This window comes from Schistocerca gregaria, unplaced genomic scaffold, assembly GCF_023897955.1.
Source record: "Schistocerca gregaria isolate iqSchGreg1 unplaced genomic scaffold, iqSchGreg1.2 ptg000178l, whole genome shotgun sequence".
Classification (NCBI taxonomy): domain Eukaryota; kingdom Metazoa; phylum Arthropoda; class Insecta; order Orthoptera; family Acrididae; genus Schistocerca; species Schistocerca gregaria.
Window position 1 is genome coordinate 16,497,964 of NW_026061728.1, and position 72,089 is coordinate 16,570,052.

Sequence of the window (72,089 nt, forward strand, 5' to 3'; positions counted from 1 at the left end):
GTTGTACTTCTGTAAATCTGAATTCATATGTCAATTACTTGTGTGTGTACTTCTATCAGACATACTTTTGAATATGAACAACAATGGTACTGTAAGTATTATTAACTGCATGAATAAGGGCTTGCAGTGTGTTTGTGGAGAGCTGTATTTAATAATTTTAATGACATTTTCCTGTCATTTCAAAGTATCTGGAAGTGAGGTTTTTTGACACCTCAGAACATTCTTCTATAAGATGCAGCAGACTGGAAATAAGCAAAATACACTAACGGTGTACATTGTTTGCAACAAATTCCATAAATTATGCTCGGTGCAAAACATGCAGAATTGAGTTTTTTGGATATGTAAATGCAATGGCTTTTCCAGCTGAAGACATGGTCAGTGTGCATGCCCAATAATTCTGTAAACTTTACTTTCTCTATTTCATGGTCACTCAATAAAAACTGGAGGATATACTTCTCATTTCCTTTACTGTACTGTAGCTAATTTATTTTATTTAAATTAAATGTTAACTTATTAGGAAGAAACCACTGCAGCACGGAATTCACAACTTTTTCAGCAGTAATAGATAAGGATTTTCCATCATCACCAAATTATGGTTGTATGGTCTGCAAATAACATCATTTTTGACAAACTGTTTGGGCTTTTAATGTCAATTATATAGATCAGAAATTATAGGTGGGGCCATGAACAGTACCCTACAGGACACCTGTTGCCACCCTCTTAGCATCTGATAGCCACTTTATCTTTATTTTTTGCCTGTTTTGAGACCCTGTGAGTTCCAAAACCTGTGTTCTATGTTGTAGATAGGATTAAGTTAGTTCCTTGCCAATATCTTTGATGCTATAGCTTCCAGTTTCTAATGGAGTATTTAGTGGTTCACTGTATCAAAGGCATTGATAAGATCTTGGTTGATTCCTACAACACTTTTGTTATGGTCTAAATTCCTTCTGCCTCCTTCATGAGACTTGTATGGCTCCTGTGTTATAACCTGTATGAAAGCTGTGTTGATTACAATTCAGAAGATTGGAGGTGTCGAGATAGCTTATGATCCTGATTTTCATCAACTTCCTAAAGATTTATGAAAGAGATTGAAGGAGGGACATACGTCTGCAGTTTTCTACCTAGCATGAATACCCATTTTTGAACAGAGCTCTAACCTTAGAAATTTTCATCCTCTGTGTGAACACACCTTCACTGAATGAGAAATTGGCAGTATGTACCAGTGGCTACAAAATTTGTGGGGCAACTTTTTTATTTGTGACACTTGCACTTTATCCATTTCTGCAGACATTTTTGGCCTCAGACTATTAATTACTTCCACATTTCATATTCATTAGTGGAACTTATTCTCCTACTGATGCCTACTTTGGTGCTGTTATTTTCTTTTGTTTGTTAAAGTTCATAATAGTTTCTCAAGTACACTTAGAAAGTAGTTAATAATGTAATTGAGCAATGCTTCTTTTTTTAGTTGATTGTTATCTCCAGATATAAGTATAGTCTCCTGTTCCTTACTGCTTTTCCCAGTTCTCTTTAACAATTTACCATGTTCTGCTTGATTCATTGTCTGACTCCCTTACCAATCTATAATTATGTAATATGTATGCTACATTAATTATCCTTTTTATACACTTACATTTGCAGTTTCATACTTTTTTTCCTTTTTAGTGTCAGAAAAATTTTTCACTTCAGTGTAGAAATTTCTCAGTGTGTGTTTGTAAGTGTATGTGAGTTGACTTTCATGAATCTTTATAGACAGCACATTTCCAGATCTATCATGGAAAGAGAGAACATGTCATTTGTATTTGTTTGTGACAATACGTATGCCGAGGATTGGTCAGTCAGTGTGGTAGTAAACTGGTGGCAGTTTTCAGGGGAGAAAATTCTTTTGTACCTATGATGTACTATTGTTGTATTTACGGGAAGTGTGAAAACTGTAATGAGTGCATTGTGGTCAGATGTGTCAGATGTTCCTTACTTCTATATCTGAGGTTTCTAGATTTGAAGATGTATTGTCTATGAAACTTTTTGAAGAGTTTGTTAGCATAGCTGGGATATTTACACACATGCCGGAAAAGTTTTGCATCATCCCAGTTCCAAGAACTCCTGAAGATAGATGTTGACTGTGGATATTGTATTACAGACACAGTCCCTTTGACTGTTAAGAGATGTCACTAAACCCACCCAAAGATGCATACAACCATGCATGAGCAGCACCTCTTAGACGGAGGGGCTCCAACAGCCAATAAGTTCGAGTCATTCCACCTGGAAGGAGGTAGACAGCTCATGTTGTCTGAAGTTCAGCCATGCCTAGATGGCCAATACTGTGGTTTGATCACATCCACTTAGTTACTTTGTGCTAGGAAGGGCTCTCAACAGGGGAAGTGTCCAGGCATCTCGAAGTGAACCAAAGTGATAGTGTTCAAATATAGAGGACATACAGAGATACAGGAACTACTGATGACAATCCCCGCTCAAGCCACCCAAGGGCTACTACTGCAGTGGATGACTGCTAGCTATGGCTTGTGGCTCATAGGAACCCTGACAGCAATGCCAGAATAATGCTTTTTGTGCAGCCACAGGATGTTGTGTTATGACTCAAACTGTGCACAACAGGCTGCATGATGGGCAACTCCACTCCTGACATCCATGGTGAGGTTAATTTTTGCAACCATGACAACATGCAGTGTCTTACAGATGGGTCCGACAACATGCTGAACAGGCCACTCAGGATTGGCATCACATTCTCTTCACTAATGAGTATCATATATGCCGTCAACCACACAATCGTTGGAGATGTGTTTAGAGGCAACACGGTGAAGCTGAACACCTAAGACACACTGTCCAGCAGGTGTAGTTTCACTATGTGGGGCTGATGTATGTTGCTGCTGGTCATGGAAGGCATCATAATGGCTGTATGATACATGAATGCCATTCTCCAACCAATAGTGCAATGATATCCTCAGCATATTCGTGAGGCATTAATTGTTGTGGACGAGAATTCATACCCCCATGAATGACTTCCTTCAGGATAATTATATTGTTTAACTAGAGTGGCCAGCATGCTCTCCAGACAGAACCCATCAAACTTGTCTGGGATGGATTGAAAATGGCTGTTTATGGATAACATGACCCGCCAACCACTCTTGGGGATCTATGCCAAATCGCCGTTGAGGACTGCGACAATCAGGACCAACAGTGCCTTGATGAACTTGTGGATGGTATGCCATGACAAATACAGTCATGCATCAATGCAAGTGGATGTGCTATTGGGTATTAGAGGTACCAGTGTATACAGAAATATGGACCCCCACCTGTGAAGGTATAACTGTATAGTGGTACAACATGCAGTGTGTGGTTTTTATGAGCAATAAAAAGGGCATAAATGTTGTTTTCTATTCCAATTTTCTGTACAGGTTCTCTACTCTCCAACTCTAGGGAATGAGGTTATGCAAAACATTTTTGATGTGTGTATTAGAATAAAAGTTGAAACTACATAGAAAATTAAGGAACGGAATTTTAATTGCACTGTGTACCAACATATTGACATTATAAAGTCCCAAGATACAATTATTGACTTTTTCTCACCACATAAGATGCTCAGTCTAATTTATAAAAATGTCTGGATCACAGATCTTGTTTCTAGAACACTTTCACAGCTGCCACACTTTCTATACCAAGAAGTCCCTTCCATACAGCCTAGTCATCCATGGCTGTTGCATCAGTAGTGATGAGCAGTTCCTCTGAAAATATGCTGAGGATCTCACTGAGGCCTTCACAGACTGTTAATACCTTCCCAGCTTTGTAGAACAACACACACACGCGAGACAGATCTCCAGTCACCCACCACCTCGCAAAGATACAGCATTCCACTCATGACATGGTAGTACAATCAGGACTGGAGCAACCATATCATATTCTCCTTCTCCCCTGCAGGTCCGGGGTTTAGAGTAGGCCCGAGGTATTCCTGCCTGTCGTACAAGGTGACTAAAAGGAGTTTCACATGTTTCAGCCCTTATGTGATGGCCTCCTGTAGGGTTTGACTTCCATTCTTCAAACTTTTCTGAAAGAATGAGCCAATTGGAGAAGGGAGCCTTAAAAGGTCCATTGTGTCCTTCGTGAATTAAGATCTTTAGACCCGTGACCACACAGGTATCGTGCTGCTGATGCCTGCACTGTTAACTCCCTGATATGCCAAGGGGTAGATGTCCATCCTCCTGGGGCACCGGGACTCCCAGCAAAGGCCATCCTATCAGATGGCGCCTGTTGGGAGGGCCCCTGGTCAGAGTGGGCGGCATCAGGGTGGATGACAAACGATGAAGCGCAGTCCATCATCTCTTGCTGGTGGTGAAACACCAGCAGTTTCTAAGCTATCACAAGCACAATTCAACACACAAAAGTACAAGTAAGAGCTTAAATGTGGTCCAGGGTATCACATTTCACAGAGACATTGTTTTGCAGTCCGAAATTGAGCTGCTTGCCAATTTAGAGTGACGAGGTGTAAATTTCATCCAGCATGTCCACCGGGGTCGGAAGGATAATGAGGTTGCCAGCGGTGCCTTCATATTGGCCTTTGAGGGTGATACATTGTTCAAGAAGGTCAAGGTGATGGTCTACTGGTGTGATGTAAAGACCTGTATCCATCCCCCAACTCGGTGCTTTAAGTGCTGGAAGTTCAGCAATATGTTTTCCCGCACTACTTCCAGTGTCACAAGCCAAGATTGTGGTTGCCCACCACATCACAATACTCCATGTGCACTGCCTTCCACGTGTGTCAACTGCAGAGAGCACCATTCACCTTGCTCACCTGACAGCAGGATTCTCCAGAAAGAAAGGAGAATCATGGAGTACAAGACCCTGGACTGAATGACCTACACTGAGGCTAAGAGAAAATTTGAACACATGCATCCTGTGTGTATGACATAGTCTTGCACCACCCCTACAACAGTTCTGACACCATGAGCTGTGCCAAACCAGGTCACCTCTCAGAGCTAGTAGACTCCCCTGCCCCCCTGATGTTGGAGAGCATTTCCATCCCTGTTGATCCTGCACCACCTACTTGAGGAGCAACACGACCCCCGCCCCCCCCCCCCCCCCCCCGCCCACACCGCCGCCATCATTGCGCAACAATCAAGGCTGGAGCTGGAGAAGCGTAAGTGTTCTTCAGCTTCTCTCCCTAGGAAGTGGTCCCTTGGGTCACTCCATTCCTAGGTATCTTCTAGTGGGAAACATGCTGGCCAGGGTAGTTGACTTACACCTTCTAGAGCACGTTGGGTGGCAGGGGATACATGCGGACGTGCATTGTCCTGTTGGAACAGCAAGTTCCCTTGCTGGTCTAGGAATGGTAGATCGATGGGTTTGATGACGGTTTGGATGTACCGTGCACTATTCAGTGTTCCCTCGATGATCACCAGAGGTGTACAGCCAGTGTAAGAGATTGCTCCCCACACCATGATGCTGGGTGTTGGCCCTGTGTGCCTCGGTCGTATGCAGTCCTGATTGTGGCGCTCACCTGCACGGCACCAAACACGCATACGACCATCATTGGCACCATGGCAGAAGCTACTCTCATCGCTGAAGATGACACATCTCCATTCGTCCCTCCATTCACGCCTGTCGCGACACCTCTGGAGGCTGGCAGCACGATGTTGGGGCGTGAGCGGAAGACGGCCTAACGGTGTGCGGGACCGTAGCCCAGCTTCATGGAGACGGTTGCGAATGGTCCTCGCCGATACCCCAGGAGCAACAGTGTCCCTAATTTGATGGAAGTGGCGGTGCGGTCCCCTACGGCACTGCGTAGGATCCTACGGTCTTGGCGTGCATCCGTGCATCGCTGCGGTCCGGTCCCAGGTTGACGGGCATGTGCACCTTCTGCCGACCACTGGCGACAACATCAATGTACTGTGGAGACCTCACGCCCCACGTGTTGAGCAATTCGGCGGTATGTCCACCCGGCCTCCCGCATACCCACTATACGCCCTCGCTCAACGTCCGTAAACTGCACATACGGTTCACGTCCATGCTGTCGCGGCATGCTACCAGTGTTAAAGACTGCAATGGAGCTCCGTATGCCACGGCAAACTGGTTGACACTGACGGCGGCGATGCACAAATGCTGCGCAGCTAGCGCCATTCGACGGCTAACACCACGGTTCCTGGTGTGTCCACTGTGCCGTGCGTGTGATCATTGCTTGTACAGCCCTCTCGCAGTGTCCGGAACAAGTATGGTGCGTCTGACACACCGGTGTCAATGTGTTCTTTTTTCCATTTCCAGGAGTTTAGATCTCACCAGACCCTCTCACATGATGGATATAAACTATTCAGGCAATAAATCAGTGGAAGCAGGTGACTGTGAGCCATACAGTGCTTCACTGAATTTTCCGTGCCTTCCCAGTCTCACGATGTCATCGTCCAGTGGAACTGTGGTGGTTTTATCCACTGCCTGGCTGAGCTACAGCAACTGTTGAGGTTTAAACCTGGTATCTGCATTGCCCTCCAGGAAACCTGGTTCCCTGCCCTCCGTCACTATAAGGCATATTACAGCAACCACAGTGACTATAATCGATTGACAGGTGGAGTTTGCGTTTATGTTCTAAACTCAGTCTGTAGTGGACATGTGCCCCTTCAAAACTCTCTTGAAGCTGTGGCTGTCAGAATAAACATGATGCACGAAATAACTGTCTGCAATGTGTATCTTCATCTAGATGGTGCAGTACCCCTGAATGTATTAGCTGCACTAATTATTAAACTGCCTAAACCTTTCCTTCCTCGGGAGATTTTAATGCCCATAACCCCTTGTGGGGTGGTACCATAGTTACTGGGCGAGGCAGAGTTGTCGAAATTTACTGTTGCAATTTGACCTCTGACTCTTAAATACTGGGGCCACCACATGCTTCAGTGTGGCTCACTGGAGTTACTCAGCCATTGACGTATCAATCTGCAGCCCAGGACATCTCCCATCTATCCACTGAAGGGCACACGACTACCTGTGTGGTAGTGAGCACTTCCCCATCTTCCTGGCAGTGCCCCAGCATCAGGCACACAGATGCCTGCCCAGATGGGCTTTGAACAAGGCTAACTGGGTAACTTTCACCTTAGCTGTCACCGTTGAATCTCCCCCATATTGTAACATCGATGTGATGGTTGAGCAGATGACTAGCACAATTGTTTCTGTCACAGAAAACGGAATCCCTCGCTCTTTAGGGTGCCCAAGGAGTAAGGCAGTCACTTGGTGGTCGCCGCAAATCATTCAGGCAATTGAGGAGTGTCTGCATGCTTTACAGCCCGTAAGTGGCACCCTTCCCTGGAGCACATCATAGTCTTTAAATGGCTCCGTGACAGTGTTCGCTACCTTATCGAACAACAGAAGGAGTGGTGTTGGGAGAGATAAGTCTCCACCATTGGAGGCCACATGTCTTCCAAAGTCTGGAAAAAGATGAAATGTCTCTTTGGGTACCAAGTCTCAATGGCTGTCCCTGGTGTTACCATAAATGGCGAGTTATGTACCGACACAAATGTGATTGCCAGGCACTTTGCCGGGCACTGCATTGGATAATCACCCCCCAAGGTTTCGCACACTGGAATGGTGGCTGAAAGGTAATGTACTCTAATGCACTACATGCTGTGGTGAATCCTATAATGCCCCATTTACAAAGTGGAAGCTCTTCAGTGCTCTTGCACATTGCACCGACACAGTTCCTGGGCCTGACCGCACCCACAGCCAGGTGATTAAACATATCTCATCTGACTGCAAGTGACATATAATCATCATCTTCAACCGGCTATGGTGAGATTGTCTAAAAACTCACTTGATGTTGACAGCTATCACCCCATCTGCCTCACCAATGTTCCTAAAAAGCAATGCCACAAGAGTGAGAATAAAACGGATGAAATGTGTAACACAAAACAGAAAGAAAGGAAAAGCCACAAGAATGAAGGGCACACTATGAACACTAAAAGGAACAAAAGAGGACAAGAAAACAACAGAAGAGAGTAAAACATGAAAGCAGATTACAGTGGCTGGCAACCACGAGGATAGAAAGGCAAAGCCAGTGACTCTGCAACACATTAAAATCTCAACCGTACAGCACTAGGCTGGAGGACACAGAGGGTCAAAGGATACACTAAACCCTACATATAAGTATAAAACCCACTCTCACGGATAAAATGTAAAACTAAAACTGCTGTGGAGTCACTGTGTCCAACACCGAAGGCAGGTTGGAGGGAAAGTTGACAGTCGGTCACAGAGCGGCTAAATGTGAGTAGTCCAGGAAGAGGTGGACAACTGTCATTTGGAAGCCACAGCGAGACTTAGGTGGCTTCTCGCAACAGAGTAGTTAACCATGCATTAGCCTCATATAGTCAATGCAGAGCCGGCAGAGGATGACTGATTCCCTGGGAGAGGCCTGCCTGGAAGACTTCCACACATTCATAGCCTCCTTAATGACATGCAGTTTGTTGCGTGTGCTGTTATGCCATTCCATCTCCCAAAGCCAGAAAACCCCATGGTGTAAGACAGAATGTAGCTCAGCTTCAGAGAATGCCTATCTCCAGAAGCAGTTTCCACGTTGCCTGTTTGGGAGCCATTCCGTGGTTTTTCAGTGGACCCCAGGACACGTCATTATCCCTGGCCATGAACTTGCTGATAGGCACATGTGAGAAAACACAAATCACCAAAATGTAAGTAGTTACTCTTTTTAAAAAAAATTGTGAATTTAACTGTTAAATAATATAAAACTAACACAACTGTATCGTTATAAATCCCACTGATGATACCTTAGAACAGGAGAATGTGAAAAGTGTATGGGATAAATAAAGTAACTAGCAGCAGGATAAGGCAGCTTTATTTACAAAACAAATTTTTATATGCTTGCTGCAGAGGATGGCCACACAAACAGACTTGTTATTCATGCCATGCCAGGCATTTCCACATGGCCCATACCAGAAATTCAGAAGATTCATCTGAACATCCATAAAACCATACAACGCACAAAATTCAACAACATATGCAAATGTAACAATCTGGTACCTAAATAATCAATGTAAAAATTAAAAACAGTTCAACCACCACGCAAAAAGCAATGCATTCTGCTCAGAAAATATGGTTAAAATACGAGATAAAATCCCTAAGACTCTAAAAAACAAGAGTTAAATTATGAGTTGTATAAGACATATTTACAACTCGCAGACACCATAAATCGTATGAAAGTTTTCTCCCATCTGGTCAACAGGGTCGAAAAGCTTTCAAAACTGGTGCACAAAGAATAGAAACAGTTAATAGAAGAAAGATCAACCTACTCAAAAAACTCCAGTTACAACATATTAGCTTTACTCACACACACAAATTCTACCCAAGATTAGTGAACCTTACGGACACACAGTTAAACAGTAAAGAAAGACAGCTGTTGGAGAAAGGATGAAAATACAATGTAAATTTAGAAAAAGATGAAGGTTCCTTAGGAAACCTAATTATAGAAGCAGTGTTTTGACAAGGGATGATAGGAATGAAAATAGCAGTGTCAGCATTGGATTAACTAGAGAACCAGTAAAAAAAGAAATCCAGAATATAATAACCAGCATCCAAATGCAACAACACAAAAACAACAAAAACTCAGATCTGCAACACTAGGATAAACTAGGAAAAAACTACAAAAACAAAATGTTATCTTTTTAAAATAATAATTCCAATCCCAAAGAAAGCAGGTGTTGACAGATGAGAAAATTACCAAACAATCAGTTTAATATGTGACAGCTGCAAAATACTAACACGAAAGTTTTACAGACGAATGGAAAAACTAGTAGAAGCCGACCTCGGGGAAGATCAGTTTGGATTCCGTAGAAATACTGGAACACATGAGGCAATACTGACCTTACGACTTATCTTAGAAGAAAGATTAAGGAAAGGCAAACCTATGTTTCTAGCATTTGTAGACTTAGAGAAACTTTTGACAATGTTGATTGGAATACTCTCTTTCAAATTCTAAAGGTGGCAGGGGTAAAATACAGGGAGCGAAAGGCTATTTGCAATTTGTACAGAAACCAGATGGCAGTCATAAGAGTCGAGGGGCATAAAAGGGAAGCAGTGGTTGGGAAGGGAGTGAGACAGGGTTGTAGCCTCTCACTGATGTTATTCAATCTGTATATTGAGCAAGAAGTAAAGGAAACAAAAGAAAAATTCAGAGTAGGTATTAAAATCCATGGCAAAGTAATAAAAACTTTGAGGTACGCCGATGACATTGTAATTCTGTCAGAGTCAGCAAAGGACTTGGAAGAGCAGTTGAATGGAATGGACAGTGTCCTGAAACGAGGATATAAGATGAACATCAACAAAAGCAAAATGAGGATAAAGGAATGTAGTCAAATAAAGTTGGGTGATGCTGAGGGAATTAGATTAGGAAATGAGACACTTAGAGTAGTAAATGAGTTTTGCTATTTGGGGAGCAAAATAACTGATGATGGTTGAAGTAGAGAGGATATAAAATGTAGACTGGCAATGGCACGGAGAGCGTTTATAAAGAAGAGAAATTTGTTAACATCGAGTATAGATTTAAGTGTCAGGAACTCTTTCCTGAAAGTATTTGTATAAAGTGTAGCCATGTATGGAAGTGAAACATGGATGATAACTAGTTTGGACAAGAAGGGAATAGAAGCTTTCGAAATGTGGTGCTAGAGAAGAATGCTGAAGATTAGATGGGTAGATCACATAACTAATGAGAAGGTATTGAATAGGATTGGGGAGAAGAGAAGTTGTGGCACAACTTGACTAGAAGAAGGGATCCGTTGGTAGGACATGTTCTGAGGCATCAAGGGATCACCAATGTAGTATTGGAGGGCAGTGTGGAGGGTAAAAATCATAGAGGGAGACCAAGAGAAGAATACACTCAGCAGATTCAGAAGGATGTAGGTTGCAGTAGGTACTGGGAGATGGAGAAGCTTGCACAGGATAGAGTAGCATGGAGAGCTGCATCAAACCAGTCTCAGGACTGAAGACCACAACAACATCAACAACAACAACATTTTAAAAGGAGACAAGGGGACCACAATATTACTGATACACCAAGAACAATACATTGACAAAACACAAGAAATCATTTTACAAAATAGCATTACAAATTTAAAATCAGACATGACATTCAGATTAAAGACAAAAGAAAAAAAAAAAAAAAAACACTCTGAAAAATATTGACATCATACTGGATAACATGGAGAAAAGAAAGTTGTCATAGATCAGTCCCACTGCGCTGGTTCTCCAAAGCCAACCAAAAATCCACAAACCGAATCTTCTGTGAGGCCAATACTGGATGTTAGAAAATCCCCCCACATTAAAGCTTGCAGGATACATGTTAAAATTTCTGTCTGAAAATTTCAAATTACAAGAAGACAGAACTATTAAAAACACTTCACAGCAAATACAACGAACAAAAGATATAACCCTCCTTTCATTTGTTATAGAAAACATGTATTGCAACATACCAGTACCAGAAATAGTTCAAATGGCTCTGAGCACTATGGGACTTAACATCTGAAGTCATCAGTCCCCTAGATCTTAGAGCTACTTTAACCTAACTAACCTAAGGACAACACACACACAGTCATGCCTGAGGCAGGATTCGAAACTGCAAACTTAGTGGCTGCGTGGTTCCTGACTGATGCGCCTAGAATTGCTTGGTCACACCGGCCAGGAGTACCAGAAGTAATAGAAATTATACATAAGTACCTGAAAACTTATAGTCACCTTCCTGATGAACAGATTAAGGAAATATGCACAGTAATAAAGCTCATAACACAACGAAATTACTTCAAATTCAGTAATGAATTTTATTTAGAAGAAGATGGATTACCAATTGGGTCCCCAGTTTCAGAAGCCTTAGCAGATATTTTTGTAAACCACATTTAACAGATCATTTTCACAAAAATATTTGCAAAAGAATACAACATATTATACTGGTTCAGATACATGGATGACATCCTTTGCTTAACAGATGTACCACAAAGAAAAATTGAAAAACTACATACTGACATCAGCAAGATCCATAAAAATATAAAATTCACAATTGAAAGAGAACAGAACAACCAAATTAACTTCCTGGATATAACAATAAAAAAACAGAACCATAAGCATATGTTTGAAATTTACCGTAAACCCACAGCAACAGACAATATGATTCCTCAATCCTCTAACCACCCGCTCACACAAAAGCAAACAGCACTTCAACACATGCTCCACAGACTCAACACAGTACCACTTGCCAAAGAAGGCTACCAAAAAGAATTGGACATAATGATGCAGGAGGCACAAAGTAATGGTTACAACAGTAACACAGTAACCAAGCTTAACAACAAAATTAAAAGTAAAATAAAAGCAGAAAGCTCCAAACCACAGACAACAACACAACAGAACCAAACACAAACATGCAGTCTCATAACAACTGCACAGGATAATCAGAAAAAGTTGAAAGAAAACAGTAGATGATACACAATGACATACAAACGCAAACTCACCTATCAAATCACCAACATTTTCAAAAGATAAGGAATAAACATAGCAGACACAATAGACAGTTCTATTCAAAAATACACCCCAAAACTGACAAATAACAGAGACATATGCCAGAAAGCAGGTATATACCAGCTACAGTGTAACACTTGTGAAGGCAGTTACATAGAGCAAACAGGGGAACATTTGATGTCAGATACAAAAAACACATGAGAGTTTGGAAATATGGGACAAACCACATCACATTTGCAGAATGCCTAAGAGAAAATGACCACAAACCAACCACTAGAGACAATGACATAAAGTAATTAGAATCGACAGTAAAACAACACCTCCTAATAATGCAAGAAAATTACCACATACAGAAAACCAAAGCAGAAGGGAAAATCCTGTTGAATGACCAAGTACATATGCCAAGCCATTCATTATTTAAAATAATAGAATACCATCTGCAAAAAGGATTAATAGAATAATACAGTCCAATATAATAATAATAGAATCCAAAAAATCCATGAACCCCTCCACAGAATGTTGAAAGGAAAAGTCAAATCAGCTGTCGCTGTCACCAAAATTTTCAACCACTCACTAATAGCTTGTACTCCCGCCTCCACTGCCCCCCCCCCCCCCCCCACCCAAATTAAAACTCATCAGCTCTATCCCCCTCCCTCCCTCTCTCTCAATCATACGCACACGCAGTATAAACATTAGAAATAGAAGTTAGTCTCAAACATATACTTCGTTACATTTGCAACAAATAGGTAAACTTCTCAAAGAAGATGAAACAAATAATGTAGTTGCAATATTTACGTTGAGAAAAACAGTGTACGACGAAATAGTTGTATCGAGTGACAAAAGAACAATAGTCGACCACAAAAAGGTGAGAAATATGGTGAATGGTGTATGGAAGGTGAGAACACAAAGATGTGATTATATGGCAGTGATAAAAGTGGTAGTGTGACCTTCAGACCAGATGTGAGGATAAGAAAATTAGCAAATCATAAGTAATTACTTTTTTTTACAAAGTGAACTGTTTAATAATCTAAAAGTAACAAAATTGTATCATTATATATCCCACTGATGATGCCTTAGAACAGGAGAAGGCGAAACACATATGGGATAAATAAAGTAACTAGCAGAAGGAAAAGGAAGCTTTATTTACAAACCAAAAATATATATCACAGTACCCTGGAATGGGGAATGTATTAAGCACTATCTTTTACATCCCTTCCACAATAATATTCCACTGACCACTGAACCTAGATATTATCACTACTACACAACCCCTGCTCGCTGCCCTTTACCTCGTGGCTCATGCCCCTGTAATAGACATAGATGCAAGACTTGTCCCATACATCCTCCCTCCACCACCTACTCCAGTCCACTCACAATTGTCACTTGTCCAATCAAAGACAATGCTACCTGTGAAACCAGTCATGTGATCTAAAAGCTAAGCTGCAACCACTGAGCTGTATTTTATGTCGACACGGCAACTGACGAAATGTATGTTCACATGAATGACAACCAAAATCCTGTGATGAAGAAACAGTTGGGCCAATCAATTGCTGAGCATGTTGCGCAGCATGATATTTGTCATTTCAGTGACTGCTTCACAGACTGTGCCTTCTGGATTCTTCCCACCAACACCAACTTTTCTGAATTGCACTAGTGGGAACTCTCCCTACAGTATAGCCTACATTTAAGTAACCCTCAACCTTCATTAGTCACTGTCTACCACCAAACTATACCATTCCTTGTTCCCATTCCAGAACTCAATTCCAGTAATGCACCCACAGTTTTTATAGCTACCTCCTTTTCTGATGGCCCTCCCGCCCCCCCTGCCGACATCTGTCTAATCTCCTGACTCCAACTAGCTGCCGTACTCTCTCCCCACTTTGTCCCTGTAACCGTCCACAAGCAGCACATAACTGTCCCCCTACCCTACTATCTCTCCCTGCCCCATTCTCCTCCTTCCCTACCACCTGTTTGCTTCTCCCACCATGTGCTTCTGCTTGCAGTCTGGTCTTGGGTGCCAGAGCTTGTGTGCTTTTGTGTTTGTTTTCCTTGCTCTGATGAAGATTTGTTATGATTATTAATATGCAGCCAATATGCAAGGTATCAACATTCTATTAAGGAATGGGATTATCATTGTCTACCGTCAAAGAAAAGCTCTACAGTTGGGTGCATTTCCTTGTAGAAGCTTCTGGCTTTGAAACATTTATAACACTGTGGGCTCAATCTTATTTCTGTTATCTCTCTCTGAAAATAATGCTAATAATCAAGAACATATATTTAAGATTATTTCTATTTTCTTTCATCTGTGATCAGATTCTACAAATTTCCAAAAATTTACTTCTTTTCAGTTTTAATATCTATTGAGTAATAGTGACTGTTTACTAGCACTGAAGTTAACTAAAACAAAACAATAGTTGTTAGCAACACTATCCCACAAGGATTTTTGTGCATGATCTTTCACACAGCACTGAAGATGAGTTCCCACTGTCGTATTTGTAGTCCTCTACTGTTTCATGTTTCAGGTTCAGAACCCACTAAATTATTCAGATGTTCATCATCATGATGATGGTTCAAGTAAGGTTAAACCATGTAATGGATAGAATGGGAACTTCATTGCAGAAGACAATAGAAAATATACCATAGATGTTATGTTACATCAATAGTTGTGATACAAGCCGTTCAGAAGCTGTACAGTTTCAGAGGATCAGCACCTGAAATTGCTGTTGATAGTTCCGTCCTTAAAATGGATAGCCAGAAGTTTCTTTTATAAGGTCAAAATTATGAGTTCACCAATCTTTAATCATGTCTTTAAGATGCTATTGGGGATGACCAGATCTCTTACAGTTTCTAATGATGTATGCAGACAGGTACTTAGTATGGACATCCGTGGAGCACAATACTTATTATGTCTTCAGAAAGTAAATGTGCACACAATACAGATGAAGTGATCAAAAGTTGTTTCACATACAGTTAAGTAAAACATGGCAAAGAATGGTTGTTGTAAACACAAATATCATTAAATAAAACTGAAACACACACATAATGATATTTATTGCTCATAATTGTAAAATAAGTTCTCTCAGCCTGACTTAAATGAATGGAGAGGCAACACAAATAATTCCCAAGAGTGGTCTAGAATGCAGCCTAGCTAAACTGAAGCCATACCTGAAGAAGATTAACATCAGAATCAAGAGAGTGGAGTGAATGTAGGCCGTAAACAGATTTATTCTATGGTATTAATGAACTGTGTTAATTTATTATTGTTTACAAAACCTGTGAGCCAGAAGGCTAAGTTTTATTGGCTGTGGATAATGTCATTATATTTTGTTTGTAGCAGTATGTTACTTCGCATGAGCAGCGTCTATTCAAAAGTTCAATTCTAATTTATGCCTATGCATTGGAAATCAAGGGCTTATTATTATTATGGGACCCAACTTGCTTATTAAAATGTAGTTACTGAAAAATCTGTAATTTTTAATTCAGGACTCTTGCTCATTAGTACTGGTGTCAATAGAAATTAGAAAAATCAGATGATCAAAAGTGTATCAACAGATCCTGGAAATTCACAGCAATATGTCCATAACTGGCACTACAAATCTGGATAAAGTTAAACTAACAATTATCAATATCTTTTAATGCATATAACAAAGAAAGTTGCTGTGACTTACCAAATGAGGAAGTGCTGGTAGATAGACACAATAAAAAATACACAAACACACACACAAATTCCAAACTTTCACAACCCAAAGTTGAAGCAACCTTGGGTTGCGAAAGCTTGAAATTTGTGTGTGTATTTGTGTATTATTTATTGCGTCTGTCTACCAGTGTTTTATCATTTGGTGAGTCACAGCATCTTTGTTTTTTATGTATATTTTTACCATGTGGAATGTTTCCCTCTATTATATTGGATATCTGTTAAGATAGTTAAGTTTACTGAAAAGAGGAAAAATAGCCCTTTAATTTGAAAGTGATCTTTCCTTCAAAATATACCTATTAACTCGTAAGACTTTGCATAAAGTATGAACTTAATCATCAGAATTTTGTAAATAAAGTTACCAAAAGTCTTATGTGGATCTTAATATACGATACTGGTGTGGTGCCACTGCTCCACACTTCTCTCCAGTGCTAAACTAGTGATCCGTTAACATCTTAGAATGCATCCTGTCCACCAATCCTTTCTTTTAGTCAGCTTGTGTAGGAAATTTCTTTTCTCTCCAAGTCCATTCACCCATCTTATGTTCAGCATACATCTGTAGCACCACATTTCAGAAGCTTCTATTCTCATCCTGTCTAAGCTGTTTGATATCCATGTTTCACTTCGTATATACCAACAATCAATACAAATGTTTCCAGAAAAATCTTTGTAACACCTAAATCTACAAACATGTTGTGAATATTGCAGTTCCATGTTGTGAATATTTCAGTTGTCTTTATTTCTGTGTCTAAGAAAATTAGAGAGAAATTTCCCCTCTCTTTTTTTTTCGGGCATGTTCATAGCTGTGTTTTCACACAAACCTGTTTCAGCATTTTCTGTACTATCTGAAGATAGCAAAAAAAAGTGCTGAAAAATGTCTCACTGAAAACAAAGCTACAAAGGTGTCTTGCATAAAGTGCAATTACTCTACAACCTAAGTTTATATTCAATGCTCCAAAATTTCTCTTCTTCAGAAACACTTTCCTCTCCATTGTCTGCCTAGATTTTATATCATCTCTACCTTGAACATCATTAGCGATTTTGCTGCCCAAATAGCAAAAATCATCATCTTTAAGTGTCTCATTCATTAATCTAATTCCCTCACATCACCTGATTTAATTTGACTACATTCCATTATCTTCTTTTGCTTTTGTTTATGTTCATATCATATCTTCCTTTCAAGAACTGTCCATTCCGTGCAACTGCTCTTGCAGGTCCTTTGCTGTCTCTGACAGAATTACAATGTTGTCAGCAAACCTCAATGTTTTTATTTCTTCTCCATGTATTTTAATTCCTATTCTGAACTTTTCTTTTGTTTCTTTTACTGGTTGCCCAATATACAGTTTGAATAACGTCACGTATAGGCTACAACCCTGTGTCACTTGCTCCCCAACCACTTCTTCCCTTTCATGCCCCTCAACTGTTATAGCTGCCATCTGGTTCTGTAAAAATTTTAAATAGTGTTTCACTCCCTGTATTTGATCCCTGCTTCATAATTTGAAGGAGAGTATTCCAGTCAACATTGTCAAAAGCTTTCTCTAAGTCTACAAATGGTAGAAACATAGGTTTGCCTTTCCTTAATGCATCTTCTAAGATAAGTTGTAGGGTCAGTATTGTCACATGTGGTCCTACATTACTCCAGAATCCAAAGTTATCTTCTATGAAGTCAGTATCTGCTGCTTTTTGGTCCTTTTATAAAGAATTTGTGTTTGTATTCTGCAACGACAAATTCCTAAACTGACAGTTTGGGAATATTCACACTTCTCAGCACCTTATTTCTTTGGAAGCGAAATTAATACATTCTTAGTGAAATTTGTGGATATTTCACCAGTTTCGTACATCTAGCACAGCAAATGGAATAATTTTGTCATTGTTGTCTCTCCCAATGCTATCGGTAGTTTTGACAGAATGTTGTCTACCCCTGGGTACTTGTTTCCTTGTTTCAGTGTGAGTCTTCAGTGCTCAGTCAAATGCTTCTCACAGTATATCTCCCTTGTTATCTTCATCTGTCTCTTCTACTATTTGTATGATGTTGCCCTCAGTTATATCTACCTTGTATAGATCCCCTATACACCGATGAGCCAAAACATTATGACCACTGCCCAATGTGATGTCGGACGCCACCTGATAGCGTTACAGGCATATGACACTCTAAAAACAGTAAGTAAGTGGAAAGCAGATGCATATGGGTATCACCCTAATGAAGATACAGGTCCTCACAGCTTTACTTCTGCCAGTATCTCTTCTCCTATCTTCCAAACTTTACAGAAGCTCTCCTGTGAACCTTGCAGAACTAGCACTCCTGAAAGAAAGGATACTGCAGAGATATGGCTTAGCCACAGCCTGGGGGATGTTTCCAGAACAGTTTTAATCTGCCAGAAAGTTTCATATCAGTGCACACTCCACTGCAGAGTGAAAATCTCATTCCGGAAACATCCCCCAGGCTGTGGCTAAGCCATGTCTCCGCAATATCCTTTCTTTCAGGAGTGCTAATTCTGCAAGGTTCGCAGGAGAGCATCTGTAATGTTTGGAAGGTAGGAGCCGAGATACTGGCAGAATTAAAGCTGTGAGGACCGGGCATAAGTCATGCTTTCGTAGCTCAGATGGTAGAGCACTTGCCCACAAAAGGCAAAGTTTCTGAGTTCGAGTCTCGGTAGGGCACACAGTTTTAATCTGCCAGGAAGTTTCATATCAATGCGCACTCCGCTGCAGAGTGAAAATCTCATTCAGGAAACCAACAAAATGATTGTATTGTGAGGGGGCTTTGTGCAGCTTCTGTCCCATAAAGCACTTAGGATTATGGATGAAATGGGATGACTGTTGCTTTGTAGTAACCATACCAACACAGTGTAATAGAGTGAGAGGAGCTTGCTGGAGCTCCTTTCAGAAATAATTCACATAGGGTTTTGGATGAAGTGTGATGATTGTGGCTTTGTAGTAACTATACCAACAGGATGATAGTATTGTGAGGGGAGTTTTCTCAAGCTCCTTTCAGAAATAATTCACATATGACTATGAATGAAATGCAATGATTGTGGCTTTTTAGTAACTGTATCAAAACTCGTGGTATTGGTCGGAAAGCTTTTTACAGTTTCTTTTGGAAATAATTCACATAGGACTACGAATGAGATGAGATGATTGTGGCTCATTAGTAATTATACTGGAAAAGTGATAGTATTGTGAGGGGAGCTTTCTGCGGCTTCTTTCAGGAATAAATCACATAGGCTTATGGATGAAATGCTAGGATTGTGGCTTTGTAATAGCTATACCAACAGATTGATACTTGAGTGAGAGGAGCTTGCTGCACCTTCTTTCAGAAATAATACACATATGGTTATGGATTAAATGCAACGGTTGTATGTCTTCAGTAACTATAACAACAAAGTGATAGTATTGTGAGGGAATCTTCCTGCAGCTTCTTTAAGAAATAAATCTCATAGTGTTATGGGTGAGATGCCATGTATGTGGTTTTGTTGTAGCTATAGCAACAAAATGATTCTACAGTGAGAGTACCTTTGTGCAGCGTCTTTCAGAAATAATTCACATAGGGTTATGCATAAAGTGCGATGGATATGACTTTGTAGTTACTATACCGACAAGGTGATAGTATTGTGAGCTTTCTGCAGCTTCTTTCAGAAATAATTCACATACCATTATGAGTGAAGTGCAATGATTGTCACTTTTTAATAACTATACCAACACTTTGTTTCTAGAGTGAATGGAACTTTTTGCAGATTCTTTCAGAAATATTTCACAGCATGCTATGAATCAAATGCAATAATTGTGGCTTTGTAGTAACTACACCATCAAGGTTTATAGTATTTTGAGGGGAGCGTTCTGTGGTTTCTTTCAGAAATAATTCACCTGACGTTACAAATTAAATGCAATGATTGTTGCTTTGTAGTAGCTATATGAACAGATTGATTGTTAAGGAAGAGGATCTTACTGCAGATTCTTTCAGAAATAATTCACAAAGTGTTATGGATGAGATGTGATGATTCTGGCTTTATGGTAACTACACCAAGAAAGTGATTGTAGTGTGAGAGGAGCTTTCTGCAGTTTCATCCAGAAATAATTCACATAGTGTTATGGCTGAAATGAGACGACTGTGGCTTTGTAGTAACTAACCGTGAAATTGATTGTAGTGTGAGAGGAGCTTTCTGGAGCTTCTTCCAGAAATAATTATCATAGTGTTAAAGATGAAATGCCATGATTGTGGCTTTTTTGTAACTATACCAACAAAGGGATAGTAATTTGAGAGGAGCTTTTGTCAGCTTCTTTCAGAAATAATCTTCATAGGGTTATCGATAGAATGCAATGCTTGTTGCTTGTTGCGGACCTTTCCTACAAGAGAGTGCAAGAATTCAAATAGCTAGGGGCACTTTCCACTGTGAACTCATCATGTGATGTAGAGATCAATGCCAGAATACAAGCAGGAAACCGATCTTTCCACAGCCTAGCACAACTGCTTTGGTAGAAATATCTCTCCAGACAGTTCAAGATTCAACTGTACAAAACCTTTATCCAGCCTCTTGTTCTATATGGCTGTGAGACATGGAGTATCCGGAAACAGGGCTTCCATAAGCTCCTTGTTTCTGAGAGAAAAGTGCTTCGGAAGATTTTTGGTACAGTTCTGGATGCAGATACCAGGGAATGGAGGATCAGATACAACGAAGAGCTTGAGGAACTATACCAGCGGCCCAACATAGCAGGTACCCTGAAAGCCAAACAAATGCAGTGGGCCGACATTGTAGCTTGGATGGAGGATCACACCTACAGGAAAGAGACTGCCAGGGAGACCCAAGAACAATTGGAGGGGTGGGCCCCATGAAGATTTAATCCAAGTGTCAATAGATGTGGACGAATGGCAGATAGCAGCATTGGACAGAATACAGTGGAGGAGGAAACTTGTAGATGTGTGTGGTCTACTGGGCCTGATCACGTAGTAGTAGTAGTAGTAGTAGTAGTAGTATTGCTTTGTGTAAAATTTCAAACAAAGTAACAGTACTGAGAGAGGTGCTTTTGCAGCTTCCTTCAGAAATAGATCACAACTGAACCAACAATGTGATAGTAATGTGAGAGAATCTTTCTGCAGCTTCTTTCAGAAATAATTTCCACAGGGTTATGGATGAAATGCGATGAATGTGGCCTTGTAGAAACTGTACCAACAAAGTGACAGTACTGTGAGCAGAGCTACAAGCAATTTGTTTCAGCAATAATTAACGTATGGTAGTGGATGAAATCAGAAGATTCTGGCCTTGTGGTAACTGTACCATGAAAGTGATAGCAGTGTGGTAGGAGCTCCCTGCAGTTCCTTTCAGAAATAATACTCATATGGCAATGCATGAAATGCGATGATTCTGGCTTTGTAGTAATCATACCAACAAAGTGATGCAAATGTGGGAGGAGCTTTCTGCAGCTTCTTTCAGAAATAATTCTCACAGTGTAATGGGTGGAATGCGATGATTCTAGCTTTGTAGTAAAGATACCAACAAAAGTGTGTCTGCTGTGGGAGGAGCTTTCTGCAGCTTCTTTCAGAATTAATTCACATAGGGTAAAGGATTAAACTGCAATGATAATTTCTGTGTAGTACTCAAGTGACACAAATGTGGGATTAGCTTTCTGCAGCATCATTCAGAAATAATTCGCATAGGGTTATTCATGAAATTCAATGACTCTGGCTTTGTAGTAATCGTACCAACAAAGTGATGCGAATGTGGGATTAGCTTTCTGCAGCTTCTTTCAGAAGTAATTCGCATGGTGTAATTGATGAAATGTAATGATTCTGGCTTTGTAGTGTTACGCAAGTGTGGGAGGGGCTCTTTGTAGTAGAAATAATTCTCATAGGGTAATGGATGAAATGAAATGATTCTGGCATTGTTGTAATCATAGCAACAAAGTGACACAACTGCGGCAGGCCCTTTCTGCAGCTCCTTTCAGAAATAATTCACATAGGGTAATCAAAGAAATGCAATGATTCTCACTTTGTAGTAATCATACCAAGAAAACAACGCAAATGTGAGAGGCGTTTTCTGCAGCTTCTTCCGGAAAAAATTCAAATAGGGTAACAGATGAAATGTTGTAATTGAGGATTTGTATTAATCATACCAACAGAGTGACGCCGTTCTGGGTGGAACATTTTGCAGCTTTTTTCAGAAGTAATTCACATAGTGTAATAGATCAAAATTGATGATTCTGACTTTGTAGTAATGACACCAACAAAGTAACGCAAATATGGGTGGAGCTTTCTGTAGCTTCTTTCAGAGAAAATGCACGTAGTGTAATGGATGAAATGTTTTGATTCTGGTTTTGGAGTAATCATACCAACAATGTGACGCTGCAGTGGGAGGTTCTTTTGGCACTGCCTGTGAGAAATAATTCACATAGTCTTATGGATGAAATGAGATGATTATGGCTTCGTAGTAATCATACCAACAAAGACACGGTGCTGTGGGAGGAGATTTCTGCAACTTCTTTCAGAAATAATTCACATAGCATGATGGATGAAATGGGATGTTTCTCACTTTGCAGTAATCATACGAACAATGTGATGCTGCTGCCTGAGGAGGTTTCTGCAGCTTCTTTTAGAAATAGATCAGATACGGTTATGGATGAAATGTGACGATTCTGGCTTTGTTGTAATGATACCAACAAACAGATGCTGCTGCAAGAGGAGCTTTCTGCAGCTTCTTTCATAAAATAACCACATACAGTAATGGATGAAATTGGATGATTTTGGCTTCGTAATAATCATACGGAGAAAAAGACGCAGCTGTGGGAGACCCTTTCTGTAACTTCTTTGAGAAATAATTCACATAGGGTAATGGATGAAATGCGATGATTCTGGCATTGTAGTAATCATAGCAACAAATAGACACTGCTGCCGGAGGAGGGACAGCAGCTTCTTTCAGAAATAATTCGCATAGGGTACTGGAAGAAATGCGTGATTCTGGCTTTGTAGTAATCATATGAACAAAAAGATGCTGCTGTGCTAGGAGCTTTTCTGCAGCTCCTTTCAGAAATAATTCACATAGTGTAATGGATGAAATTCGATGATTCTGGCTTTGTAGTAATCTGATGAAAAAAGAGAAACTGCTGTGGAAGGATATTTCTGCACCTCTTTTCGGAAATAATACACATATGGTAATGAATGAAATGGAATGATTCTGGCTTTGTAGTAATCATATGAACAAAAAGAAGCTGCTATGTGAGGAGCTTTTTGCAGCTCCTTTCAAAAATAACTCACATATGCTAATGGATTAAATGCAATGAATCTGGCTTTGTAGGAATCATACAAGCAAGGAGACGCTACTGTGGAAGGAACTTTCTGCTGCTTCATTCACAAATAATTCACTTAGTGTAATGGATGAAATGCGATGTTTCTAGCTTTGTAGTAACCATACCAAGAAACAGGTGGTGCTGCGAGTGAAGCCTTCTGCATCTTCTTTCAGCAATAATTCACATAGGATAATGTATGAAATGTGTTGATTCTGGCTTTGTGGTAATCATACCAACAAAGAGACGCTGCTGTGGGAGGAGCTTTCTGCAACTTCTTTCAGAAATAATTCACATAGCGTGATGAATGAAATGGGATGATTCTAGCTTTGTATTAAATATACGACCATAAAGACACTGATGTAGCAGGAGCTTTATGGAACTCCTTTCAGAAATAATTCACATAGGGTAATGGATGAAACGCAATAATTCTTGCTTTGTAGTAATCATACCAATATAGATATGCTGCTGCAGGAGCGGCTTTCTGCAGCTTCTTTCAGAAATAATTCACATATGGTAATGGATCAAATGCGATGATTCTGGCTTTGTAGTAATCATACCAACAAAGAGACGCAAATGATGGAGGAGCTTTCTGCAGCTTCTACATCTACATCTACATCCATACTCCGCAAGAGACCTGACTGTGTGTTTTTGGAGGGTACCCTGAGTACCTCTATTGGTTCTCCCTTCTATTCCAGTCTCGTATTGTTCATTGAAAGATGTATTGTCGGTATGCTTCTGTGTTTGCTCTAATCTCTGATTTTGTAGCCATGGTCTCTCTGCGAGGTACATGTAGGAAGTAGCAATATAATGCTTGACTCTTCGGTGAAGGTATGTTCTCGAAACTTTAACAAAAGCCCGTACCGAGTACTCTCCTGCAGAGTCTTCCACTAGAGTTACTCTATCATCTCCGTAACCCTTTCGAGATTACTAAATCATCCTGTAACGAAGTGCGCTGCTCTCCGTTGGATCTTCCCTATCTCTTCTATCAACCCTATCTGGTACGGATCCCACGCTGCTGAGCAGTATTCAAGCAGTGGGCGAACAAGTGTACTGTAACCTACTTCCTTTGTTTTCGGATTGCATTTCCTTAGGATTCTTCCAACGTATCTCAGTCTGGCATATGCTTTACTGACGATCGACTTTATATGATCATACCATTTTAAATCACTCCTACTGCGTACTCCCAGATAATTTATGGAATTAACTGCTTCCAGTTGCTGACCTGCTATTTTGTAGATAAATGATAAGGGATCTATCTTTCAGTGAATTCACAGCACATTACACTTGTCTACATTGAGACTGAATTGCCATTTCCTGCACCATGCGTTAATTCGCTGCAGATCCTCCTGCAGTTCAGTGCAATTTTCCGTTGTTACAACCTCTCAATACACCACAGCATCATCTGCAAAAAGCCTCAGTTAACTTCTGATGTCATCCACCAGGTCATTTATGTATATTGTGTATAGCAACAGTCCTATGGATGTCTCTATAGGCCCCCTGGCTCATCAGCTGTTGTCGCTGAGCACCTGAAGGATAATTTGGAAAATATTTTGAGCAGATTTCTCCACCATGTTATAGTTCATGGTGGAGATTTTAATTTGCCAGATATAGACTGGGAGACTCAAATGTTCACAACGGGTGGCAAGGACAAAGAATCCAGTGATTTTTTTTTTAAGCGCTTTATCTGAAAAATACCTTGAGCAGTTAAACAGAGAACCAACTCGTGGCGATAACATATTAGACCTTCTGGTGACAAAATTATCTGAACTATTTGAAACAGTGAATCCAGAACAGGGAATCAGCAATCATAAAGCAGTTACTGCATCGATGATTTCAGTCATAAATAGAAAAATTAAAAAGGGGAGGAAGATTTTTCTGTTTAGCAAAAGTGACAAAAAGCAGATTACAGAGTACCTGACAGCTCAACACAAAAGTTTTGTCTCAAGTACAGATAGTGTTGAGGATCAGTGGACAAGGTCAAAACCATCGTACAATATGCGTTAGATGAGTATGTGCCAAGCAAGATCATAAGAGATGGAAAAGAGCCACCATGGTACATCAACCGAGTTAGAAAACTGCTGCGGAAGCAAAGGGAACTTCACAACAAACATAAACATATCCAAAGCCTTGCAGACAAACAAAAATTATGCGAAGTGAAATGTAGTGTGAGGAGGGCTATGTGAGAGGCACTTAATGAATTCAAAAGTAATGTTCTATGTACTGACTTGGCAGAAAATTTAAGAAATTTTGGTCTTATGTCAAAGCGATAGGTGGATCAAAACAAAATGTCCAGACACCACAGATGACAAAAGGGTAGATACCGAAATAGACGACAGAGTGATAGAGAAAAAATTAAAATCACTCAAAAGAGGAAAGCCCACTGGACCTGAAGGGATACCAGTTCGATTTTACACAGAGCACACTGTGGAACATAGCCCTCTTCTTGTAGCAGTGTACCGTAGGTCTCTAGAAGAGCATAGCATTCCAAAGGATTGGAAAACGGCATGGTCTTCCCCATTTTCAAGAAGGGACTTCGAACAGATGTGCAGAACTATAGACCTATATCTCTAATGTTGATTAGTTGTAGAACTTTGGAACATGAATTATGTTATAGTATAATGAGTTTTCTGGAGACTACCAACCTACTCTGTAGGAATCAGCATTTGTTTTGAAAAAGATGGCCATGTGAAACCCAGCTCTTGCTAATCATCCACAAGACTCAGTGGACCATAGACATGGGTTCACACTTAGATGCCGTGTAACTTCTTTCAGAAGTACTTCACTTAAAGTAATGGATAAAATGCAATGATTCTGGCTTTGTAGTAACCTTACTAACAAAGAGAAGCAAATGAGAGATTAGCTTTCTGTAGCTCCTCTCAGAAATACTTCACATAGTGTGATGGATGAAATGCGATGAATCTGGCTTTGTAGTAACCATACCAACAAGGAAACAGGAATGAGGGACGAGCTTTCTGTAGCTTCTTTTATATACCTCACATCAGGTAATGGATGAAATGTGATGATTCTGTCTGTGTAGTAATCATACCAACAAACAGATGTAAATGAGGCAGGAGCCTTCTGTAGCTTCTCTTATATACACCACATCAGGTAATAAATGAAATCTGATGATGCTGTCTGTGTAGTAATCATACAAACAAAGAATTGCAAATAAGAGAAGGGCTTTCTGTAGCTTCTCTCAGAATAACTTCACATAGGGTAATGGATGAATTGCGATGATCCTGGCTTTGTAGTAACGTTACCAACAAATGTACGCGTATGAGGGGAGAGCTTCCTGCAGCTTCTCTCTGAAATACTTTGCATGGGGTTATAGATGAAATGCGAATATTCTGGCCTCTGTAGTAATTATACCAACAAACAGTCACAAATGAGGGAAAAGTTTTCTTTAGCTTCTTTCAGAAATACTTCACATTGTTTAATGGACACCCCATGAACAATGGACCTTGCCAATCGTGGGGAGGCTTGCGTGTCTCTGTGATACAGATAGCCATACAGTAGGTGCAACCACAACGAAGGGGTATTTGTTGAGAGGCCAGACAAATGTGTGGTTTCTGAAGAGGGGCAGCAGCCTTTTCAGTAGCTGCAAGGGCAACAGTCTGGATGATTGACTGATCTGGCCTTGTAACAATAACCAAAACGGCCTTGCTGTGCTGGTACTGTGAACGGCTGAAAGCAAGGGAAAACTTCCTGAGGGCATGCAGATTTACTGTATGATTAAATGATGATGGGGTCCTCTTGGGTAAAATATTCCAGAGGTAAAATAGTCAACCAATTGGATCTCCGGGCGGGGACTACTCAAGAGGATGTCGTTATCAGGAGAAAGAAAACTGGTGTTCTACGGATCGGAGCATGGAATGTCAGATCCCTTAATCTAGCAGGTAGGTTAGAAAATTGGTGAAGTTCGGTGGCAGGAGGAACAAGACTTTTGGTCAGGTGACTACAGGGCTATAAACACAAAATCAAATAGAAGTAATGCAGGAGTAGGTTTAATAATGAGTAGGAAAATATAAATGCGGTTAAGCTACTACAAACTGCAGAGTGATAGCATTATTGTGGCCAAGATAGATACGAATCCCACACCTACTACAGTAGTACAAGTTTATAGGCCAACTAGCTCTGCAGATGATGACTAAATTGAAGAAATGTATGATGAGATAAAAGAAGTTATTCAGATAGTGAAGAGAGGTGAAAATTTAATAGTCATGGGTGACTGGAATTCGAGTGTAGGTAAAGGGAGAGAAGGAAACATAGTAAGTGGATATGGATTGGGGCTTGGTAGAATTTTGCACAGAGTCCAACTTAATCATAGCTAACACTTGGTTTAAGAATCATGAAAGAAGGTTGTATACATGGAAGAACCCTGGAGATACTAAAAGGTATCAGATAGATTATATAATGGTAAGACAGACATTTTGGAACCAGGTTTTAAATTGTAAGACATTTCCAGGGGCACAGGTGGACTCTGACCACAATCTAATGGTTATGACCTGTAGATTAAAACTGAAGAAACTGCAAAAAGTTGCGAATTTATGGAGATGGGACCTGGATAAACTGAAAGAACCAGAGGTTGTAAAGAGTTTCAGGGAGAGCATAAGGGAACAATTGACAGGAATGGGGCAAAGAAATACAGTAGAAGAAGAATGGCTAGCTTTGAGAGATTAAGTAGTGAAGGCAGCAGAGGATCAAGTAGGTAAAAATACGAGGGCTGCTAGAAATCCTTGGGTGACAGAAGAAATATTAAATTTAATTGATGAAAGGAGAAAATATAAAAATGCAATAACTGAAGCAGGCAAAAAGGAAATCAAACATCTCAACAAACAGATCGACAGGAAGTACAAAATGGCTAAGCAGGGATGGCTAGAGGACAAATGTAAGGATGTAGAAGCTTATCTCACTAGGGGTAAGATAGATACTGCCTACAGGAAAATTAAAGAGACCTTTGGAGATAAGAGAACGACTTGTATGAACATCAAGAGCTCAGATGGAAACCCAGTTGTAAGCAAAGAAGGGAAAGCAGAAAGGTAGAATGAGTATATAGAGGGTCTATACAAGGGTGATGCACTTGAGGACAATATTATGGAAATGGAAGAGGATGTAGATGAAGATGAAATGGGAGATACGATACTGTGTGAAGAGTTTGACAGAGCATTGAAAGACCTGGGTCAAAACGAGGCCCCCAGAGTAGACAACATTCCATTGGAACTACTGACAGCCTTGGGAGAGCCAGTCCTGACAAAACTCTTACCATCTGGTGAGCAAGATATATGAAACAGGCGAAATACCCTCAGACTTCAAGAAGAATATAATAATTCCAATCCCAAAGAAACCAGGTGTTGACAGATGTGAAAATTACTGAACAATCACTTTAATAAGCAACAGCTGCAAAATACTAACACGATTTCTTTACAGACAAATGGAAAAAATAGTAGAAGCTGACTTCAGGGATGATCAGTTTGGATTCTGTAGAAATACTGGAACACATGAGGCAATACTGACCTTACGACTTATCTTAGAAGAAAGATTAAGGAAAGGCAAACCTATGTTTCTCGCATTTGTAGACTTAGAGAAAGCTTTTGACAATGTTGATTGGAACACTCTCTTTCAAGTTCTAAAGGTGGCAGGGGTAAAATACAGGGAGCGAAAGGTTATTTGCGATTTGTACAGAAACCAGATGGCAGCCATAAGAGTCCAGGGGCATGATATAGTAGCAGTGGTTGGGAAGGGAGTGAGACAGGGTTGTAGCCTCTCACTGATGTTATTCAATCTGTATATTAAGCAGGCAGTAAAGGAAACAAAATAAAAATTCAGAGTAGGTATTAAAATCCATGAGGAAGAAATAAAAACTTTGAGATTTGCCGATGACATTGTAATTCTGTCAGAGACAGCAAAGGACTTGGAAGAGCAGTTGAATGGAATGGAGAGTGTCTTGAAAGGAGTATATAAGATGAACATCAACAAAAGCAAAATGAGGATAAGGAAATGTACTCGAATTAAGTTGGGTGATGCTGAGGGAATTAGATTAGGAAATAAGACACTTAAAGTAGTAAAGGAGTTTTGCTATTTGGAAGCAAAATAACTGATGATGGTCAAAGTAGAGAGGATATAATATGTAGACTGGCAATGGTAAGGAAGGCATTTCTGAAGAAGATAAATTTGTTAGCATTGAGTATAGATTTAAGTGACAGGAAGTCATTTCTGAAAGTATTTGTATGGAGTGTAGCCATGTATGGAAGTGAAACATGGACGATAACTTGTTTGAACAAGAAGAGGATGCAAGTTTTCTAAATGTGGTGCTAAAGAAGAATGCTGAAGATTAGATATGTAGATCATATAACTAATGAGGAGATATTGAATAGGTCTGGGGAGAAGAAAAGTTTGTGGCACAACTTGACCAGAAGAAGGAATCGGTTGGTAGGACATGTTCTGAGGCATCAAGAGATCGTCAATTTAGTATTGGAGGCCAGTGTGGAGGGTAAAAATCGTAGAGAGAGGCCAAGAGATAAATACACCAAGCAGACTCAGAAGGATGTAGGTTGCAGTAGGTACTGGGAGATGAAGAAGCTTGCACATGATAGAGTTGCAGGGAGAGGTGCATCAAACCAGTCTCAGGACGGAAGACCACAACAACAACAGTGTAATGGACGAAATGCGATGAATCTGACTTTGTAATAACCTTACCAACAAAGATATGCCTATGAGGGAGGAGCTTACTGCAGCATCTCTCAGAAATACTTCACATAGGGAAATTGATGAAACACGATGATTCTGGCTTTGTAGTAACCATACCAACAAAGAGATGCAAATGAGTGAAAAGCTTTCTTCAGCTTCTCTCAGAAATACTGCCTATAGGGTAAAGGGTGAAGTGCAATGATTCTGGCTTCATAGTAACTATACCAAGAAAGACATGCAAAGGAGGGAGGAACTTTCTGTAGCTTCTCTCAGAAATGTTTCACATTGGGTATGGATGAAATACGATGATTCTGGCTTTGTAGGAACCCTAACATGCCTATGAGGGAGGAGCTTCCTGCAGCTTCTCTCTGAAAAACTTCACATAGGGTAATGAATGAAATGCGATTATTCTGGCTTTGCAGTAACCATACCAAAAAAGAGACGCAATTAAGGGAGGAGCTTTCAGTGGCTTCTATAATAAATACCTCACATCAGTTAATGGATGAAATATAATGATCGTTTCTGTGTACTAATCATACCAAAACAGAGATGCAAGTTTTGGAGGATCTTCCAGCAGCTTTCTCTCAGAAATACTTCACTTAAGGTAACGGATGAAATGCGATGATCCTGGCTTTCTAGTAACCATACCAACAAAGAAACGCAAATGAGGGAGGAGCTTTCTGTAGTTTCCCTCAGAAATACTTCACATCAGGTAATGGATGAAATGTAATGATTGTGTCTGTGTACTAATCATACCAACAAACATATGCAAGTGAGGGAGGAGCTTTCTGCAGCTTCTCTCTGAAATACTTCACATAGGGTAAAAATGAAATGGGATGATTCTGGTTTTGTAGTAACCATACCAACAAAAGACACAAATGAGGGAGGAGCTTTCTGTAGCTACCAACAGAAATAATTCACATTAGGTAATGGATGAAATGTATTGAATGTGTCTGTGCACTAATCTTACCAAGAATCAGATGCAAGTGATGGAACAGCGATCTGCAGCTTCCCTCAGAAATACTTCACATAGTGTAGTGGAAGAAATTCAATGATTCTGGCTTTGAAGTAACCATACCAACAAAGTGACGCAAATGGGGGAGTAGCTTTCAGTGGCTTCTCTCTTAAATACTTCACATTAGGCAATGGATGAAATGTAATGATTGTGTCTGTTTACTAATCATACCACAAAGCAGATGCTGGTGACTGAGGAGCTTTCCGCAGGTTCTCTCTGAAATACTTCGGGTAGGGTAATTTTAATGATTCTGGCTTTGTAGTAACCATAGCAACAAACAATGCAAATGAGAGAAGAGCTTACTGTAGCTTCCCTCAGAACTACTTCACATCAGGTAATGGAGGAAATGTAATGATTGTGTCTGTGTACTAATCATACCAACAAACAGATGCAAGTGAGGGAGGAGCTTTATTCAGCTTCTCTTTGAAATTCATAACCTATTGTACTGGATGAAAGGCAATGATTCTGGCTTTGTAGTAACCATACCAACAAAGGAACGCAAATGAAGGAGGAGCTTTCTGCAGCTTCTCTCTGAAATACGTCACATACGGTAACAGATGAAATGCGATGATTCTGGCTTGGTAGAACCATACCAACAAACAATTGCAAATTAGGAAGGATCTTTCTGTAGCATCCCTCAGAAATACTTCACATCTGGTAATGGATGAAATGTAATGTTTGTGTCTGTGCACTAATCATACCAACAAACAGATGCAAGTAAAGGAGGAGTTTCCCGTACCTTTTCTCTGAAATACATTTCAGAGGGTAATGGATGAAATGTAATGATTATTACTTTGTAGTAACCATACCAACAAGCAAATGCAAATGAGGAAGGAGCTTTCTGTAGCTTCCCACAGAAATACTTTACATCAGGAAATGGATGAAATGTAATGATTGTGTCTGTGTACTAATCATACAAAAAATCAGATGCAGTTGAGGGAGTTGCTTTCTGCAGCTTCACTCTGAAATACATCACATAGGGCAATGGATGAAATACATTGATTCTGAATTTGTAGAACCCATACCAACAAACAATGCAAATGAGGGAGGAGCTTTCTGTAGCTCTCCTCAGAAATACTTCACATAGGGTAATAGATGAAATGCGATGATTCTGGCTTTGTAGTAACCATACCAACAAACAAACGCAAATCAGGGAGGAGCTTTCTGTAGCTACCCTCAGAAATATTTCACATCAGGTGTTGGATGAAATGTATTGATTGTGTCTGTGTACTAATCATACCAACAAACAGATGCAAGTGAGGGAGGAGATTTCTACAGTTTCTCTCTGAAATACATCACATTGGGTAATGGATGAAATGCAATGATTCTGGTTTTGTAGTAACCATACCAACAAACAAACACAAATGTGGGAGGAGCTTTCTGTAGTTTTTCTGAGAACTATTTCACATAGGGTAATAGATGAAATGTGATGATTCTGACTTTGTAGTAACCATACCAACAATCAAACGCAAGTGAGGGAGAAGCTTTCTGTAGCTTCCCTCAGAAATACTTCATATCAGGTATTGGATGAAATGCAATCATTGTGTCTGTGTACTAATCATAAGAACAAAGAGATGCATGTGAGGGAGGAGCTTTCTGCAGCTTCTCTCAGAAATACTTCATATAAGGTTTGTTTACTAATCATATCATCAATCAGAAGAATGTGAGGGAGGAGCTCTCTGCATTTTCTCTCTGAAATACAACACATAGGGTTATAGATGAAATGCGATGATTCTGGCTTTCAAGTAACCGTACCAACAAACAAACGCAAGTGAGGAAAGAGCTTTTTGTAGCTTTTCTCAGAAATATTTCACATAGGGTGATAGATGAAATGCGATGATTCAGGTTTTGTAGTAACCATACCAACAAACAAACGCAAATGAGGGAGGAGCTTTCTGTAACTTACCTCAGAAATATTTCACATCAGATAATGGTTGAAATGTAATGACTGTAGTAACCATACATAGGGTAATGGATGAAATGCTATGATTTAGGCTTTGGGGTAACCATACCAACAAACAAAATCCATAAAGGAAACGTAATGATTGTGTCTCTGTACTAATCATACCGAACAAAGGGATTCAATTGAGGGATTAGCTTTCTGCAGCTTCCCTCAGAAATAATTCACATCAGGTAATGGATGAAATGTAATGATTGTGTCTGTGTACCAATCATACCAACAAACAGGTGCAAGTGAGGGTGGAGCTTTCTGCAGCTTCTCTCTGAAATACATCACATATTGTAATTGGTGAAATGCAATGAATCTGGCTTTGTAGTAACCATACCAACAAACAGATGCAGGTGAGGGAAGAGCTTTCTGAAGCTTCTCTCTGAAATACGTTTTATAGTGTAATAGATGAAATGCAATGATACAGGCTTTGAAGTAACCATACCAACAAACTTATGCAAATGAGGGAGAATCTTTCTGTAGCTTCGATCAGACATACTTCACATCAGGTAATGGACGAAGTGTAATGATTGTGTCTGTTTACTAATCATACCAACAAACAGATGCAAGTGAGGGAGGAGCTTTTTGCAGCTTCTTTCGGAAATACTTCACATAGGACAATAGCTGAAATGCAATTATTCGTGCTTTGTAGTAACCATACCAACAAACAAACACACATCAGGGAGGAGCTTTCTGTACTTTTTCTGAGAAATATTTCACATAGGGTAATAGATTAAATGCAATGATTCTATCTTTGTAGTAACCATACCAACAATCAAACGCAAATGAGGGAAGAGCTTCCATTAGCTTCCCTCAGAAGTAGTTCACATAAGGTAATGGATGAAATGCAATGTTTGTGTATGCGTACTAATCATACCAACATACAGATGTATGTGAATGAAGAGCTTTCTGCAGCTTCTATCTGAAATACATAACATATTGTAATAGATGAAATGCGATGATTCTGGCTTTGTAGTAACCATACCAACAAACAAACGCAAATGAGGGAGGAGCTTTCTGTAACTTACCTCAGAAATATTTCACATCAGATAATGGTTGAAATGTAATGACTGTAGTAACCATACATAGGGTAATGGATGAAATGCTATGATTTAGGCTTTGGGGTAACCATACCAACAAACAAAATCCATAAAGGAAACGTAATGATTGTGTCTCTGTACTAATCATACCGAACAAAGGGATTCAATTGAGGGATTAGCTTTCTGCAGCTTCCCTCAGAAATAATTCACATCAGGTAATGGATGAAATGTAATGATTGTGTCTGTGTACCAATCATACCAACAAACAGGTGCAAGTGAGGGTGGAGCTTTCTGCAGCTTCTCTCTGAAATACATCACATATTGTAATTGGTGAAATGCAATGAATCTGGCTTTGTAGTAACCATACCAACAAACAGATGCAGGTGAGGGAAGAGCTTTCTGAAGCTTCTCTCTGAAATACGTTTTATAGTGTAATAGATGAAATGCAATGATACAGGCTTTGAAGTAACCATACCAACAAACTTATGCAAATGAGGGAGAATCTTTCTGTAGCTTCGATCAGACATACTTCACATCAGGTAATGGACGAAGTGTAATGATTGTGTCTGTTTACTAATCATACCAACAAACAGATGCAAGTGAGGGAGGAGCTTTTTGCAGCTTCTTTCGGAAATACTTCACATAGGACAATAGCTGAAATGCAATTATTCGTGCTTTGTAGTAACCATACCAACAAACAAACACACATCAGGGAGGAGCTTTCTGTACTTTTTCTGAGAAATATTTCACATAGGGTAATAGATTAAATGCAATGATTCTATCTTTGTAGTAACCATACCAACAATCAAACGCAAATGAGGGAAGAGCTTCCATTAGCTTCCCTCAGAAGTAGTTCACATAAGGTAATGGATGAAATGCAATGTTTGTGTATGCGTACTAATCATACCAACATACAGATGTATGTGAATGAAGAGCTTTCTGCAGCTTCTATCTGAAATACATAACATATTGTAATAGATGAAATGCGATGATTCTGGCTTTGTAGTAACCATACCAACAAACAAACGCAAATGAGGGAGGAGCTTTCTGTAGCTTACCTCAGAAATACTTCACATCAGGTAATGGATGAAATATAAGGATTGTGTCTTTGTACTAATCATTCCAACAAACAGATGCAAGTGAGGGAGGAGCTTTCTGCACCTTCTCTCTTAAATACATAACATATTATAATAGATGAAATGCGATGATTCTGGCTTTGTAGTAACCGTACCTACAAACAAACGCCAATGAGTGAGGACCTTTCAGTAGCTTTTCTCAGAAATATTTCACATAGGGTGATAGATGAAATGCCATGATTCTGATTTTGTAGGAACCATACCAACAAACAAACCAAATGAGGGAGGAGCTTTCTGTAGTTTCCCTCAGAAATATGTCACATCAGGTAATGGATGAAATGTAGTGATTGTAGTAACCATACATAGGGTAATGGATGAAATGCAATGATTTAGGCTTTGGAGTAACCATACCAACAAACAAAATCCATAAAAGAAATGTAATGATTGTGTCTCTGTACTAATCACACCAAACAAAGGATTCAATTGAGGGATTAGCTTTCTGCAGCTTAACTCAGAAATAATTCACATCAGATAATGGATGAAATGTAATGATTGTGTCTGTGTACTAATCATACCACATAGTGTATGCTGCCGTGGTGTGTGCCTCGCCCTTGCCTTCGGCTGTAATTGGCACAGTGCCCGAAGGGCTCAGTCCCTCCGGAGGCCTTGCGCCACCACTGTTATTCCATCTTTGCCACGTATCACGGCTCTGGCATTGTCTACACTGAAGGTTCGATGGTTGCTGGTCGTGTCTTTTATGCCCTAACTCTAGGGGACCATTGTGAACTACTTTCATTGCCGGTTGGCTCAGATTTTACACTGCTGACGTGGTCACCATCTTTCGAGCTCTAGAGTATCTCCGCTCCTGCTCAGGTGAGTCCTTCATTATCTGTGGTGATTACCCGAGCGGATTACCAGCTCTCGACCAGTGTTTCCCTCGTTCTCGTCTGGTGATTCCTATCCAGTTGTCCCTGCATAATCTTGCCCGTTGCGGCAGATCTGTTGTCTTTGGAACCCAGGCCATTTTGGGATACCTTGCAATGAAACTGTTGACTGCCTGGCGAAAGAGACCACCAGTAAAGCATCTCTGGAGAGACTGATTTGCCGGTGACTGATTTGCGGGCACTATTACGCCACGAAGTTTTAGATTTATGGGACAGTGATTGGCGCAACCTGCCCATGCCAAACAATCTCCGTCATAACAAGGAGACGATGACTGTGTGGTGGTCATCCATGCGATCCACCGCAGGGACTCAGTCATCCTTTGCTGTCTCCGCATTGGCCACACCTGACTGATGCCCAGTTATTTCCTGTGTCGTGAGGATCCACCTCTTTGTCGTTGTGGGGTGTCCTTGACAGTGGTCCATATTCTGTTGGAGTGCGCCCTTTTAACTGTGCTCAGGCAGACTTTTGCGATGGCTGAAATGCTCTCTGCACTTTTAACTGATGACTGTTCCATAGCGGACTTAGTTTTGCGTTTTATTCGGGCAGGGGGATTTTATCGCTTAATGTAAATGTGTGTGTTTTTGTGTTGATTCTGGCCTATGGGCTACGATTTTAGTCTGCTTTTTTTAATGTGTTTCTCGGTGGTTGGCTTTTTCTTTTCTGTTTCTATGGTCGGCCACCCACCGTCACACTCCGTGCGATTTTAGTTCGTCTTGTCTGGTCTTTGTCTCAGTTTCTCTCGTTCTGTGTCATCTGTCCTCTCGTTTGTTGATTGTTCTTATTCTCTGTGGGTGTTTTTAGTATTAGAAAAAGGGACCGATGACCGTAGCAGTCTAGTCTCTTTAACCCCCACAAACCAACCAATCCTAAGATGTCTACCTCAGTTGGAGATGAAATGTCAGAAATAATTTTATTCATCAACCGTGCCGTCCTCCCACAAGCCAGTCCAGAAGTTTTGACTAATGTGAACAGTCGCTGTGAAAGCCTATGTTGTGTAAATGTGTGCTTGTCTCCTGAAGTGTACCTGGTGAAAGGAGGAGTAGGAGGTGGGTTAAAGCTCGTGGTGTGAGTAGCTTCGCAGTATTGTCTATCCTTCACGTAATATGTGTTTTCATTCTTGATAAAACACTGAATATTAGTCATCGACAAAGTTTTTTGTTGTAGCTCGTGTATTTAGAGGAAACAGCACTATCCTGGCGTACATGTTTCCTTGGGATTGAACTAGAATGTCATGAATTTCAGCCACAGTGTCCAACTGTTTTCACTATTTAACTTAAATTATTATTGGACCTATCTGAGGAAATGTGTGTCAAGCAATGTACTTCAAAAGGCCTTTCTGCTGTGCTCTAAGTCCTCATGTTCATATACAGGATTGAAGCAGTTGAGAGTTGAGTGTTGAATCACGGTTCTGCACTATCCCCGATGACCACTGTCAGCACGTGTGGAGGCAGCTTGGGGGACATTCCACTCTTCCAGTGTTCTGGAAAGGCACAGTATGGCCAGAAAATGGTTATGACTGTAGGTTGCAGTTGATAGTGATTGAGGGAACTGTGACGGAACAACAACCTTTCAGATGTCGATAATCCTCGTGTTACATCTTGTATGACAGTATCGTGATGTTATTTCCAACACAACAGTGCTCATCCACACAGTGGTATGTGTATGTATCAATTGTATGCATGGTATTAGCTGCTCCCATAGTCAGCAATATCCTTAGATATGTTCCCTGCAGAGCATATGTGGCACGAGCTTGGACATAAACTCTGCCCCAGTGTCAGTATCCAGAATATTGTGGACCATTACAACTGTTTGAGGCCAGCTTGCCCGAGGAAGGAATCTAGTGGCCTTATGACACCCTCCCAAACAAACAAGTGTATGCAAGAAGGGCAATTGGGTGCATGTCATATTGATAAGTGAGCTCATACTGCCAAGTTCTTTGTAAATCTGACTCAATTTTGTAATCACTAAAGTAACATCACATACCGTCTGAACCCATGGCATTTCTTTTCTTTCTGTGAATTTCAATTTCTTAGTTGGGCAGTGTTTATGAACATCTTGGGCTGAAAGAAAATTAGCATGATATAGAGACGTAAAACTATTAGAGACGTAATTAAATGTAAAAGTGTCACTAAAAACATATTTAAAGTGAAAAGCCTGAAAAAACACCAAGTTGTGTGTCCAGAAAATCTGTATCACAATGGGTTAACAGTGAGCAGCAACTGCAACCAAATGGGAAAATTATCTTCTTCCGGCCCAGGATGTTGTAGCAGATTTTCTGCAACTTCACATTCCTAATGCTTCTGTATATTTTTTCCTGTTTCTACAAAGTCCATTCCTGGCAACTATAATTAAAATGATCCAAGTCACTGTCCTTCTTTGTATACTAAGGTGTCTGTCTGTAAATAATTTACTCTTATTTCTGGAGGCTTGGGCATTCCAATTCTTCTCTTAATATCCACTAGCTTTTGCCCTCAACTATGTTGGCACGGATCTTGAACCTGCATGAATTTTGAGTAGCCCTGAAGCTTATTATCCATGGGAAAAATGGATATAAAGAACTGAAAGTGAAGTTGTCAAAACGATGCAATGGTAAAGAATTGATATGTTTGTAAGCACAGATACAGATATTTGAAGTATGAAATAGCAAAACACCTGGATAGGGGAACAAGCTAGTGGCGTATTTAATGAAAATACAAAAAATTAAAGAATCTGTAGTTACAAATAAGTCAGTTCTTTACTGTTGCACCCTTTTGACAGTGTCACCTTCAGTCTTTTATATCTGTTTTCTTGCTAATAAGCTTCAGGATATTTATGAACATTCATGTCAATGAAGTCGTTTGCTTAATAAGCTTATCAGTGACAATAGTTAAAGTAATTTGTGAATGAATTCAAGAATGTCTGTGGGTAATGGAATTAAACTGTTAACATTAGTAAGATTTTGGAAAGTTTCATCATCATAATACTATTTACTACTTTTTACTGATTTTTCTCATTTCTGGTCCCGGTTTGTTTTGTTTAGTTTTATAAAACTTCCACTGTCCCGATGTTTTTTTCTTCCAGTATAATGAAATGATGCTTATATGAAACTGAGTTGATCCACATAAAGCACTTGCAGTACCTTGCATGCCTGCATACAATAAAAATTATTTAATATTGCATTTTTTGTAATCAGTTCAGCATGCAACTCTTTATACATAACCTGTCAGTAGCTGCCCACAGAGTTATTTTCAATTCTCCTGTAATTAAATAACATAAAACATGATAAATAGATGTAAAAACTTTTTATAATACGGAAAAATGCCTGTACACCATTATTATTTGCAGTATGTAGATAGTCACAGGATATGTGATGCATTCCCTTATGGATCTGAGTTACTGGGTACACATTTGTTTCCATACTATTCGGGCCCACATAGTTAAATGTACAGTTCAGTTTATCATGTTTTATAGATAATTTCACTTCAAAATTTCTCTGAGGGTTGAAATGCTTTTATAAATATGTAATGTTGGATCATTGGCTGTTGTCAGCTTAGCATATAATTTTAATGGTCTTTTATCCATTCTGGATCTTTCTGAACTCAACAGCTGTGAACAAATGTTGATTAAGAATGCAACCAACCATGAGTACTTCTAAGAGTATTAATTTAAATGCCATTACCAGTCTCAAGCTATTATGGCTGTCTACAGGTTTTTATTTTATTTACTTACTTTTTTTAAGTAATTGCAACAATGTGCTAATATACATGTATTTGATAAAACATAAAATGAAATACTTACATACCCTTGATTTGTTTTGTCGGTATCATTTAGGCTTTCTTTGGTCCTTAAGCATTTTCAGCATGACACACGAAGAGTTAAGAATGATAGACAATGCACTTCTTCTAAACAATCCACTGTGTTGTGCACACACTTCACAGTATTTTTCATCAGTTGCAGCCTTTGACAAGTACTTCACATGTTATGATTTTGCTTACAGTGAAAAGTCTATCCACTGACCAAAGATATCACTCATTTCTCAACAAGGAAACATCTCATCTACTGTAGGTTAAGTAAAGAATGTGTGGACGATGCAAATCTAAATAACAGAAAAATGCATTGTCCAGAAAAGTGCACTTCTTACAGGTGAGGAACTCTAATTGTAGCATGTCATAGGAGAAATTAACAAGACGATTTATCAGGCTACTCTCGAGAAGCAATGGCATGTGTTTTGATTTTGGTCCCTGACAATATTCTTCAATTGATGTTAAGTTGGGCAGCTAGTGGAATAAGGATACCCTTGTTCAGAGTCCTAACACAGACCAATCATGTTTAATTTGTGTGAAAAGTGCAATGAACATTTTCAGGATTGTTTGTTAGCCAGCTGTAGTTGCTCATTTAGAATTTGCTGAGGTGAACTGAAGGTGTGAATGCATATTTCTAGTTATTTTAAGATGCCCATTTTCCTCCATAAGTTAGTTGTATATTTTGTTTGTAGATTACCTTTAGTGTTTGAAATGCTGTATCTATATTGAGCCATGTGAGTGGCAGTTGCAGATGTAGTTAAATGTTTTTAGTCTAAAAGCATCCTTTTATTTAAGATATCTTGAAGTTGCTGCCAGTCAGACCAAGATAAAATCTGATGCAATTGTCACAATCAGTACTGTGTACTCCTCAGTTTTTAGAGATCCAGCCCAATGGTTTTGGTTTTATGTACTATGTTATGTTGCAGCATTTAGTGTGCATCTATGGGCTTAAAGTCGAAATTGTGCAGAAAATATTAGTTAGTTACCAGATTCAACCATAGAATGTTTATGAAATATTACGTATGTCATGTTAATTGAAAGAGGAAAGAGTTTTTTAATTAACTAATCCATACATACAGCAATAACATCTTTTACAGTTGTAGATGATGATGATCTGCTGTTAATTTTGAAGTGTTTTGTACAATTTTTTATACACATTGCCAAACAATTTTACAATTTACGTAAAAAAAAAATACAGTTTGTGTCGCATAACTACACACTGGGTGAGCAAATATTTGTAGTTTGGGCACTGCCTTTCAGCTGTCTTAAGTACCTTGACAATACTTTTAGCACCCCCTTGTATTCTTTGTGTTGTCTCTTTAGCCCATTTGAAAAAGCAGAGTCATTAGCTCACAACAATGTTAAGATGACAAAATTGTATTAAGTATGGAAATTATCCATCACAGACACTGCATGCAGAATTTCACATTATTTCTAATTAAACAATAATAATTTTTTCAATGCCTGCTTGATGTTACATAAATAATCATGGACTTTTTAGTATTAACTATTTGAGAGGTATGCTTCATTTTTTTAATATCAGGGTATTAATTCATTCAAAAAATTTATGGTGCAGTTTTATTCCTTTGTAGAAAATACTGGCTGCTGTTTTGTTTATCTTGAAACATGAGTCGGACAAAACTGACATTTACTCAGATCATGTGAATACTGCTGTTTGTGAGATAACTGCTTTGTTCTGTATAAGCCAAAAATATTGTTATTCAGTCTGATATTATGTAATTGCGCAAACTATGAGGTTTGTGGTGGGATTATTTGGGACAGAGATGCTACATATTAGTATGTTGTGCAAACAATAATGTAAAATGAATGACTTACAGGGGATGATGTGAAGTTTGCACTATGTGCAGATTTAGACTGCTCAGCTATAACTGAAGTTGTATTTAACAAATGTTGAAAATTGATCTTCTACCTTAGACTTATAATTACCTTTGATGTTTACATTCTGTATGTAGCAAACATCACTACAGAAATCTGCCATTGCGCTGCTTGTAAAAGTTGTAACTGTTTGATAGTAATTTGTCATGTTGACATAATGATTATTCCTTAATCTAGAATGTTTCTAGTTACGTAAGTACTTTTATTCATGTTATATAGTAACCTGTTTATACATTATGTATGTAAATGTTTATTGTTCGCTAGGAAACTTAAGTTTGGGTCAACAGAATTCCCAACAGACAGTTATAATTTATGATAATAATTAAAATAGTTTATGCACAATTATCATAAAATATTCAAAAATTAAATGTAAACTTAGTAACAATCAGATTAATGCTTAAAGACATTCTTTCCTTTCTTACTGTACACTGATTTCTGCAGGCATTTTTGAGTGTAAAGATGCCTTGCTGGTACCTGGTACTTAATGCTGTAAATGTTAGCTGTGTTAGCTTCAGTTTTGCTTGGTTACTTTATATTTGTATGCATCATATGGGACAAGTCAAAACAATACTACTTTTGTGTAAAACAAATGAGCTCTATATTCGCATGTTAACAATACTATCAGAGGTGATGACATTCTGTGATCATCAGAAACGTCATTTCTATGATGTTTCTGGATGTAACAGCAAAACTAGTGCTGCAATCGGGCTGATTTGATGATGGGACTAGTGCTACAATGGGACTGGCGTGAAGATGAAAACGTTCTTGAGTGGATAACCCTCTCTGGGATGCAAGAATTTCTCTTGATAGGTGTGCAGCCACCAGGATTACGCTCTGTTCATAGCTGTATTGGACATTCCATATTTCTTAGACTCCTGGATCAATCTGTACTGCTATCACACTGTCTACCACACCCTGTTCTTTGTACCTCCCTCTGCAGGTGCAGTGGGTAACATGACACTTGTGAAGAGGCTACAGTTTCCTTTCCAAGAGAATATTGGTCCTACACAGACCCATCCTCACTCCACCCATGAACAACAGTTCTCAAATTTTATATGGATATGAATCTGTATGTGCATCAAAGCCCTTCTTATGCAGCACAAGACATGGGTAGCCAACATACGTTTGCGGCACTGTGAACTGTAACTTGACAGCTTACCACTACCTTATCCAAGACTGCCTCTAAAGTAGTGGCAACAAAGTCTGTGCATATGTGGCATGTACTTCTTTTGAGAACATCCATCAAGGGTTTCAGAGTATTTAATTCTACAGCATTGAATGTGTCACGAAGTGCTCTTTGACCCAGTTAAGTTATAACATTATATAAACACACAGCACAGTGAACAGTATTAATGGCGATGATAACGATGTTGATGACATGAACAACAATTATAATAGTCTATTCACTGGACAGTAAATTTGTAATTATTTATTTATTCTGTTAGATGAGTTGATTGTTAATCAGTGCAATGATGACTGCATCACCACCTGAAGCAAGACTGCTTAATACAAATTTCTGCTTTATTCAATCAATTTTTGGTGTGCTCATATGTTGCTGCAACAATAAAGTAAAATTAAATGATATGATTGAATTGTTCATTTGATGGAATTCTGTATTCATTTCGATGTTAAGTACACCAGTGTATCATTTCTTTAATGCCTCATCTGAATCCTTGTCACTATAGCCTTTTTTACCTCGAATTTATGTATAGAATTGCCTAACACTTGTTTGTAATTTAGTTTTCAAAGCTATAATTGTAAAAAAAAAAAAGAACATGTTGTTTGTGTTTAATATGTTGTTTAAGTTTAGTATGTTGTTTCACTGTTAGTATGTTCTGAACATTAAAGAATATTACAAACTATCCTGAAATACATTATTAAAGTTATCCCCTACTGTCACTCGCAGTGTTTTTTGTAAGTCATTGTAATATGTTGATGCTGATTTACACTTTTATGGCCACTTACCATTATTTTGTTACTGATCTCTTATAAAAGCAAATTCTTGATTTTTTATACATCATCTATTTTTATATCTTTATTGCCTGTTGCGGAAAGTGGATGTTAATAATGTTGTTGAATTATAGTGTAAGCAGCTATGCCTTCATCCAGAAAGAAATAAAAATATGTTTGACATGTATAGGTATTTTAATTCATCTCCCTAAGGATATCTCACATATAACTTATTTCACCTCTGGCAGTGTTTATTAATTTGATGTGGTAGTCAAGAAGCAACCTCAAGATGTAAAACAAACTCTTGCAACGTTTTTGTCCATAAAATTTGGAATTGGGAAGAAAGATAATGGTGGCAAGTGCTGTTATCAAATAGACAACACTGAAATGGTTGTATTTGAGTGGTTATACACTACATTAGAATTTTCCAATAATCAAAATTTCTTTTGTGACAGCATTATGGGATAATTTTCTCCTATTCCCACATGAGGGTGCACAGATAGCTTGAGCATTTGGGAGCTTCTTCCATACTCAGTTAAGAGAGTTAGCTCTGCCAGTAACACTGTGACAGTTTTTTACATACAGAGGATGACAGTGTGCGGTTCAACAGGCAGGTCCTGTCAATAACAGAGAAGCTGTTGAAAGCTTGATTTCTCCCTAAAACCTTAAGGGGCAAGTAAATCTGAAAAACATATCTAAAAATTTCATAATCTTGTTCTGATTGTGTAGAAACAATTGTTACTCCTAAGTAACACTCGGACGCAATAAATAAGCCCTGTTGTGGTAAATAAATTTACACTCATATTTAGGGTACGCTAATTATCACATTCGTTTAGGGAGTGACTCTTTATCATGTTAAGGCACCATTTTCAAAATTTTAAGTGGTATGTAAAATCTTGTGGCTTTTGCAAACTGAAAAAGAGGAACTTGCAGTTTATTCCATGCCATCGACAGGAAAACTGTGAAGGCCTAATGATGTAAACAGAAAGGTATACTAGGGTTTAACCTCCCATTCTTAATGATGCTTTCACAGTGCTCTCCCAGAAAGTGGGTGGTCACAATTGCATGGCATACTGTCTCATCTGTTCCAAAACACAAATATTAGGGTATGAGATTGATAACCATTTACCATTCATTGTTCCACAGTGAGAAATATTTATTGGATTTTTCAGATTGGTGCAACAGGTAAATCAAATATACTGGTGCCCGTTGCAATTTATTGCTTCAAAATACCTATAGAAACAACTGTGGGAGCTCTCACACAGAATCTTTGGTTTGTCATCTCTCTGTAGTTATGTCTGGTATAGGCAGCGCATGATCCTCATCTCCATTCAACAACCTGTAGTAGTATTCATGGAAATCTGTAGGAAACCCACCGTTCCATAGTAACACTCTTCTCTCTCATTTGCTGTGAATAGATCTTTAAATTTGCTGCTGCACTTTGTACTTTCTTGATGCAGTGGACCTGCTGTGCAGTTCCAATACTTCTGGCCATGTAATTTTATTTCTGTTTGCAGATGATTGAGGACCGTAAGAAAGCACATATCTACTCAGACTCATGATAAAGTAATGTAACCACTCTTAACAAACTCCTCTAATGAGACGAGTGTTCAACGGAAACAATGGTATTGTCAGGAATGCCCCTAGGGAAGTGTTTTCTGTAAACATAATGATTTGGCAGGCAGGGTGGGGAATAATCTGCGGTTGTTTGCAGATGATGCTGAGAGAGAGAGAGAGAGAGAGAAGGATGTGTTAACGGTATTTTCAAATGACATGTAAGTTGTACATAGATGCTTTGGGAACTCGTATGGGAATCCCTGGAGAGAAAGCAATATTCTTTTTGAGGAACACTGTATAGAGAAATTTAGAGAACTGGCATCTAAAGCCGATTGCAGAATAATTCTACTGCCAGCAGTATACATTTTGCATATGAATTATAAAGATAAGCTATAAGATACTGGGGCTTACACAGACGCATATAGATATTCATTTCTCCCTCACTCTTTATGCGAGTGGAAGAGGAAAGGGAATGACTAGTAGTGGTACAGGGTACACGCACACTACAGCTGCTGGTGGAATATGTTTGTAGGTGTGGCCAGGCTCATAACAGGAGCTCTCATTCAATCTTGCTGTGACAGAAAAGTTTCTGGATCATTGTCACCAGTGTCCATTTCCTCCACGAGTTCAAAGACACTGCCAAGCCATGACTTCAACCCACAGGTGGACCTCCACAGCAGGGTGGAAGCACAAGCACTGCTGTGCCTTGCTGATCTTAATGAGTTAACTCCACTCTTCACAAATCTATACATACACGACAAAGGGCACACACGGTTGGTTGGCCCACACTTACTGATTACTTAAAATATGTTTTTAACAATTATGAATGTCGTTCCTCGGCGTGAGAGATAATAAATGCATTTCAAGTTCTTGTTAAGATTGATCACACTTATAACATTTCCAGTTAAGGGTAATAGTATGTAATTAATTCGTAAGGACATAGTTTATAACCATGTTTTGGTGGAAATAGTTTAACTGTTCTTTACCATAGGGAGTCACATGCTGATGCTGGGTTCTGTACTGCACTACGTTACTTCAAATCTGATTTGTGACAAATATTAAATGGTGTCTCTGTACAGGTTGACTTGTCATTTTCCAGCTAAGTCTCTTTACTTTTGACTATTTTGGAGACTATGTCATTATTGTGACACAACATCACATTGCAGCTTAAAATATTTGTAGCACCAACATTTACAACTCAATTTTTGGACAGACACTGTGTACATATATTATTTTTGAGATGATATTGTCCCTTCTTTTATACCTCCATTGAAAAATAGTTTAGGTAATTTCCTCTATGTATCCGCCTGACCCCAGATAACACCATCCCTCCTATGGGTCTGTCTATGTCCCCCTCACTTCCATACATAAAATGGGGTTCACTGAACTTAAAAATTGAAACTATATCTCTTTCTGTGTCAAAAGTGTCTACATAGCATATTTAAGTTTTACTTGATACATGGGTTTCCTACTACTTTCCATTCTGTCACTCTTACTGTGCCTTTCACTGAGTCATACCTTCCCTCTATGTTATATTAACATTTAATAACGTGCTTTCTCTGATACAAACTTAAGATTAACTACAGACTGTTCATTAAGACCTCATTTGCTGTTAAACATGGAAATGTTGTTATCCAGTTTGTTCTTATCAGTAGAGTTGTGTACCACTCATTTTGAAATCATGAAGTAGTACTGAGAATACAGAAGTTTCCTTTAATTTGTTACTTTTCCTCTCAACTACTTTGTCATATACTAGGTATATATGTGATACAGCAGCTTTTCACTTTCCACTGAGAACACATCTCTCTTTTTGTTAATCCCAGTTGAAAAAAACATTAAATTATCAAACTCAAAACCTTTATTTATTTTGTGTCAAACACTTTATGCCCAATTATGTAACATATGTATAACTATCAGCTTTTTCATACACTTTGACACATATAAGGTTCACACACAAGTTACTAGCATTTTCGTTTTGCATGTTGCTACGGGTTTCTTTATCAATTGCCATTTTAATTTGTAGTTCACTGTTGCTATCTCAGTTTACATTTTGCCATTTGGAGATAGTGAGTGGAGCTGTGGACACTAGAAAGTGGAGTGCCAAATGGAATAATCTGAACATTTTCTTCTTGAGTTCAGTAGAGGGGTGACAGCAGTGAAGGCAGCCAGAAACATCTGCACCATATGTGGGGATAATGCTATTCATCAGAGCACAGCAAGAATATGTTTTTCTCGTTTAAAGGAGGACCATTTTCACATTAGTGACCCACTAAGTTCATAAAAATGCGAAGGCCTTTCTGAAGATCATGGAAAGATTAATCCACAGTGATACATGCCAGTGTATTCAAGATCTGCGTCATTGATGATCATGATCATTCCACCACTGTGCAAATTTTGCATGCAACAGAAAGGTTACAAAATGAGGTGTATGAGTACCGCATGTCCGAAGTGAAAATCGCAAAAATCAGTTGGTGGTCATATCTATCTCTATTTGCTCATCATCAAGTGGCTTATGAAATACTGAACATTACAATTGTTGTGGGGTTAGGGGTCAAACCCGGGACTCCACATGGCAGACCTGAAGCTGGGACCCACCACACCGTATTTCGTCAGGAGAGCGAGCAAGTTCAAGAATTTTGAGAGGCAGTGCAGAGTGATACAGTGGTATTCAGTAACATTGCTTTATTAAGCTAATTTACAGTATTTGATGGTGAAGCGTAGTGTCAGCTTGCTGCCCGCCCGATGTCCTGCAAGTCCTGCCGGGTCAGCAGACTCCTGGTATGCCGATGCCGCTGCTGTTGTTATCAAGGCTGCCTGCCAACGGAACTTGGCCGCCGCTCTCCCGGTCACCACCCAGCGATGCGTAGCGCCTTGCGACTTTCTCCGCCCCATTAGGCCTGCTCTGTCTGACCAAGGGATGAAGGTGGATGTACTGGTCACCCGTAGCCCTCAGGCCACCGCTGCTCCCAACACGTGACCTGACTCAAACCCACGCGCACCTGGATTCTGTGCTGAAATTTTCCGCTAATGGTGCTTGCCGGATGGCAACACCCACTGCCATCTCTGGCGCTGTCGTAGCGCTGCTCTGCTACCCTCAGGGTACGCCTCGCCCAGTCCCAGTATGCCAGGTGGGAAGCAAACTTGGCCACTACACTAGAGTGGAACTGAGTCCCTCCTGGACCTGCTGCAGACCTCTCTCACTGCCGTTTTTCAGGCAGACCGTGCTATCTCCAAGTGGAAGGATGCCATTCCACCCTCCCCTGGCGTTGTGTCCCCCTATGCAGAATATAGCCCGAGCAACAACATAGAAACAAAGTACAAATTTATACAGAATGCTTATAATATTGCTGCCAGACTGGCCACTATAAGCATAGAGCAGCACAGGTCTGTCCCGACGCTCCACTGACCTGGCAGACCCTGTCAAGCTAAACTTGCCCATCTATTTATATTGGTTTCTCCCTTGCTTCTGACATAGTGTCAGAGAGAGACAGGAACAATTGTAGGGATAAATTCCTACAGGTCAGCCATTTACAAATATCCACTCCTGGCTCTGGCCTAGTGCCCCACCTCATACATCCACTAACTAAGAGCAACACTGCAGTTTCCTACCTTGTAGTTGCTCCACTCAAAACAAATCATGCATGCAATACCGCTGTCGCAGCTCTGCGCCGGCAGATGCCATGTTTACCTTGCCTGGCCTGCTGGCTGTCGTCCGTTACGGGACTCTGCCAGCAGCCCCATATTTCATCCCCCAACAGCGCCTTCATTGAATTTCGAAAAAATTTCCCTTTCCCTTGACTAGACTGACACTAGTGCAGCACTATCCTGGTGATGAAAAATTGTGTCTGTATTCTAACATAAGGAAAAGAAAGGATTGGTTGAGGCCAAACAAAGGAGCAACATCACATACAAAAATCAGCACGCTTTCACAAAAGATAATGTTATGCATCTAGTGGGACGACGATGGTGGGGTATATTATGAATTGCTTCCGCAAGATGTAACCATCGTTGCTGACATTTTCTGTCAACAGGAAAGATGTCTTGCATATACAGTCTAAGAACAGCAACCAGGAAGTCCACGTGAAGCAATACTTATCCATGAAAGAGCCTGCCTGCATTCCGTACAGTATTTTTTTGTCAGTCTAGCAAAAGTTGGGTTGGGAAGTCATGTCACACCCAACTTATTCACCTGATCTTGTGACTCAGATTTGAGCCTTTTCCACTCTCTATCAAATAACCTTCATGGAACTTCCCTTTCGGATTAAAAAAGTGTTCTGAACATGACTCAATGAATTCTTCACCAGAAAACCATGCCATTTCTATTTCGCAGAATCGAAAATTTCCCCAATGTTTGCTGTCCATTGTAAGCACTGAAGGATGATATATTATTGTACGCTGAAGTCTCTGTTATGTTTATTAAACCTATAGAAAAAGTATACAAACTAATGCACCAGCTACGTACCTGCGTTGGGGCCTAGCGCAATGGTTATCATATAAACATGACGTAGAAGGTTGTTGGATCAAAAAACGACAAATGAAACTTTTTTTCAATTTATAAATCCGATCAAAAGAATGTGATTATTATTTTTATTCAATTAATTCGTTTACATGTAATTTTTGATATTATTGTTTGTTTTATTTACCCTATTTTTCTTTCTGTCATTCTTTTTTCTCCTGGAATCTGCCTGTGTCACCTATAATGTGGAAATAATTGTTAATGTGTGTGTGTGTGTGTGTCCGTCTCGAGTTGCTTCATAGAGGTTAGCTTTAACCACCATAAACAAAGCAAGTGCGATTTTTAAATCTGCACAGATTGTTGATTGCTATTCTCTCTGATGCATTTCACATCATGGGGTTGTGGTTAGCTTAGGACACAAATTTGAATTCAGGGCTTTGTCTGCCATGGTTGTCATTTCTCACTTAGAATCAGCTGTCCATAGACAATCTCACATTTCCAATGTACCTGGAAGTGGCTGCCTCCGACATTACTTTGCATTAATTGGTGCATAGTAATGAAGTAAAACAAATTAATATTTCTACTTTGACAGTTCTCTGCAATTTATTGCATAATTTGGTAAACCATACTGTTTTTTCTGACATGCTCTGGTGGTTTCCAGTGATTAAGGGTGTCAGTGTGGTACTGGTGTGCAAGACTCACACTCCCTCTTGGCTATCAAACTTACTTGGAGTTGCTTCGCTGATCATCTTTTCAGGATAGCCACCTGTGATGTCCTGCACGACTTCTTCTCTGAATATAGGATGCTACATGGAGGAAATTTTTTATACTTTAAAATATTCTTGAGTGTACGGAGTTATTTTAAAACTCAATCTCACTGTATTTTCATGACACACAACAGTTTCTGACAGACCGGAAGGTTCCAAGCTTACAAAAAATGTTTTAGCTGTATGAAAACTATCACATTCATTTTTCCATAAATACAGTCTACAAATCTCACAAAGTTTAACAAGACAACTGTCTGGACCTTAATTATTGATTCTTTCTCTTACATTCGTGATTGTCCCTTCTCTTCTTTCAACAACATTCAAATGTTCACACAGTAATGTTTCACGTCGCACGGAGTGCGGCGCGTTTATTCCTTGAGCTGGACGTGTAACTCCAGGTGACTACCTGCCCACGCCGATCATCCGTCCCATACACGTCCGTCCTGCACACACATAACTGTGGTGCAGTAGACACAGTTCTACTCATCTCTAAAATAAAACGTGTTCAAGACGGTGGAAATACGAGGGTCTCTAGAATTTACTCCGAAATTCTTTAGGCATTACAATGCCTTCCAGAATTCTGGAAGTTAGAAAAGTATAATTATCAAATTGTCATTACTTCAACACCCCCCCCCCCCAATCAATTTAATAATTTCCTAAATTGCCCATAAAATTCACTATCCCCAGCTTTTGACACAGTCTATTGAAACGTGCACTCTTAGCTAATTTTGGTAAAATATGTGCCATTTGTTCCTCGGAGCTAATGTATTGAACATTCAGATGGCCTTTGTTGTACAGCTCTTGTGTAGAACGGATTTCACATCCACATGCTTCAGTCATCTATGTTCCCATTTCCGTAATTGACAGATTCTTCAAGAAGATGCTTAAGCCATGGGGTGTCTGTCATAGCTGTCGCCGAAGCTGGATATTCTGCTTCTATTTCCTAGTGAAACTCATCTGTCTCCTTGTCACAAGAAACAGTTTTTCAAACAAAAAACTATAAGAAAGTGAAGAAGACAGAAGATCTACAACATAACACAGTCAGAATCATCATAGCAGTAATAGCATTTAAAATTTCCTTTTTTGTAACACAGACCAACATCAAGTCTCCCTTTAATATATCAAAGAATTCATTTCAAAAATTTCTACTCTAATTCTGTTGGTTTACTTTGCTGTCTACTAAAATAGTTAAGTGATGCAGTTCGTCTGGTCATAGCTGTCATTTCCTTCATAAAACTGTCAAAAGTTTTTTTTTAGTTTGCATACAAGACTTTTCTTAATCTTTACACCAGGTCTCAATGCAGGAATCAATTTTGTACATCTGTTTGTTCCATAAATGAATTATGTTCCTTCACCACACTAAGGAGCATTCTTAGTGTTGTGAATTGAGCAAGTGGAGTATAGTCATATCTCTTTCAATATTTCCAGACATGTCTATTTTTACTTTGAACATCCCCTTACTGTCAGTTATACTTTTATTTGCTGTAAGTGGTGCATAAGTCAAAGTTCCATTAGATGACTGAGAGCCCAATTATTCCTTTATTGCTTTTTCCCATTCTTCTTCTTCTTCTTCATGATGCCTAACCTGAATGTCTTCAGACTTCTGAGGTAAGTTTTCCCACGAATGTTTTTGCATTCAAGGGAAACACTGCATAATCCTTGAAAAACCTAAATTTTCTTGTTATTCTATTGCTTTTCCACAAAGTTTCTACTCGCTTCCACTTCTTCTGACATTGTGGGCCTTGAGTTACCTTCAACAGCTTGCACAAAATCAAGGACTTCAAAACAGAACTAACTTTGAGGAAACTAAAGAATGTTCTGAATTACGTTGTTCACTTGAATGGTCTTCTTCAAGATCCAATCATCACTGGTTTCACCTTCAAATAGAAACTTATCTTTTTCAAAAATTACATCTCTCCCAAATACAACTTTGTGTTGCTTGGTGCACCATATTCTGTGGCTAATTAGACAGTTTCCAGTCACGAAACATTTTAATGGGCTAGTTCCTTTTCAATACTTTCCTTGGAATGTGCCACTATGCAACACACCCAAACTCATATTTGTTCAAATTTGGCTTTCTTCCAGCCGATAGCGTTTCTAGAATTTGTGCATCTAAAACTGAAGTATAACTATGGTTAATGATAAAAGTATCTACCAGTAACTTTTGACTAAAATGGCTTTCAAACTTCGCGTCCAAGAATTGTGCAATGAGCCTTTTCAGTGACAGTATGATTTAGTCGCTCTGCCACTCCATTTCGTAATTGAATTTGCAAATATACTCATGACCGTTGTCACTTTTTAATCTCCTGATTTTCAGCAAATACATACTTTGGAAATACGAAGCAAGAATTGTTACCAATATTGTATCGACCACCATGCCATACAGTTCAGTGAGCGGTCACATGGGTATTATATACTGTAGGACTGTAGGTTTCGGAGTGTTTTTCTCGTGAATGGCTAGCCATCTGGCCGTATGGCTGGGGCATTGTAACTCTATGGGGTAGTGCTGCCAACACATGCCATCCCACTCTTAACTTCATTTCCCAACCCTCGCACTCCCCTTGTTAGTGTGTGTGTATACACGATTGAATCATTTCTGTGAGCAGCAGCTATAGCTATCACCCTTTTGAATTGAACCCGCTGAATTTTTAAAAACAAGCATCAGCCAGCCATTTACAGTTTATGCACTGACAATCAATTATTTAGTGAACCTGACACTAGAAGAGCACCTTTTAGTTTTCATTTGAAATTCCAGTCCACAAACTATGCTTTCAACATAAATTTCTCCAACCTTTATTCATATTTGATTCACCAGTTCATTCACATCCATCAAAGAACAGATTAATTAACTAAATATCCTGTTACCCTCAAATCCAGAAACCAATCCACTCTGCCACCTGGAAAACTTCCAGTAACAGCTGAGAAAGAAAAATTATTTTCATTTCTGTTTATTTTTTGGAGAGATATAGCTAAATTTGCAGAACTATACTTCTATGCATTTGTGGCAATCTAACATTGTATTTTTCCCCAATAATGGCATTGTTTCCCACATCTGTAACACATATATTGGGTTGGTACATAAGTTTGTTCCGTTTTTCTGTATGTTTGATAAACACAACAGATACACATACACACCCTACTCATCCATAATATATTCTCCTTCACTATTTACAACAGTCTATCAATGCTGAGATAACTTTTCGATTCCATGACTGTAGAGTTCGAGTGGTTTTGAGGTGAAGAACTCGTCGAGCCATGGTAGGAGCACCTTTTGCATCCGGCAAAGCTTAGCTTGAAGTTTGTTCGATAGGGAGCAGGAAAAACTGAGGGTGCAAGATCATTTGAATAAGGTGAGTGCAGAATGACCTCCCAACCCAACTCTAGTATAAGGTTTTTGGTCAGTCTAGCAGAATGGGTGCGGGCATTTTCGTGGAGTAGGATCACTTTTCGCAATCTGCCTGGTTGTTGTCCTCGAATTGCATCCACAAGATGTCTCAGTTACTGACAATAAATATCATCAGTGATGGTTACATCTCGGGGAAGCAATCTGTACTACACCACACCATCACTGTTCAACTAGATGCATAATATTATGGATGCATGCAGGCTTTTATATGGGGAGTTGCTGCTTTGTTTGGGGGCAACCATTCTTTTCTTTTCCTTATGATCTTAGGATAAAGACACCATTTCTTGTCACCTGTAAGGCTATAACGATACAAGTTAGGAATGGTCAACGTTGCTTTCAAGCAAACTGATCACTAACAATGAGAAAAGCACATACATCCACCTGCTGATTTATGTGTTTTCGGCTTAGAGCATGTGGTACCTTTTTTCAACCTTCTCCATTGCATGCAAATGTCGCACGATGGTAGAATGATCACAGTTAATAACATTTGCCAGTTCTCGAGTTTGCTGACATTGATTATTGTGGGTTAATGTGTTTAAACAATCTTTATGAAACTTCGACTGTCTTCCTGAATGTACTGAATCACTAATGTCAAAATGATCCTTCTTAAAACGAGAAAACTGCATTCTTGCCATGATCTGTCTCATGGAATTATCCCCCTCCCACATGTGGCGTGAATGTTTCTGACTGCCTCCGTAGCTGTCATTCCTATTGAACTGTAATAGAAGAATACATCAGAAATATTTAGATTTCTCCACTAGGCACTCCATTTTCTAGTGTCCAAACCTCCACTCATTATCTCTATATAACAAAATGACAATATGTGAACTCATATAGCAACAGTGAATTACAAAGTAAAAAATGACAACTCCTAGCATCCACAATATCAACTAAAATCTTATTTTAGACAAAGCTTTGGCTGCATCATACATAGCTTGAGACTTGGTTGTCTCTGAATACATCCTTTTACCTTGCTGTCAGATCCTGTCAACGATGGCAATTCATTTACTGTAAAGTTGTTACCTTTAGAATTATTAAGCTTTGCTTCTTTGTCTAGTAATCTACCCTTTAAGAAATTCGGTTCCAATTCCTTACTTGAGAAGGTATTCAGAGCAGTAACAACTACTTCGGATTCTGGTGGAATTGTTTGTAAGAAACCGCATACTATATCAGTTCCTCCAATATTATCATCCGATCCTTCAAAATACCCATTAACTTACGAAACTCCAAAAAATTAATTTCAAGAGTTATTGTCATTTGCATTAATCTTTAAAGGTCGTTCTTAATAAAAGCCATACCTTTCAGCTCAAATGTTTGAATTAATGTATTTCTCATTTTTGGTGTAGGCCTACTCCAAGCAACTTTGTGAAATTCTTTGGATTACTTGAGACTTACACTTCTTTTCGGTTTTGCCAAGCTCTCCCAGAAGAGTTTGCTTCCACGCACACTATACAGCTGTCTCAGCCATGTCCATGTATCTCTTTCACACAAAACTCACTTCCAGCTCACATAGAAGTATTTCAGTCCTAAATTTTCAGTTGCTAAAGTTCTTCCCATTAAATAACAGTACCTTGTATTCCTCCTCCTCTTGAGCCATGACTCTAAATTAGGTACTGGATTAATTTTTTCCACCTTTATTTGTTGTACTGCAACACCTGGCACCTGGGTCCATGACCAGTTGCTAAGAAAATAACAGTTATTTAGGATAAGTAATTTCAACTCGTTACTTCACACAATTTACAATTACAACCACGGGACAACAATGAAGACAAAATACAAACAGAGCGAAGAAACACAGAAAAAACACATAAAAAAGACAAAGAGAAAATAACTCAAAGGATTATTATTACATTATCATCATTTCCACACACTTTGTATTAGATAGGAAACTCCATGTCCAAACAATGAACAATGGCACCATTTAACCAAGATACAAAACAGCCTACCACCACAAGTAAAAAACATAGCCTTGATTTTAGAAATCTGAAATCATTAACTGATCATTGCTTTGCATTGTGTGAATTTTTGGTCCATATGTGTACAGTGAAATATCAAACAAGCTGCAGTGCATGAATGATTTTTATAAAATTAATAATCACTGTGAATGAGACTTTTATACAATGTGTAGCTATCTCCATACTGTTGTCTTTGTCCATGTTTGTACTGTATTGTAACACTCTTTTGGTCTCCTTCAACTATTATTTATGCTACTTGTCAACTCAGATTATACAACCTGGGTCCAGCAAAAATTGTCATTTTAACAGCCCTGGACATCTGCTGCCGTTTAGGTTACGGAATCTTCTTCTTGATACAGTTATGAAGTGTAGTGGTATGACCGAGAGGGAATTTGGTCTCGCTTGATATGGCTAATCACTATATGACACTGTTTGTCGTCTATCTTGATATATACACTCCTGGAAATTGAAATAAAAACACCGTGAATTCATTGTCCCAGGAAGGGGAAACTTTATTGACACATTCCTGGGGTCAGGTACATCACATGATCACACTGACAGAACCACAGGCACATAGACACAGGCAACAGAGCACGCACAATGTCGGCACTAGTACAGAGTATATCCACCTTTCGCAGCAATGCAGGCTGCTATTCTCCCATGGAGACAATCGTAGAGATGCTGGATGTAGTCCTGTGGAACGGCTTGCCATGCCATTTCCACCTGGCGCCTCAGTTGGACCAGCGTTCGTGCTGGACATGTAACCACGTGAGACGACACTTCATCCAGTCCCAAACATGCTCAATGGGGGACAGATCCGGAGATCTTGCTGGCCAGGGTAGTTGACTTACACCTTCTAGAGCACATTGGGTGGCACGGGATACATGCGGACGTGCTTTGTCCTGTTGGAACAGCAAGTTCCCTTGCCGGTCTAGGAATGGTAGATCGATGGGTTCGATGACGGTTTGGATGTACCGTGCACTATTCAGTGTCCCCTCGACGATCACCAGGGGTGTACGGGCAGTGTAAGAGATTGCTCCCCACACCATGATGCAGGGTGTTGGCCCTGTGTGCCTCGGTCGTATGCAGTCCTGATTGTGGCACTCACCTGCACGGCGCTAAACATGCATACGACCATCATTGGCACCAAGGCTCTCATCGCTGAAGACGACACGTCTCCATTCGTCCCTCCATTCACGCCTGTCGCGACACTACTGGAGGCAATATGCACGATGTTGGTGCGTGTCTGGAGCAAGTGTGGTTGGTCTGACACATTGGTGTCAATGTGTTCTTTTTTCCATTTCCAGGAGTGTATATAAGGCTGTAAAAATGAATTTTACTGCAGATGTTTTCCCCAGTATTCAGTAAATCAGTATCTCCTGGCGTAATGGTGTACATTAGAGGTGACAAGAAAAAAACATAACTGATAGAAATAACTGGTTATTGAGAAGTAGCAGTTACTGTGATAAGGGCTCATCTGATACTAGCAGTTACTTAAATAACAGTGCTTTGCATCACCTGTTTACAGAAGATCATACTATGCTTTCACGTCAACTAATCTGAGATCTGGCTATGATAGAGAGGGATATGTCATCTGGAAGATGTTCTACATGTCATGGAAATAACAGAGACTACGCGCCATCTATTGATACAACTATGTGTTACTTTGTGCGCTCTCGCTACTTTCAGCACAAAAATTAAATAAAGTTAATGTCAGAGTGGTTGCTGATAGGAGCAAACTTAAAGGCATTGTACATGTACTAGAGTTCCCTTGGGTCATTAGTTTGGGCAGTTAGTACAAATGAAGCAATTGGAGCGACAATGGGAATAACTGTCAGAGGTTGTTATTTTTCTCTAGCTGTTATTATTCTCTCACAGTTTCGTTCTCTGACACTTAACAGGCTACCACTACAGGTAACCCAGTGACATTTCCGGAGAGAATAGTTACTGGAGTGAGCAAAATATTTTTGTACCGCTATGGAAATAACTATCTAGAACCCCAGGTGTCCAGCAGTTGACAACTAATGGGATTCTATTCTTCCCATTTCTTGTAGTTCCTGAAACAGTTGACCTTCTATCTGGCCTTCGGTTGTGTTAGAGGGTATTGTTAATGGTTTTTAGAGTTTTACACATATTGAAATATTTGAGCATTGTACGTGATCTAAAAATGGAAAATAGTGGAGTACCTTCTCAAAGAATACCATATCCCCAATGCCTAGCGGCGCCATTATGATGAAAAAACGCTGGTGCTGTATGTAATTAGTGTATCTTATCATCTTGAGTACAAAAAAAAACTGGTCTAATTTCATAAAACTTGTCTATGTGGCTTTACTAAGAAAAATGAGCTTTCTCAATTTGTACATATACACTGCAAATGGACTTTTTTTATTTAATTAATTATTGGCGACTGATTTTGAATCATTTTCCACATAGTATTGAGCACATCAGTTTTATACAGGGAAATTGTACAATGGAATATTTACACTTCACACACAAGTATGGAAAATTAACCATTTGATCGCAGCATAGATGGAATGAATACAGGTATGCTTACAACAATAGTCAGATCAGGTACTTTGTCAGGAGCATTCAAATAAAAATATAGATTTACTTATATTAGGGTCTACTTGTACTTGGGTATTCTACATGAAATTTTTTGAATAATATATGCTCTTTCTGTTTTGAAAGAGAGCAAGGGTGTTCATTTTGGCCCTTTGGCCCTTTATTTTAAGTGTTCATCTATCTCGTTCATGAATTAGTATAATACATATTCAAATAATGGAAAATCCAGGATAGAATGTAACAATATCACGAGAAAGAAAGCTGCTACTCACTATCTAGTCTAGCGGAGATGCTGTGTCGCTGATACACACACACACACACACACACACACACACACACACACACACACACACACACACACACACACACACACACACACACACAAACACACACACACATATTGGATGTATTGCAAGGAAAGTTCCCACCTGCACAATTCAGAAAAGCTGGTGTTGGTGGGAAGGATCTATACAGCACACACTGTGAAGCAGTCATTGAAATATCATGTTTGGCAGCATGTTCAGCAACAGGGTGGTCCATTTGTTTCTTGGTTGCAGTTTGTTGGTGGCCATTTGTGTGGACAGACAGCTTGTTGGTTCTCATTCCTACATAGAATGCAGCACAGTGGTAGCAACTTAGCTTGTAAATCACATGACTATTTTCAAAGGTAGGCCTGCCTTTGATGGGATTAGTGGTGATGGTGCCTGAACTGGAGTAGGTGGTGGCAGGAGAATGTATGGATGTAGGTGTGTTACAGAGGTATGAGCCATGAGGTAAGGGATTGGGAGCAGGGGTTGTGTAAGAATGAGTACATTATGTACGTTCGGTGGATGACAGAATACCATGTGACGCATGGGAAGGATAGTGGTCTGGATACTTCTCATTTCAGGCCACGACAAGAGGTAATCGAAACCCTTGCAGAGAGTGTAATTCAGTTTCTCTGGTCCTGAGTGGTGCTGAGTTATGAGGGGCATGGTCGTCTGTGGTCAGACAGTGGGATTTTGGGAGGTGGTGGGAGACTGAATAGATAAGGCATGCAAGATTTGTTTTTATACAAGGTTGGGAGGATAATTATGGTCAGTGAAGCCTTTAGTGAGATATTTAGATTGGGGCTCCTCATCACTGCAGATGCGGTTACCGAGTGGGGATAGGCTATATGGAAGGGACTTCTTGGTATGGAATGGATGGCAATTGTTGAAGTGGAGGTATTGCTGGTGGTTAGTAGGTTTGATATGGACGGAGGTACTGATGTAACCACATTTGAGGTGGAGGTCAACATCTAGGAAGGTAGATTGTTGGGTTGAGTAGGACCTTGTGAAGCAAATGGGGGAGAAGTAGTTGAAGTTCTGGAGGAATGTGGATAGGGTATCCTAATCCTCACTCCAGATAGCAAAGATGAAATCATTGAATCTGAAACAGGAGTGGGGTTTAGGATTCTCTGTTTTTAGGAAGGGCTCGTTTATATGGCCCATGAATAGGTTGGCATTAGATGGTGCTATGAGGGTGCCCATAGACATACCGTGGATTTGTTTGTGGGTAATGCCTTCAAAGCAGAAGAAATTGTGTGTGAGGATAAACTTGTCATGGTGACTAGGTTGTTGGTTTGGAATCTGTCAATCTTTGGGAAAGGGAGTGTTCAATAGCAGGAAGGCCATGGGCATTAGGGATATTAGTGTACAGGGAGGTGGCACCAATAGTGACAAGCATGGCACTTTGTGGTAAAGAGTCAGGAACTGTGGAGAGTCAGTGAAGGAAATTGTTCAAATGCCTCTGAGCACAACGGGATGGCTACAGGACAAATATAAGGATGTGGAGGCTTATCTCACTTGGGGGAAGATAGATACTGCCTACAGGAAAATTAAAGAGACCTTTGAAGAAAATAGAACCACTTGTATGAATATCAAGAGCTCAGATGGAAACCCAGTTCTAAGCAAAGAAGGAAAGGCAGAAAGGTGGAAGGAGTATATAGAGGGTCTATACAACGGCGATGTACTTGAGGGCAATATTATGGAAATGGAAGAGGATGTAGATGAAGATGAAATCGGAGATAAGATACTGCGTGAAGAGTTTGACAGAGCACTGAAAGACCTGAGTCGAAACAAGGCCCCAGGAGTAGACAACATTCCATTAGAACTACTGACGGCCTTGGGAGAGCCAGTCATGACAAAACTCTACCAGCTGGTGAGCAAGATGTATGAGACAGGCGAAATACCCCCAGACTAAAAGAAGAATACAATAATTCCAATCCCAAAGAAAGCTGGTGCTGACAGATGTGAAAATTACCTAACCATCAGTTTAATAAGTTACAGCTGCAAAATACTAACGCACATTCTTTACAGATGAATGGAAAAACTAGTAGAAGCTGACTTCAGGGATGATCAGATTGGATTCTGTAGAAATGTTGGAACACGTGAGGCAATACTCACCTTATGACTTATCTTAGAAGAAAGATTAAGAAAAGGCAAACCTACGTTTCTAGCATTTGTAGACTTGGAGAAAGCTTTTGACAATGTTGACTGGAATACTCTCTTTCAAATTCTGAAGGTAGCAGGGGTAAAATACAGGGAGCGAGAGGCTATTTACAAATTGTACAGAAACTAGATGGCAGTCATAAGAGTCGAGGGGCATGAAAGGGAAGCAGTGGTTGGGAAAGGAGTGAGACAGGGTTGTAGCCTGTCCCCGATGTTATTTAATCTGTATATTGAGCAAGCAGTAAGGGAAACAAAAGAAAAATTCGGAGTAGGTATTAAAATTCATGGAGAAGAAGTAAAAACTTTGAGGTTCGCCGATGACATTGTAATTCTGTCAGAGACAGCAAAGGACCTGGAAGAGCAGTTGAACGGAATGGACAGTGTCTTGAAAGGAGGATATAAGATGACCATCAATAAAAGCAAAACGAGGATAATGGAATGTAGTCAAATTAAATAGGGTGATGCTGAGGGAATTAGATTAGGAAATGAGACGCTTAAAGTAGCAAAGGAGTTTTGCTATTTAGGAAGTAAAATAACAGATGATGTTCGAAGTAGAGAGGATATAAAATGTAGACTGGCAATGGCAAGGTAACCATTTCTGAAGAAGAGAAATTTGTTAACATCGAGTATAGATTTATGTATCAGGAAATCGTTTCTGAAAGTATGGAGTGTAGTCATGTATGGAAGTGAAACATGTACGATAAATAGTTTGGACAAGAAGAGAATACAAGCTTTCGAAATGTGGTGCTACAGAAGAATGCTGAAAATAAGGTGGATAGATCACGTAACTAATGAGGAGGTATTGAATAGAATTGGGGAGAAGAGCAATTTGTAGCACAACTTGACTAGAAGAAGGGATCCGTTGGTAGGACATGTTTTGAGGCATCAAGGGATCACAAATTTAGCATTGGAGGGCAGCGTGGAGGGTAAAAATCGTAGAGGGAGACCAAGAGGTGAATACACTAAGCAGATTCAGAAGGATGTAGGTTTCAGTAGGATCTGGGAGATGATGAAGCTTGCACAGGACAGAGTAGCATGGAGAGCTGCAGCAAACCAATCTCAGGACTGAAGACCACAACAACAACAACAACAAAACATTTTTCGCAAGCTCGGAACCTTCTGGTCCATCAGAAACTATCACATTCATTTTTCCATAAATACAGTCTACAAATCTCACAAAATTTAACAAGACAACCCTCTGGACCTTACAAAAGTAAGAGAAAGAATGAATAAGTAATTGTTCCTTCTCTTTCAACAACATTCAAATATTCACAAATAATGTTTGACGTCGCACTGAGACGGGGCGTTTGTTCCTTGAGCTGGACATGTAACTCCTTACAAATGGAAGGCCTCAGACACGGCCAACCGATTCGGCTCAAATTTGGCAGGTCGCTTGTGTACAACTTAAAACGGAGGAATCTAAGATATTTTAGGTCAACACCGCCGCGTTATTGAAAAAATCATCCCTAAAAGTTATGAAGAGCAATCGACTCAAAATTGGTGGGATCGATAGATAATTGTAAATAGAGCATTTTTCAGTATCAGCTATGGTATCCGAAAACGCATACTATTCCAGAAACCGAGGAAAGAAAGTTTTACAACTGTCGCTTCTGTTCCAACTTTTTAAACGGTTTTTGCCGACAGCACTGATAGCGCAACAGCCAAGGTAACTGGCTGGGAGTCTGAGAACCCGGGTTCGAATCGCGAGGAAACCCAGTGGATGTTATTATTTTCGTTTGTATTTTTCCATATCTCAGTTCATAGGAATAGGAGGGTTAATAAGGTAAATCTATAAGGAACGATAAAAATAAGGTAGGCAAATAAATTTCTGAAACTTCTTGGGGTAGTAAACAACTAAAATGTTACTCCAGGTCACTTTAGAATGGCTCTTCCAGTCACTGTTACGTGTCCTCATTTTTCGTCGAACAACTAGATGGGTGGTACTTGTCACATAAAAATTTGAAACAAATATACTCACGGCACCAAGAACATCTAATGAATGCAATCTTTCGAAAGCTACACTGTTCCTTCCCAAGAGTAGGCGGAAAACAAACTTGGTTTACATTTAAAAATGTCTTTTTCGGGAATTAATTTTGATGCGTACCACGCATACGATATCATTGCGTGAAAAATCGATGCTCAAAGTTGGATATGAATTATGTTGTAAATAGTTATTGTATCCGTGCGGTTGTCCAATTCCCGCTGGGTTTCCAGAAGCACACTGCAATCCTGAAGCCTGGAAATAAAGTTTTTAACCTGGCGATAGAAATCAACATCACACGGCTGGTACACAGGTGTACAGTTGGGCGGTATTACTTTTACCGTGCACGTCGGCTGACCCTCGCCATTTATAATCATTGTGTCATATAATATAGCATTACTTTGTCCACTCCAGGAATCCACTACTAGAAAAAACTTGGTATAGGGAATGTATGGTTTTAAAACATTCTCAAGAAATGTTCTGTAAATCGCATTCGTCAGTTTGGAGAAGGTAATGTAAACATTTTTCAACGAGTCGGTTAAACGGTTGACCTCTTCTATAACCTGAGGACCAAATGTAACATTCGTTTCTTGTAAACACAGGAAAACCTTACGTAACAGTTTTCCAGAGGCTGTAGTGGCATGTTGCGCCGTGTACGAATGTGTTAGTAGGTTTTTACTGCCAACTGCGACAAGGATTCGTTTTTCTCCCTTATGCGATAACGTGCGTCGAATGTTCACCCAATACTCGCATCCTGTATGACCGGTGTTGATCACGTAATCACTATTAAAACCGGTCACAAGTGACGCCGTTTGCCTGTTGAAAAGAGCTCCCACTTTCTGTATATCTTCTATATTTTGTACCTCCTTATGAGAGACGTATTTAGTGACTCGCCGTTGACGAATTTTATACCCCGATCTGAAATTTTTTGCCCAAGATAATGATGCAGCAGACGTAGAATCCTTGTTGGCCATATATTGAAGCGCTGCACCTGCAGCCCACTCCTGAAGTATTGTCGCTGTTACATTCTCGTTACGTCAACAAGATTCGACAAATCGGTCGTAAGTCCACATATTTATCGCCTGGTATTTGTCGTATCTTGTCCCTCCTTTAACGATATCACTTTCCCACAATTTCAAGTCCTTCTTCTGTTCCAGGGCTGTTGTTGCTCCATTCTTTTGCAGTGTTTGTAAGTTCAAATTTGGACGATTCCTGGCTAGCGCTACCGCCTTAACTTTTACTTCAAGGGGTATAGAGCTGTAGTTAAGTCGTTTAGTAACCGGTTCGTGATACTCATCGGGAGCGGATGAAGCACATATTCCCAGTGACGTGGAGATTTCTGAAATGTTATGACAATTTAGCGATTCACTAGTCGGGATATCTTCCACTGAATCACCTTCTGCTTCGTCTTCATGGTGTAGTACCTCAGTATCAAGAAAAGTTATTTCGTTCGTCACCACAAATATCTCTCGACCATAGCCGTTCCTATCAACCTGGAACGCCGAGAAACAGACCTGGCTGCTTCCAGTAGTGCGTTGATAATGCATCTGTATTTGGCAAACCAAAACACAGCGACGGTAACTTCCCGCTTGCCATCGTCTGTGACAGGCTCCCAACTATATATTACAACGCTAGTCGAAGGGTGTACAACTTCCGTTACTCAGATTATGCACCTGAAAGATATGACAACAAATAATAACTAGTTACTACGGCATAAACAGACGAGCTAATTTCTACAAACTACATACAACACTCGTCATATGTTACTTACAGAATAACACTGTATTCATTCACGAAACTTATTTCATTCGGCACATTAATGATGGAAAAATCACTACTGTATCCGCCAGGATCGCGGCAGCCAAATGACGGAAAACAACTCTTTCCGATTTACGTCTATAAGGCTCGTGCTGGACACCTTCTCTCTGCCAGATTCACAACTATGATATGACGAACAGGCAACCGGGACAACATAACTCTCCCCGCGTGCATTCTGTCCCGTGCCTCGCTGTAAACAAGCGTCGCGCGGTTGGCTGTCTGTGATCCCTCGTGAGGAATTGGAAGCACTCTTACAAGGGGAGGCCGCCAATTGTGAAATTCAGATTCAATTCATACTGCGCATAATAAAAGCTCATGGCCAGAGGTGCTATGTGGGAAAGCACCAAGATGTACTTCTCAGCCGTTGTCGAGAAAATCGACAGTTAAAAGGAACCGTTGCGGTGAAATACTCACTACGATTGATAGTTTTCTACAGCGTCGTGGCGCAGCGGTAAGCTCTCGGGTTCGGGTTCGTAATTCCGAAGTTCGCCGGATCGAATCTCGCGCCATGTAACCATTTTTTTTTTTTAGTATTTGTTTTTTGTAATTCAAATGTGTGTACATACACACAATATATATATATAATTCCCAGCAATCAGTTGCAACAATTATGCATATAATAAGTTGTTGAAAGTCGTTTGTCGTGGAAAAACTGGCAACTTCGAACATCATTATGTTTTCCGCAAACAAAGTTGTATTTCATTAATGTTATTAATTGTCTTCATAATGTTAACCAAGTATAGTTAACGGAAGACGTAGAAACGATATTCCGAAACCAATACGTATAGCGTAAATCAAACGTTCGAATTAGAATAGAAACCCCACGTACACAAATTTGCTGTGGCAGGTATGAAATATAAACTCCGTTACTCACTCGTTACACTCGAAGGACAGATGTTGAATGGACCGAAACGAGCCGCCGCATAGCAGCGTAGTTGCCTGCCAACTTCGAAAGAAGGTAGGTGCGGGCCCTAGCGCAACTTATAACATCGTCGAAAATCAGTGCGGACGTGAGAGCTTTGGTACACCCTGTTAAACAAACGGAAAAATTGAGGCGGTACAATTGGACAGCGATCCGCCTTCACCAACATGTGTAAGCAATTCATATATGAATTACAAAACACTAATAATAAAAAATGTTGCATGGCGCGAGATTTTTTTTTTATTTTTCCGCCTCTCCCGACACGCTTCATATACCCTGCGCTGCTTGTGCTGCTAGTTAGTTGGTTAGGCGTTCCATAGATTTTTTTATTTTGTTTATTTTTTTATTTAATTTTTGTTCATTGTATCTGCTCGGGGCGGACGTCGCAAGACACCCGTTTCAGTTCGTCGTTGATCCATTAACTCAGTTTTTTTTTTTTTATTATTACAGACGGCAGCTAACACACTGACCGAACACGCTAAGCTACCGTGCCGGCTGTTCGATCCGGCCACCTTCGGATTACGAACCCGAGCGTTTACCGTTGCGCCACGACGCTGTAGAAAACTATCAATCGTAGAGAGTATTTCACCGCAACGGTTTCTTTTAACTGTCGATTTTCTCGACAACGGCTGAGAAGTGCATCTTGGTGCTATGCCACATTACACCTCTGGCCATGAGCTTTTATTATGCGCAATAGGGATCGAATCTGAATTTCACAATTGGCGGCCTCCCCTTGTTAGTCGTAGTTGTGGTCATGTGACAAGGCTTAAAAGTTTAATACTTTACTAACCAACGGCGTTGGGGTAATTAGTTTGCCTACCTTATTATTATCATTCTTTATTAATTTACTTACCTTATTAACCATCCTATCCCTACAAATTGACATATCGAAAAATACAAACGAAAATAATAACATCCGCTAGGGTTCTCCGATTCCCAGCCAGTTAGTTACCTTAGCTGTTCCGCTATCGCCGCTGTCGGCGAAAAGCGTTTACCATGTGGGTACATGAGCGACAATTGTAAAAGTTTCTTTCCTCGATTTTTGGAAAAGTTTGCGTTTGCGGACCCCATACCTGATGATGAAAAATGCTCTATTTACAATTATCTATCGATCGCTCTAATTCTGAGTCCGTTGCTCGTCAAAACCTTTAGGGTTGATTTTCTCAAAATTGCGGGGGTGTTGACCCAAAATATCTTGGAGTATTTCATTTTAGGTTCTACACAAGCAACCTGCCAAATTTGAGCCGAATCGGTTGGCCGTGTCTGAAGCCTTCCCCTTGTTAGCCAGGATCGGCGACTACCTGCCCGCGCCTATCATCCGTCCCATACATGTCTGTTCTGCACACACATAATTGTGGTGCAGTAGATACATTCTACTTTACCACACTCGTCTCTAAAATAACCCGTGTTCAAGACGGTGGAAATACGAGGGTCTCTAGGATTGACCCCGAAATTCTCGAGACACTACAATGCCTTCCAGACTGCTGGAAGTTAGCAAAGTATAATTATTAAATTGTCATTACTTCAACACCCCCATCAATTTAATACTTTCCTTAATTACCAGTAAAATTCACTATCCCCAGCTTTTGACATATTTTACCAAAAGCAACTAGGACTGGACATTTCAGTAAACTGCCATTTGTTCCTCAGAGCTAATGTATTGAACATTTAGATGGCCTCGCCCTGTATAAAGACCAACAGCCGTTCTATCACATTTCGTTGTCTCTGATGAACCCTCACCGTCGACGACAACATACTGCGTACTATTATTCAAGAAGTTTTCGAGCCATTCACATATCTGTGAAGTTATTCGATATGCTCGTAGTTTCTTTAACAATCTGCAATGGGGCACGATGTCAAATTCTTTCCGGAAATCTAGAAATATGGAATCTGCCTTTTGCCCTTCATACATAGTTCTCAGTATGTCACGTGAGGAAAGGGCAAGCTGAGTTTCGCACTTACGATGCTTCCTAAAGCCATGTTGATTCGTCGACGTAAGTTGCTTAGCCTCAAGTAAGTCTATTATAATCGAACTGAGAATGTGTTCAGGGAGTCTGCAGCAATCAGAAGTTTTGGATATTGGTCTCTAATTTTACGGGTCCGTTTCTTTACCTCTCTATATACTGGAGTCATCTGCGCTTTTTTTCCAGTCGCTTGAAACTTTACGCTGGGCGAGGGATTTACGACAAATGCAGGTAAGGGACCAATGACGTATAACACTCCTTGTAAAATCCAAAACCTATAACAATATTAATATACAGAAAAAACGCTGCGATCTTATGCACCATCCTAATAGCTTGCGATCTCAGAATTTGCGGCGTGAGGCACCGTCACACGTCGCGACGGCCAGGGAAGACCACCCTCCCTTGGAAAAAGCACTTGCATTAACGTGCCTGTATACTAGACTTGCAGTCATTACGACACTCGCTTTTTAAGTGGCGCACACATTCCGCCAGTATCACGGTTATCGCCTGCTCGTTAGACAGCCAGCTATACACGCCAGCTCCTATCTACACTCCTGGAAATAGAAATAAGAACACCGTGAATTCATTGTCCCAGGAAGGGGAAACTTTATTGACACATTCCTGGGGTCAGATACATCACATGATCAGACTGACAGAACCACAGGCACATAGACACAGGCAACAGAGCATGCACGATGTCGGCACTAGTACAGTGTATATCCACCTCTCGCAGCAATGCAGGCTGCTATTCTCCCATGGAGACGATCGTAGAGATGCTGGATGTAGTCCTGTGGAACGGCTTGCCATGCCATTTCCACCTGGCGCCTCAGTTGGACCAGCGTTCGTGCTGGACGTGCAACCACGTGAGACGACGCTTCATCCAGTCCCAAACATGCTCAATGGGGGACAGATCCGGAGATCTTGCTGGCCAGGGTAGTTGACTTACACCTTCTAGAGCACGTTGAATGGCACGGGATACATGCGGACGTGCAATGTCCTGTTGGAACAGCAAGTTCCCTCGCCGGTCTAGGAATGGTAGAATGATGGGTTCGATGACGGTTTGGATGTACCTTGCAATATTCAGTGTCCCCTCGACGATCAGAGGGTGTACGGCCAGTGTATGAGATCGCTCCCCACACCATGATGCCGGGTGTTGGCCCTGTGTGCCTCGGTCGTATGCAGTCCTGATTGTGGCGCTCACCTGCACGGCGCCAAACACGCATACGACCATCATTGGCACCAAGGCAGAAGCGACTCTCATCGCTGAAGACGACACGTCTCCATTCGTCCCTCCATTCACGCCTGTCGCGACACCACTGGAGGCGGGCTGCACAATGATGGGGCGTGAGCGGAAGACGGCCTAACGGTGTGCGGGACCGTAGCCCAGCTTCATGGAAACGGTTGCGAATGGTCCTCGCTCGCCGATACCCCAGGAGCAACAGTGTCCCTAATTTGCTGGGAAGTGGCGGTGCGGTCCCCTACGGCACTGCGTAGGATCCTACGGTCTTGGCGTGCATCCGTGCGTCGCTGCGGTCCGGTCCCAGGTCGACGGGCACGTGCACCTTCCGCCGACCACTGGCGACAACATCGATGTACTGTGGAGACCTCACGCCCCACGTGTTGAGCAATTCGGCGGTACGTCCACCCGGCCTCCCGCATGCCCACTATACGCCTTCGCTCAAAGTCCGTCAACTGCACATACGGTTCACGTCCACGCTGTCGCGGCATGCTACCAGTGTTAAAGACTGCGATGGAGCTTCGTATGCCACGGCAAACTGGCTGATACTGACGGCGGCGGTGCACAAATGCTGCGCAGCTAGCGCCATTCGACGGCCAACACCGCGGTTCCTGGTGTGTCCGCTGTGCCGTGCGTGTGATCATTGCTTGTACAGCCCTCTCGCAGTGTCCGGAGCAAGTATGGTGGGTCTGACACACCGGTGTCAATGTGTTCTTTTTTTCATTTCCAGGAGTGTAGTTTAGGCGACAAGACTTCATAAACACTGACTGCGTGGAAAACTACCATATCATGCAAGACGTTTAAATCTATTACTTAGTTGCTACTTATTCTATTCGCAACATTTTTTGCAGACAATATCTACATTTGTACCTACAATATATCATTCTACAACTCATCTCAGTATTTGACATGTCTCCTGAACCATGAGTGAAAAACGTTCAGATTATACATGACGTTTTAATTTATCACTTATTAGAAACCAACTCTAGTCGCAAACATCATCCACATATGCCGCTCAACGTACCTACAAAAATATATAATTTTATAACAAATAGTTCAAGAGATATTACGTCATAAACAGTGAGATGCGCGAGAAACTGTCAGATGATGTGTGACGTTTTAATTTATTACCTCTTTACTGCCAACTGTGTTCACAACGCATTTCGCAGATAGTGGCCACGTATACTGCTGGATCTACCTGGAAAATTATCTTTTTGTACAACACATATTTCAGGATATACGACGTCATAAACATTTAGCTATATGAAAACACAACAGCAGGGTGAAAATTCGCTAGGCATACAGGTGAAATATGTATACAAATATGATCGAAATTTGTCTGAAATTAGGTGACGTGTACGTATACGAGCAAACTAGCGGTAAAATGCTCATCCTAATCCTTGGAACGACTTCAGTCATATTTGGCACACATATTAGTCGCTGTCTAGAATGAAGAGCTAAAATCCACCAGCTTCCTGCTGGGGTGAGCGTGATAGCGTGGAGAGAGACGAGGGGAGGAGGAGGAGGAGGAGGAGGAGGACATGGACAGCAGAAGAGAGGAAATGGACAGAGAGAGGGGAGAGGACGAGATGGCAAGAGAGAGGGGAGATGTGGAGGCCGTGGATAAAGGAGGGACGGGAGAGAAGAGTGGATAAAGAGAGAGAGAGAGAGGATGGCTAGAGAAAGGGGGGGAAGGAGGTGGACAGAGTGAAGCGGGAGGAAGAGATGGAATAACAGAAGACTAGAAGAAATAAATACCTGCTCAATGCCTGGTTTCTCTTCTAGTTAGAGTACTTAATTTTTTGCTCATTCAGGCTTCGAAAATTAATAGACAGTGAAGCTACATCAGGCAGGGACAAGCGGCAGCACATCGAGACGAACTAAGCTCGTGTGACAGACAGGGGTGCCGCGAGGCATTCCACGCTGATACGACTCTGTATCGTACTGAATGGAGGGTGGTGATCCGCCACACAGAATACCAAAATATCACAAGAGTAGCGACTATGTTAAGGTACGGTCGCAGAGACCGACACTAGCGCTCCAAATGGCCTGGCGGTGAACTTTGAATTCGGGGAAATATGACGTGATAATCTGTATTCTTGCTCTGCAAAATGCGAGTACTATATGATAATATTTTTCATTTATATGAGTGGGTCTGGTGCCAAAGTGCATTTATTTTAAAACCCAATAATGCAATTTCTACCGTTTGGCTGTAATCGAGTTGAAATTATGTTCCCGATTAAGACATCTCTACCGCGAGACCGCTACGGTGGCAGGTTCGAATCCTGCCTCGGGCATGGATGTGTGTGATGGCCTTAGGTTGGTTAGGTTTAAGTAGTTTTAGGAGACTGGTCACCTCAGATGTTAAGTCCCATAGTGCTCACAGCCATTTAAACCACTTGAGGACCTCTCTGTGTGTATTGCAGTCTTTGAATTGCATTGCAAATACGTTGCTCGTATTCTGTTTAATTTTTGCTGACATCCGTATTATAGGGTGAACTAAATGCTTCTGTATTTGTTTTTGTTGCATACTAAAGGACGCTGGTTTTGTCGCGCGGTGTTCTGCAGACTCACGTATTTTTGTTACAGCTTAAGAACCTCGATTGAAATCCATTGTTAGTGTACTCTTCGTATCCTTTGTTATTTTTGTTCCCATTCGTTTTTCGTACTCCACCAAAATTTTCGTTGACTTCTGCTAAAATGCACTATCTGAACTGCCTGTTAATAACGTGTGAAAACAAACACAGAACCTAAAGATCATCCAATAAGAAAGCGACATGATGCATTAATAAACTTGCAGCACTGCAAGTGGCCTGACAGCGAACCGAAGTCGTGTTACGTGTAGCCCCTACACGGGTTTCACCCCCTGTTGTGGCTGTCTCTGCACAGTTCGTAGCCAGTGTTTCTGGTGTCTGTTTAAAGCAACAGTCTGGAACGCTCTGTATCGACGCAAAGAGGATTATATACTGAGCATGGTGGCGCAGTGGTTACCACACTGGACTCTAGTTAGGGAGAACGACGGTTCAAACCCATTCCGCCATCCTGATTAAGGTTTTCCGTGATTTCCCCAAATCGCTTCAGGCAAATGCCGGGATGGTTCCTCTGAAAGGGCATAGCCACCTTCCTTCCCCATCCTTCCATAATGTGAGGGACCGATGGCCTTGCTGTTTGGTGCCCT